The 72,089-nt window shown below is 35.7% G+C and overlaps 2 protein-coding genes, 3 long non-coding RNA genes and 1 pseudogene across 7 annotated transcripts; 2 read left to right on the top strand and 4 right to left on the bottom strand.

The window, feature by feature from the left end:
- The first annotated feature begins 75 nt into the window (after positions 1-75).
- LOC148872608 (uncharacterized) lies at positions 76-907 on the top strand. The gene is made up of 2 exons (XR_016107188.1): positions 76-458; positions 604-907. It is a non-coding gene; the product is annotated as an uncharacterized LOC148872608 (long non-coding RNA).
- Positions 908-5,791: 4,884 nt separating this feature from the next.
- LOC148872607 (polygalacturonase inhibitor-like) lies at positions 5,792-6,929 on the bottom strand (annotated as a pseudogene).
- A 5,847-nt stretch (positions 6,930-12,776) lies between these two features.
- LOC148872606 (benzaldehyde dehydrogenase, mitochondrial-like) lies at positions 12,777-20,836 on the bottom strand. The gene is made up of 11 exons (XM_088969583.1): positions 20,480-20,836; positions 19,214-19,351; positions 18,918-19,060; positions 18,650-18,803; positions 18,285-18,514; positions 16,676-16,765; positions 14,086-14,259; positions 13,865-14,002; positions 13,449-13,586; positions 13,297-13,358; positions 12,777-13,213 (listed from the first exon to the last, which is right to left on the bottom strand). The coding sequence occupies exons 1-11, from the start codon at positions 20,562-20,564 to the stop codon at positions 12,940-12,942; spliced, it is 1,626 nt and encodes a 541-aa protein (XP_088825709.1). The 5' UTR covers positions 20,565-20,836; the 3' UTR covers positions 12,777-12,939.
- Positions 20,837-38,122: 17,286 nt separating this feature from the next.
- Positions 38,123-56,554, top strand: LOC148872604 (uncharacterized). The gene is made up of 2 exons (XR_016107187.1): positions 38,123-38,665; positions 56,327-56,554. It is a non-coding gene; the product is annotated as an uncharacterized LOC148872604 (long non-coding RNA).
- LOC148872605 (uncharacterized) lies at positions 50,944-52,579 on the bottom strand. 3 transcript variants are annotated; one of them, XR_016107186.1, is made up of 4 exons: positions 52,501-52,579; positions 52,127-52,395; positions 51,845-52,022; positions 50,944-51,198 (listed from the first exon to the last, which is right to left on the bottom strand). It is a non-coding gene; the product is annotated as an uncharacterized LOC148872605 (long non-coding RNA). The 3 variants fall into 3 exon arrangements; XR_016107185.1 differs by having other exon boundaries at positions 50,944-51,206; positions 52,501-52,526; XR_016107184.1 differs by lacking the exon at positions 52,501-52,579 and having other exon boundaries at positions 50,944-51,206; positions 52,127-52,496.
- A 480-nt stretch (positions 56,555-57,034) lies between the features above and the next one.
- On the bottom strand, positions 57,035-60,023 carry LOC148872603 (alpha/beta hydrolase family protein). Its single transcript, XM_088969582.1, has 5 exons — positions 59,045-60,023; positions 58,693-58,777; positions 58,422-58,591; positions 58,008-58,282; positions 57,035-57,601 (listed from the first exon to the last, which is right to left on the bottom strand). Exons 1-5 carry the CDS (start codon positions 59,424-59,426, stop codon positions 57,425-57,427), a joined length of 1,089 nt encoding a protein of 362 aa, XP_088825708.1. The 5' UTR covers positions 59,427-60,023; the 3' UTR covers positions 57,035-57,424.
- Between the last annotated feature and the right edge of the window lie 12,066 nt (positions 60,024-72,089).

Raw genomic sequence — 72,089 nt, 5'->3', positions numbered from 1 at the left:
TCTATCTTAAACGTAAACGAGTTAATTGCACGTCAACCTGGCGGTTCAATCGGGCACGAACCGGACACAATATAACCCAGAGTAATCAAAAGTCCCCTCAACCTTCATTCTGAGGATTTTTTGTCGCTGGATGTTTTCCTCCTTTCACCGAACCCTCCCTCGAACCACGAAGCCACCGGCGGTGTAACGGCAAATCGTCCGACCAAACTAATGTGTTTTTCCTACTTTCAACAGGTCGGAACAGATCACAGCGGCAGTCAACGTTCACCTAAACGAACCTGGGTTTCTGGCCAACCTTCATTTTGCGAATTTTTTCCCGCTGGCCAACCCACACACCAAACCCTCCCTCCATCGGCTACAAGAATAGCTCCAGCGGTAGATTTCTTCTTACAAGTGGATTTTGTGTTACGTTTTCAACAGAAACAACCCACCTGGAAAGCCATCGGCGACCACAGCAGGTCAGCAGCCACCCCTACATCTTCAATCTTTAACTATAACTACAACCCTTTTTTCTTTTCCCCTTTATCTATCTATCTTATATTCCTATCTCCATTGACCTGTTGGAGTGGTGTTGTCGTTACTGATGATGTTTTGTCTGAGAAGTGTGTTGCAGCAATTTAATTGGAACTACGTACAGGTCAACGCAGATTCATTTACAATGTTAGTATTGCTGGAGCAGATTTGATTTATGAGATAATAAGGATTGTTGGGTTCGGTTTTACCTGCTCGTCCTTCAGTTCGGAGCTACACTGGAGAAGACGAAGAAGAAGAAGGAGAGAGCCAAAGAAGAAGCAAAGAATGATACGTTGCCGTCGATTCGCCGTCGGCATTCTGTCGCCGCCGATGGACAAGGATTTCTCTATTGTATGGGTAGGGTTCGGTGGAGAAAAAGGGACGAAGGAACTGGAAGCAGAGTCGAAGGAACTGGGAAAAAAGGGGTTTTTGATTGAACATTCGACTAGTTCGTGCGAACCGGTTCGTTTCCCCGCGAACCAGAGATGACCGCGTTAACGTAAACCTAATCGTCGACGTATTGGTGTCGATATGCCATTCGCGGGTGCACTCCTCCAGTACACCCACCGGTGTCCAGCCATTCCTGTGAATCGTGTATGCATATGAGGTTGATCCAGATCACATTGTATCAGTATACAATTGTTCCACTGTTGTTGGTGGAAATTTTGATCCCACCGTAGAGGCCGGCTTCATATATTAGTCGCCAAGTGCACAAGTTTACTTCACTGCATTCTTACTCGGTTAAGTATGTTTTATACATGGTTTTTGAACTTCGGCTCGAGAATCATTTAGGTAACTGGTTACCTAGTCCCTAATCAAGAACTGTTGAATCGGTTAAAAAACAATCAATTCATTTGACTCAGTCGATAGTTTTTAGCTGTTTTTAAATTTTTATTTTTATTTTATTAGAATGGACCATCCCTTCCGACAGAATTGTTGAATCATTGACTTAGAAACTGGTGACTATAACGATTCCAGCTTTCGGTCGTTTTTAAAACATTAATTCTACACAGTGCCAATCAAATCAAACAGCTCACGTTGTAGTACTATATGGATTGACTTCAATTCTGCTTATATGTGGTCTTCTATCCCGGATTTTTTACTTCCTACATTTTTGTAAAAAACAACTTAACTGAGAATTGATGAATGCATTTAGCATTCAGCTTTGTTTTAAAAATAAATAAATAAGTAAATAATATGGATTGATACGGATAAATACACTGCCTTTCTATTAAAAAATAAATATATAGCATTATTCAAACATAGGCTGTCTAACGTCCAACACTTGTATCCTAAATTCAGCCATAAACCACCAAACCATCTGGTCCGTTTGGTTTGCAGTTTCAAATCATTTTCATATTTTCTGTCTATATTCATGTATTTTCAAATCGTATCTATATCCATATCCAAGTTGTTCTATACAATATCTGATACTGATAATTTAATCATTAAAAGTAATACATCGGGAAAGTTTACATATAAAATAAGTGCTTTAATGGTTTAGCATTGATATCAACCCTTCAGTTGCTCAATTAATCAAGATTATCATATTATGAAGATGTATATAAACAATGAGACATGAAAATGTTGAAGCAAAGCATGAATTGAAAATGAATTAACCCACCAAAAATCAGTTTCCTGGACCAATAATTGAGAGTTGACATGCTCTCTAAACTGGTATCAATCACCATTAACCCGATATTTTGGATTATCCACAACAAATTCGGACTCGAGTTAGCCAATTAACATATAAAGTAAAACTCAGTAGTTATTGGATTTGCCTGTAGCTTCCTAGTGAAGTCAGGAAGGGAACAGTGAAGAGCCCTGAAAAATAAGAGAATTTGTCGTTGCCAGTGTCTTTGTTGCTACTGGAGCTAGCAGCTGTGGATTAGCATTGAAAAATCTAAATCTAATTCAAAGTAAAATCAGAAAAAGAGAGAGAATCAGTCGTTGCCAGTGGCTTTGCCGCTACTGGAGCTAGAAATGGATTTGCCTCGAGGAATCTAAACCTAATTCTACACAAGACCAGAAAACACAAAATAATATACAAATCTATCTAAAGCTGATTAAGCTGATTTGAATAGTTCTAAACCAGTTAAACCAAAGCCTTAATTGGTTAAAATTAAGTAAAAAACAAGGAGATTAAAAAAACATAGAATTAAACCAAAAGGTCCAAAACACAATGTTTAGTACTACTTAAACCAAAAGACGATGCATGCACAAACACCTATTACATTTCCTGAAGTTAAAAGAGAGAAAGCACATCAACCTTTGCAATTGCGAAAAAGCACGATGTTGAGTACAATTTGGGCATACATCCTGCTGAAATCATCTGGGATGAGTGGTAATTTCTGTTCGTCTCTTTTTTAACTGCAACCTTTACTGCCACTAACTTGTTTCTTGCTTTGCTCCCTTGTTTTGAATATATATATATATATATAGAGAGAGAGAGAGAGAGCAAAATCCTGTATTTTGTATTATATTGTTTTGTATGTATTTATATTTGTATTCTTTCCAAAACTGAGTTAAAAAGAGAAAGATAATAGAAATAGGGGTAATTTTGGAAATAAAATTCAGGGTATTTGGGCGAATCACGACTATCATTCTCCTTTTTATTAATGAAAAAGATGAGAATGTTTAAAAATTGTTCTCATTAAACTTTAAAAATTATATATATATATATATATAACTTTAATTTGTGACCAAGATCTACCCTGAACTTTCAGATTTCAGCATTTTCACCCTATCTTATTAAAAGGCTTGACAGAAAGATAAATTTATGAAAATGCCCATTTGAAATTTTGTATTCTTTTGTATTTTTCTATATTTCAGTACTTCTCTCTTTCATTTTTGTCTGTATTTTTTCTTTGATATATTGCGATTTTCATTGTCTCCTCTTTCTTTGTATATATACATTACATTTATATAGAAAACATCTATTTTCTAATTATATATACATGTATACTATAAGCTATGTATATGTACATTTATAAATGAAATTTGCACATGCTTTTAATCAATTATGCTTTAAATTGGGCCATAAAGCCCAACAAAATTAGCTATATAAAAAATATATACATGTATACTATAAGCTATGTATATGTACATTTATAGATGAAATTTTCACATGCTTTTAATCAATTATGCTTTAAATTGGGCCATAAAGCCCAATAAAATTGGCTATATAAAAAATATATACATAAATTCTTCCAAACTTAACCAACCCATGCAAACCCATCTAACCTGGCCCGATCCCAATCCGAATTATGTTGGATTAAGCTTGAATTGAGTCTAGACTGATAAACTTAAACTTAACCTAAGGTTAGGCCAGGGCTTGGGCCCGAGATTTATACCTTTAGGGTTGGGCCTGGGTTGATCTTCAACCCGAACCAACCTGACTGAGTTGTACCCCTAATATCACACTATTGCTACCCTAAGGTACTTGGCGTTTACAGCTTTACTCGATTGAAGTGAACTTTTATTGGTTACAATCAGCAAATACTTTTGGCACTTGCAAGTTGCAACAGCATGGAAAATAAGACAAACTAAAACTATGACTTGGTGAGGTCAAGTCTGCTTGAGCCGAAAACACACCAATGTTCATACACAGACATAATGATAATCATCAAATCCTTATGAATTGTCTCTAACGTCTAGCTATAATTAGACCTGTTCATGGTTCGGGCCGAGCTGGGCTCAGGTCGGACTTTCACTTTGCATTAACATAATTTTTGTAGGCTCGAGCCAAATCCGGCTCGACCAACGGGCTTACAACTTGGGCCCGAGCCCGGCCCTCATAAAAAGCCTGAAGTCCGAGAGAGATAAGGAGAGAAGAATCGACTTACAGAATAAATAGAGAGACCGAGAGAGAGAGAGAGGAACAGAGAGAAATCTGTTCCACTTCTATGAGAGAGGAAGATAATGAGAGAGAGAGAGAGGGGTGAAGATAACGAGAGAGAGAGAGAGAGAGAGAGAGAGAGAGAGAGAGAGAGAAGAGAGGACCTGGTCACTCCACTCGGCAACACTCAAATGACAAACAATCTTACTCTCTTTCAAGAAACCCATTTCTGTGAGACTTGCAGAAACTCTCTTGTTCTATTTCTTGCTTAGATTTTCTGGGCAGTTTCATACTTTTTCTTCTAGCTTTTTCTCTTACCCAGTTCCTACATTTGGAATTCTTCCAGCTCTAGCTATTACACAGGTTCAGAAGGATGAATATTACACTAGGACCGATGTAGTTTCTCTTACTTCTGCTTTCTCTGTTCCTTTCATCCTCTGCTTTGCCATCATGGACAAGTTACGCTTTCTCGGAGTCTTTCGTTCTTACAATGATCTTCCCATTTTGAGTTCCTTTATTAGTTGGAACTACAACCCATCTTCACCTTCAGTCATTGGTGGCGCCGGTTAGAGTTGAGAGTGAAAAAGAATAAAATATGAGAAGGGTTTGGTTTAGGAATTTAGGGTTTAAAAGCTATATATATATATAAAAGTTGGGTCGGGCTGGGCTTTTGTGACAAATCCCGAGCCCGATCCGTAAAACAGTCGGGCTCGGGCTTTTAGGCCCGAGGTCAAGCCTATGGGCTAATAACTATGTGCAAAACCGTCTTGGGGTCGGGTCAGGCCAAGCCAGCCCGTTGGGCTACCCGGCCCATGAACAGGTCTAGCTATAACTAAGGTCATGTTTGAAGTTCTTAAAAATAAATGTTTATTTGAACCGGGACCATATCATTAAGCACTTATTGGTGTTTGGGAAATAAGCCTGAAATAAGTTCTTATTTTAAAAATAAGGACTTATTTTTTAGTCCCAATTTTCTAGTTTCTTTTAAGTGCTTATACAATAACCACTTATTCAACCTTTTTCTTCCAAAACTATCCCTAGTTGAATTTTATAAATTAATCTCATAAAAGTGTTTTTGTAAAAGTACTTTCATAAAAGTTCTTTTATAAAAATACTTTCATAAAAGTGCTTTTATTTAAGTACTTTTGTAAAAGTGCTTTTATAAAAATACGTTCATAAAAGTATTTTTTGTAAGTGTTTTATAAAAGTGCTTTCATAATAGTGTTTTCATAAAAGTACCTTTGTATAAAGTACTTTTGTAAAAATGGTTTCATGAAATTGCTTTCATATAAGTACTTTCATAAAAGTACTTTTATAAAAATGTTTTTATAAAATTTAAAAGAAAATAAAGGATAAAATAATCACAAATGCTTATTTAAGTGCTTATTGTAGAAAAAGACTACTGAATACCAAATATGAAATAAATATTTATTTTTTAAACGTTTGAAAAAATTTCGGTGCCAAATGCAAATAAGTGCTTATTCGAATAACCGCTTATTTTTAAGCACTTATTTTTAACATCAATACTCCCAAACATAGCTTAAAGGCATTTTAAAAGTAGTTAGATTAATTTCTCTCCCGGATAAACCCTGCTCAAGCTCGCCGGTTTACGACTTGCACTTGTCTGGGAGCGGCGCACCACACAAACACCGATTATGAATAAACCAGCTGGGAATGAACTTCTGAAGCTTCCCACCCAAAGGAATCCTCCCGCACAACCGGTTGTAGCTCACATCCAAGCATCTAGTAGAGCCAGCTTGGTGATCTGCTCTGGAATCCTTCCTCGAATCCTGTTATGCGCCAAATACAGAGCCGTCAAGTTCTTTGGAAACCTCACCTTTGACATATCGAACTTGAGCCGATTCCCCGACAAAAGGATCCATCTTGCCTTTCCATTGTCCCTTAGAAACATCGACGCGTCGCCGGCAATCTTGTTGTAGGTCAGGTCGATCAGTTGCACGTTTGAATGGCGCGCGCGAAACGAGTTCGGAATCCTGCCAGAGAGTTTGTTCTCACTGAGTCGAAGATGTTTCAAATTTTTGAGATTTGCGAGGGAAGATGGAATGGGTCCGTAGAGGTGGTTATGGGAGAGATCAAGGTACTCGAGGCTTTTAAGGTGGCGCAAGAATTCTGGGATGCGGCAGGAGAGAGGGGTTCAACTGATATCTAACGTTTTGAGGTTCTGAAGTTTGGTGAAAGAGTCGGGGATGGATCCAGGCAGGTCGACGTTATTCAAGATGGACATGACTAGGGTTTCAAGGTAGACGAGGTCGCCGATGCCAACCAGTATTTGGCCGAAGATGGTGGCCATGTAAATTTGCAGCTTGGCGACGCGATTGGTATTGGGATCGCAGGTAACGTAGGCCCAGCCACAGCAATCGGTGTCGGGATTCCAGGGGGTGTAGGGGAATGTTTCTGAAATTTTCAGAGAATTCTTGAAGCTTAGGAGGGCCTTTTTATCATCTGGGTGGCAGGCGACCGAAGCAGAGACGGTAGGAGAATGGAGAGAAGATGAAACGAGGAGAAGAGACAAAAGTAGAGAGAAAAGTGAATAGACATCTCTACTATGAACGTCCATTTCTGCTTCTACCTGAGCTTGAGCAGATCAGAAGATGTGGAGGGATTAATTGCAAACTTATAGATATATAGAGGTGGTCGTACCAGTTTCGTTAGTCAAACATAAGAGATTCTTTCGTGTTGTTTGGTTTTTCTTTCCATGTGCTCGACTAGTTGTATCGTTCCCGTTCACTGCTCTCGAGTTGAAACTTTCCCCACACTCCACTGATCCACGCCTCTGTAGGCTGTAGCTGCTTAGGCTCTGTTTGGAAGGAGTACAAATGCAAATATGTAGAGTGTAAATTCTTATATTTTATATTATTTTGTATGTATTTGTACTGACATATATCAAAAAAATTTTATTCAATATATTTACAACATTGTGCTTACCCGATCCAAACTAAGCATGTTCATCGCCTTTTGGGAACTTTTCTACGTGGAGCCTGTTTGTCTCAAATAATCCAATGGGTGGGTGGCCAATTGGTAGTAGGGATGCAAATGGATCAGATCGTATTCAAAACAGGGTACATCTGAATCCAATCAGACACTATTCATGGCAGATCCGATCGGATCTAATAAGCCTCGATCTGATTTCGAATCATATCGGTAAATCGAATCTTTGGATCGGATCTGATCTGATCCTATTTGTTTTGTTTAAAAATTAATAAATTATCAAAAGAAAAATTAAATATACCAATTTAAATAAAGAAAAAATATAAAATATAAATATTTTTTAATTATTTTCATCATATATATACATGTTTTTTATAAAAAAATAAATAATATAACAAATTTATAAAAATACAATATAAATAATATATTTATAAATAAATAAATAACATATATATGTATTATATATATCTTCAGATAGGGGGTGATCTAAAATCCGATCCGATTATCCAATCTAAAAATCCAAACAGGAGTGATTCAAATTGAACTAAATCAGATCCGATCCGATCTAAATCCGATCAGATCTCGGATCACATCATGATCGAATCCATTTTCACCCCTAATTGGTAGCTCTAATGAATTCAATTGATTCGTAGCCCTAGCAATCATCCCTGAACAAAAGCCATCGATCTCTTATATGTTACGTTTTAAGGGTGGCTTGTAACATGAGCTAGTCAAACTTCGTAATAAAATCTACTAGTCCCATTGGGTGACAGATCGATTTGTGGTATGAATTGTAAAGAATCTTCAACCAAAAAAAATTGTAAAAATCATCAGATGTCAAACATAACTGGTTTATCCAAAAATTCCAGCTTTACTTCTAACTTCTTACGTCCTTCAGACTGACTGAACCAAAGCCGGTTCTCTTCACATTGGATTCCATGTGACAATTCAAAGCATCCATACTTTTTGGGGTTAAAGCATTTGGTAATAGATTTTTATGGTGATGTTGATTACCAAAAAGTGATTTTGATGTGATTTTGACGTGCCTCAAGGCCCTCAATTAGCAAGCCAAACCATAAACTGCCTTTATTTTCTTAGAAACATGCTTTGACAGTGTTGGGCCAAAGGTGACTTATTTGGTGGATATATTTAAGGGCATTTGGGTAGGGGTGCAACTCGGGTTGTCCCAAGTTTGCATTTTACACTGGTTTGGGCTATGGCCTTCATGTTAGTCCATTGGAATTTTGACAAAAGCCCAATCTGAACCCGCCTATATTGCAACTCTAAATTTGGGTTAATAAACTAGTTTGATTACTAACATAAGGCTGTGTTTGGTTTGATAGAAAACAAAATAAACAGAAAGTTAAGCAAAAGTTCTTAATGCTCAGGTCGAAAAGAGTATAAATACAAATATATGGGGTGCAAAACCTTGTATTTTGTATTATTTTATATGTATTTGCACTGTATGAATATATGGGCTGTGTTTGGTTGCAATTAATAATTATGTGTTTGGTTCTGCAGGTATTTCTGGATAGGCTATTTATTTATATTTTTTCACTTTAAACGTTTCTTGTTTTTGTTGTTTGATTGGGCTTTACTGTAAATGTTTTTCACTCTCCACCTCAGATTAATACCCATTAAAGTGTCACATCAGCATTTGCTTTCAAGAAATATTGGGGTGTTGGGGGAAATAAGAATTTCACATTTCCCCAAATGTCTTATGCACAAAAGCAAATAGTTGTTTCAATTTGCTTCATATGCAATAAACGCCAATTCCTATGTGGAGTTGATGTGGCAACGTTTTTTCAATAAACACCCACGGAACCAAACATAACCTAAATTTGCACTGATGTAAAACCATGGCAGTGCAAATTATTTGGGTATAAATTATGACCTATTTTTGTTTCAAATTTTAGCTTATTTTGTTTGATTGAAATACAAATGAAGTAATTAAAACATGAAGCAGAATAAAGTAAAATCCAAAACAAAATTAAACAAGAATTTGCATTTTTTACATTTGTATTTTCATGCATTTATACTAGTGCAAATAAATTTGCACTGCAACCAAATACAACCTTAGGAGTTAGGAGGGCCATCTTATCATACAGTTTGCAACAAAGTGGGCATTAGCAAATAAAGTAAGACTAGCAGAGAGGCCCCTACTTCACAGGGGCTGGACTGGAATTGTAATATTGCTATTTGATACATTAAAAAAGATAAAATAGTTTCTTAATAAGAAACTTGCAATTATAAGTGCTTAAATCATCTTGAAACACATATAAAGACTTAAAAGAGATCATCATGTGCTTCAGCAAAGTATCTCATACAAAAGAAAAAAAAAAGACAATCATACAGTGATAGATTTGAATTCTACTTCATAGATGTCCTTGTTTCACACCGAAAACTCTCGGTTGAGATAATGTATCTTGAAATAAAATAATCAACTCCTACTACACATGTAACTGGGTCAAAAGATCAATATGTAAATAGCAAGTATTGTATTTCATGCAATATACATTATATAATCGAGCCAAACCAGATTTTATCATGCATATACATTATACAATCGAACCAAACCAGATTTTTTCTGTCATGGATGGTGCGCAAAGGGCAACGATAAAGAATTTGAATAAATTAATTATTCAAGGAAACTCAAGAATGATGAATTGGATTGTTGCATGGGGAGAGGCAGCTCTGTGGTCATACTGAAATGAAATTAAGAAATTCAGATGGTTGATTAAAGATATGGAAGTGAGATTCCAATGGGTGCAAAGGGCTGCTGCAAACAGTATGGCTGATACCTTAGCATAACAAGATCAAATTTTTCTAGGTACAATTGTAACAAAAGAATGGGCTAGAGATAATAGACTTTTATCTCTCCAGTCCAAAGGGTAAAAATGGTTGATTACTGATAAAAAAATGTGATTGGCTGAGAATAATGTAAAAGAATGGAAAGAAACTTTTCTATTGTCTGAAAAAGATAAATTTTCTATTTTACCTCCTTTCATTTCCTTCCCAAGAGGGTAAAAAGCAGAGGTGACAGAAAGCAAAACTGGCCCCACTCTCCTAAAAGAAAATCTTTTCATTTCTTTTTCTCTTTCTTTTTTCATTTCTTATCTTTCTCACATTTCCTTTGCAACCAAACACTGTAAAACTTTGCCCAGTTTTTTTACAGCAACAGTTGGAGAAATTAGAGATGGAAGGCTTGATTGTTTCCCCCATGATTCTTTGGAAAGCCCTGTATTAGGTAGATGAATTTGCTAGTAGCAACACAAAATACGATTCTCCTACAACCTCCCATGCATTGTTATGAAAATATCTATTTTCCATGGCCATAGGAGTAGATATTTCTGAATAAACAAATTTAAGACATTGGTGTTTGAGAAATTAGAGATGTAAGGCTTGACTGTGTCCTCCATGATTCTTTAGAAAGTCCTGTATCAGGTAGATGAATTTGCTAGTAGCAACACAAAATAAATTCTCCTACAACCTCTCATGCACAATTATGAAAATATCTATTTTCCATGAGAGTAGATATTTCTGAATTAACAAACTTAAGACCTTGGTGCTTCATTTTCTAATTAAATTTGATCTCAAATCAACTTAACCATCTAAGGAGTGTTGTTGTTATCCTTTTCTACTACCATGATTTAGGTGCTAGCTTTTAACTCTATGTGTGGTGCATAATTCCAACTAGTAAGTTGCATCTATGGTGCATTTGTAGGGAAACCAAATTTTTTGATGGTTCCACATCTCATGGTAAAAAATTGTCTGCTGGGCTTACAAAGATCAAATGAGTTCTTGCACCATTTCCGTCCCTACTTAAATTTTTGTTGTTTACCAATGATTGTTAAAAGAACAAATATAGTCTTTCCTTCACGTCTAAGGCTGCATTTGGCATTCCTTATTTTAAGGATTTATCTCCTTTTTGCAATGATATATGCAATTCTGTGTTCACATTTTATTTTTTTTACATTTTAGTTATTCCTTCATTTTTCAACGGTTACTAATTGTGTCCCGATATGTCACACTTTATATAAACCATTAAATTATGGTTTTTACATTTAAATGACTTATTTACAATTATATAAAATATATAAATGTAGTTAGTAATATATTTTTTTAAGATTTATTTGATTTTTTTATCATATTTATGCATATCTTAATTTTTCATCCGCATCCAAAGCATATCTCAATACATCTCTTAAAATTGTCTTTCCGATACACCTTACTTTTCCGATACTTTGAACCTTGAATTGACCAAAGATGGTCCTTGGACATGCTCAAGTGTACTCATCCTCCCAAGCATCAAAGTTCTCACTCCTCATCCTCCCAATCCTTATGCTTTTCCATTCTGACTTGCTCATTCTCCTTCCTTGCAAGGGGGAGGACTATCATAATGGAATATAATGTCCCGATATGTCATTTTATATAAACCATTAAATTATGGTTTTTACATTTAAATGACTTATTTACAATTATATAAAATATGTAAATATAGTTTGTAATATATATTTTTTAAGATTTATTTGAATTTTTTATCATATTTATGTATATCTTGATTTTTCATCCGTATCTAAAGCGTATCTCGATACGTCTCTTAAAATTATCTTTCCGATACACCTTGTGTTTCTGATACTTTGAACCTTGAATTAGCCAAAAGATGGTCCTTGGACTTGCTCAAGTGTATTCATCCTCTCAAGCATCAAAACTCTCACTCCTCATCCTCCCAATCCTTACGCTTTTCCATTCTGACTTGCTCATTCTCCTTCCTTTCAAGGGGGAGGACTCATAATGAAATCTAATGTCTAACTCCTGTTTTTTAATGTTGGTATATTTTTCGCTTCAGGAATGAAACGTGAAGAAGCTCAAACCAAAGGAGCATTTCCTTTTTTTAGTGCAAACCCTGTTATCAGGCTTGACTAGAAATTCGAGGGTGGTTAGGAGGAAATGAAGATGGAAGGCGGAAGCAACAGACAGATGCTCTGGTTAAGGAAGCATCTACATTCTGAAATTAAAACTTCAAAAAGAGAAGGATAGACCGAGAGAGAGTGGATTCCATATGACGAGTCCTGCATTATGAATCATATTAGCATTCTATGTCGAATTGGATCTTCACATTTTGGATTTCAAAGTTCGGCATTGGATTGGATTTCAGATATTTGAGTTCAGGTCATATTGGGATTCGAATTGGATTGGATCAATATCCACTTTATTCAAAAATTCCTACTCCAATCCCAATCTTATTATAGTTTATACATCTGCAAAATTATAAAAGGAATGGTTTACTTACAAAAGACAGATTACGAAGGCTTCATATAATTAGAGGCAAGAGAGTTCCTATTTCATCGCTGGGATGGATTATGTTGCAGAGGGCCCTTGCTCAAGTCAAGTCATTTGTGCGAAAACTCCCCAAGACACTACACAATGTGGGTTCAACCATGGATTCTGAATATGATTTTTAACTTGATGAAGCTTTGGCAGAAATGATTTTATTTGCACAAGGGCTCTTAGCAACAGAATTCATATAGGTAGATTGCTAATATACTCAACTACAGAAGCATGTAGTTTTCAATACAAAGATGCATGCCTCTTAGCATTATTATAAGCAGAGGCATGGGACAACATCAGGAGGTAGATCATAACCAGGCTGGATTCTTCAACGGGGACACAACGGCTTTCACCTGTAAGTAGTTGTTTAAGCAATAGGCTCCCTTCTCTCTGCCCTTTCCACTCATCTTGTACCCACCAAAAGGAATTGCAGCATCAAAGACAAAATAACAATTAATCCATACTGTCCCAACTCTCAATGAACGCATCAAGGTATTGGCGGTCTCTATGTTGTTAGTGAAGACTCCTGCAGCCAGTCCATACCGAGATTTGTTTGCCCTTTGGATCACATCATCAAGGTCTCTGTTATCAATGAAAACGTGAGTAAAAGGAACTATATCCTCTCACAGACCAATGGTAGAATGTATTTACAGTTTGTAGCTCACTTGAATTTCAAGATGGACTGCACTGGGCCAAAGATCTCCTCAGTGGCAATTGCCATGTCATCCTAATTGGCGCATTAATAAAGATCGTGTTAGTCTTAGTAGCAATTCATCAATTATGGTTGAAGCTGTTAGTGGAATGGTATGGGCAATACCTGGACATCTGAGAAAACGGTGGGCTGAATAAAGTAGCCTTTGGTACCGAACCTTTCACCCCCAGTTTCAAGGGTAGCACCACTTTCAATGCCAGACCTTATGCAACTTAGGATCTTCTCAAACTGCGCTTTGTCAATCTAAGACATTCACAGGGCCATAAAGCTGTGAGGACTTGAAATACTTTGTAGTACTTAGCAGGAGGAACAGATGTGTTACATGAACGCAAAATGACAAATGTATTATGCAGGTCAAGGCATTCCAGGGATGAGCAATTTCATTAAAGGTTCAAATGACCCATAACGATGAAGGTATCATATAATTGCCCAAAGGGATGAATTTCTTACGATCTATAAAAAGTATAAGTGCATGTGTGTATGTGTTGGAGAAACGAGGGGAAGATGGGCGATCAAACTACCTGAGGACCTTGTTCTACACCCCTCTTGAAGGGATCACCAACGATACGTCTCATAGCACGTGCCTTGGATTTCTCTATGAACTCATCATATACACGTTCATGAACAAATGTACGAGACCCAGCACAACAACATTGTCCCTGCAAGAAGACTTTATGATCAATAATTACTCAGGATATCAAACTCAGTTTTGCCAAAAGAAAAAGTGAAATAATTGAAGAACCTGATTAAAGAACACAGCCGAGTGAGCAAGTTCAACAGCCTTATCAATATCAGCATCCTCACATACAATGAAAGGGGATTTCCCTCCGAGCTCTAATGTCACTGCCTTAAGATTGCTTTTTGAAGCTAATTCAAGTATAATCTTACCAGTACCAGTTGATCCTGTGAAGGCAATCTGCAAAGGGATTTTGAGTTAAGAGTTGCAAACAGAATCAGGAGTGAAGAGACAAATGTCTCAGATTTTTAGTATTCCCATTCATCCAAACTTAACGATATAGTAGTCAGTCTATCCTTCATCTCTATATCCTACTAATTTATTATCTACAGAACCCAAAGATTAAAACTTCGTCACATAATATGTATTGTATTGAGGCCCCTCCAATATGCCCCTATACTCATAACTCACTCAAATGATTAACATTTACAGAAATAGACAAAATGTGTCATAAATACAACAATATTTAGATAAATACAGAAACATCTGGAAAAAGCAGAAATGGTTCAAAATTCTATGCTATAACATACCCAAAGAAATGACATATATAACAATGAATGAGGTGTGGGAATAGAATCACTCCAAGGTGTGGGAATAGAATCACTCACCAGTCACCACTTTAGCATAAGCTGTAAAATTTCAAACAAACTCCATAAATTCATTCCTCCATGTTTTTGCACTACACCCCGTCTATAGGGGGTGATCAATCCTACTGGAACTAGGAAAATGGAAATTAAAGATTTTCTACTATCATAAGAAAACTCCTAAACTACTTACCATGTGGACTATGAAACTTTAAACTAAGCTATGACTTGTCAAATCAGATTCTAAGGCTAGACCAATTAAAAAACATGTAAAATGATCTAAAGACATTATATTTTCATAAATTTTCAGTTTTGACTTGTTTGCTCATGCATCAGTATGTGTTGCAATTTGAGTTGTCTTAGGTGATTCACACAATTTCTCATTCAATGCATGTGGACCCAATCCCTGACTCCCATTTGAATGATTATTTTAAAATATGTTGTGGATTGAAATTTATTGTTTTATGAAGTGTATTACATATGGAAGCATCTTAATGTCCAGTATCATAGCATAATCTTCTAAGTTTTACATCACAGCATTATAACTGGAAACATACACTGTGAATGTTGTTCAAGGTTCTGTCAGTTTATTTAGCCATCTAGAAAACTAGAACAAAATGTTCTGATCATAAAAATGGATCACATACACTTGGTAAGCTCCAAGCTGTAGGTTTCCAGATTAATCATCACCAATGTCATCTCTTACAGTTACCCTGCTGCTGAACAGGGCCAATGTAAATATTCTTATATGCATAATAGACCTGGTGTTTCTTTTCATGAGTTTGTAATTCCATATCTTGGCATATAGAAGTACAACATCATCAACATTAATTGATTATCTGATTAAAAGGAAGCATAACCTTGATTCAGCCTTTATCTTACAACACAATGTGTTCATAAAACAAGTCTAATCTTACTTCAACTGTGATGAGATACACTGATACGGTCTGTACTCCAATGCTTTATTGTAGTAACCCCTTACCCCCTCAAACTCACGGGGAGCAAAAATCAACATTAGTTTGCAGAACAATCCAGTTAATAGAAAGCATAAAATCAAATATTAGATCCCTGATTAAAGACGTGGTCAAAACTGATAACCATTGACCAATTAAATAATTTCTTAAGTTTGGCAGAGATGTGATCCATTTGAGAGTGTGTAGTTTGTTTCTTGATTTTGCTGCTAGGCTTGATCTAAATGAAAGAAATGCAATGATACCTATTAACATAGGAAAGAAAGAAAGCCTAGACTTATATATGAAAAGGTAGTGCCACAGTCAAAGTTACTCTCTGTGGGAGAGTTGAGAAAAGAAAGTAAGCCTAGGCTGGATAAGAGACGGAATTCTTGAGCTAAAATAGGTTAATACAACCTGTGAAAAGAACATATATAAGTCTCTATGTAGGACATTGATGGAGCTAAACAATGGCTTATAACAAGCCTAAAAAAAGCCTTAATGAACCAATGAAGTGGGCACTATGGGCCAGAACATTTAAAAAGAGATACCTGTTAACTCTATGTTTCATTCTCTTATGACCCAATGAGCAGAAGAAAATGACAAATCTGAAGCAACTTATGTCCACATAGGGGGAGTTATGGTGGCAGCAGAGGCAAACCACTTAAAAATAAAATAAAATAAAAACAGAACTCGGGCCCGATAAGGAGAGCCTCAGGTCTGGTTTATCGAACTCTAACCTTAATCTCATCCTACCTAAACAAGTCTATTATAATATAATTTCCACATGAGATACACTAATATGTGTCTTATACATGTACACTTTCTAGGATATCATCCACCAAACATACTTCTCAGCAATGCTGAGTCCATATGTCCAGTTGATGGTAGACAAGACCATGATCCAGATCCTTACAGTTTATATACAAGTTAATTCATTATACTAGTGGCTCGTGCTGGATTATGATATAAGATTATAGAAGAATGATGTCTATGAATACAGAAATATTGTTCTGCACCTATGTTTCAGAACATCTCAAGAATAAAATTCCTTATAAATACCTTGTCCACATCCATATGACTGGCGAGAGCTGCACCAGCAGTTGGACCAAATCCAGAAATTATATTTAAAACACCTGGAGGAAGACCAGCCTGTCACAAAATAAAAAGAAAAAAAGGAACAAGAGAACATATCAGAATGTAAAGTAAGCCACACATAAAAACAGAGAAAGATTACCATCAACTAAAAAGCACATTCATCAAAACATAAAAAGGACAATTACGAAACCAACATTATGGATGCCCACCAAATTTTAATGGTTATTGTAAAGCAGCAAGTTTTTTCTCAGTTAAGCATGATGTATCATATATCAGAAAAATACATAGTGTAAAGATGGGAAAAATAAATGCCAGTTCACAAATCTATGAAGATTTGAATATTCAAGGACAGAATACATGAAAAGTATGTAACCCTACAGAAACTGTATAGGCAAGGCATGCTCTGAATAATGCCTGCAACTGCAAGTTGCATAGGCTGCAATCATGAATAATAAGGCTAACTACTTTCTCCATACTTGGAGGAGTGCATGTATGCCTTCTGCATATTCTGCAGTTTGGCATCATTTAAAAGCGTACACAAAACATCTAGGTATTAAAATCATGAATGTCTTTGGCTAATATTCTGTTAACATGGAGGCATAATTGAACAGCAATCAGAATGGTAGAATCCCTTGGGATGTCTTTGATATCTGAATTAATCATACAACAAAGCCATCAACTACTCCAAAATGATGAACTCTGTTTCTCATTTATTTGTATGAGCTCTAAGAGGTATTAAAATGTGAAAGACGTAACTTTTGGAATTTTTTTAAATTGTCTCTAAGGCTCAAGTTTGAAAGGAGTACAATTACAAATATGTAGAGTGCAAAACCTTGTATTTTGTATGTATTTGAACTGAACTGTACATATTTGTATTGTACTCTTTCCAAACTGAGACTAAAGTGCATATGTGGGTGCACAAGTGGATGAGAGAATCACTATAATTTCAAAGGGTGCCTTTGTTCCACTGTGCCTAAATTATAACAGCTGTTTAGTAAAGTTACTCATTGGAGTGAAAAGGTACATGTCGGAGGTATTGTGCCTAGTCTAGTCATAAAATGACACAAACTTTACCTGAGAGATTCCCCAAACTTGAAAAAGAAAACAATTGCAATATCAAAACCCTATCCTCTTGAATGCTCTTCCTCTCTTGTTCTCTCATTGTTTTTTTGTTCCCTTTATTGTTTGGAGATGATACATTCTTTCAAATGATTGCCACTTAAAGTAGAGGGAAAACAATTGAAATATCAAAACTCTATCCTCTTGAATGTTCATCTCTTCTTCCTTAATCATTTTTTTTCTATTTTATTGGGCAGTTGTTTCGCCACAATTGGATGAATTATAGCCTTTGTCATGAAACTAGTTCATAGACAATGTATCCAAGGTGCAGAAATTCCCTCAGATACCTGCAGTTTTTAGAATATCTTGTTAATAGTGGGTAAATTCACTGTTTCAAAGGCAGTATCTTAAGTGGTACACTTTGCATTTAATTGTTACATGCAGCTTGATCAAATTCTCCAACAAAGAGTCATGGGGAAGAGAATATGAGAAACATAACACTTCATACACATACCTCATGGAATAACTTTGATACATAGAGAGCAGATAATGGTGTATGCTCTGCAGTCTTCAACACAACAGTGTTACCACATGCTAGTGCTGGCCCAACTTTCCAAGCATACATCATAAGAGGAAAGTTCCATGGAATAATCTGCCCAGCAACACCAATTGGTTCATGCAGGGTTTGAACATGGTATGGTCCATCAGCTGGGACTGTGAGACCATGAATCTTGTCTGCCCAACCTGGAAATTTTGCAAATAAAAGTATTAGAATCTTCAACAAAAATTTGTAGATCATAAAGGGGCTCACTAAGATATAAAATACATGTAGCAATAGCAAGTATAAAAATATTAACTAACTGTTTCAATTTTTCCTACCAGCAAAGTATCGAAAGAGACGTGTCATCTTTGGAATTTCAACATTTGCAGTGTGCTCATAAGGCTTTCCACTATCCCAGGTCTCAAGTGCTGCTATTTCATCATTGTGCTTTTCAAGTAAGTCAGCAAAGCGGTATATTATCTTTGATTTTTCCTGAGAAAAGCCAACAAGAGAGAGTAGATACATAATTTTAGTACAATGTAAGAATCCTCTAGTAAACTATATTGACTTTAAGAAATAATAGTCATAATGGTTTGGTGAGAATACATATGCGGTCATCCTTGGCCATGGTCCATCATCAAATGCCTCTCGAGCAGCAAAGACAGCACGGTTTATATCTTCCTCATCACCTTCAGCAACATGAGTAATCAGGTCTCCTGATCTTGGATCGAAGGTTGGAAATGTTCTCCCTAAATCCAGAGGAAAACACCATCAATTCTGCATAGATGATTAGTTGACAAAAGGAGCATTGAAATAACAATATAAGATGTTGTGAGGTATCTACAGCAACGAATGAAAAACTATGTATTTTTCTTATTAGATAAAAGCATAGATAAGCCCACCAGATGCTGCATCCACAAATTGCCCATTGATTAACAGCTGGGTATGTTCTACTTGAACAGGAGGAATGATTACTTCCTCTTCAGTCAAAGCAGCAGTGCTAAACCGAGAGATGTCTCTGCCCCAGCTTGGATTTCTGCCTGAAAAAAAAGTATATTTCATTATTGATTTAGTATTCAGTAATTGAATCTTTTGACACAAAATAACAAACGAAAGTAAATAAACTGATTATCACAAAACTGTAAATGAGAAGAATTCAGGCAGTTGAAATAACCAACACACAAAATTCACAAGCACAAGCAGAGTTTCAACCATATAGAAATAAAAAATAAATAGCACTTGAGTGCAGGAGCTCTATTGTTATTTATTTCAACTTAATATTGTATAGAATCAAAAAGAACCCAAAAGGAGGAATCTAAGGTCTGAAAAGAGAGATTTAGCTTTCCTTCAGCATACCTACTTTTTTTATGAATTTGAAACTTGTACAAAACAGAGAGGAAAACTGAAAATATCAAAGATTTAGCTTTTCCTCAGTCATGATGCTAACAAACCAAAAAATTCACTAAATGTAGCCTGTGTTATTGTCAACCTGTATAAATATATCGTGATTTCTGCTCTTCATTATTCTGAGTGAATCAATGCATTGTACCAAGGGTTTAAACCGGGTTGAAACGAGATTTATAAATTAAACTAGAAATAGTATTAAAACAATCTAAAAATTAGAAATCCCCATATCCAAACACATCAAACAAAAAAAGCAAACACAACAACCATCAAAAAATTCCCAGCAATTAACGGCGAAACCAACAAAAAAAAAAAAAAGAACTGAAAATTTTATTACATCCTGACCCTTTTACCTTCCTCAACGAAAAACGAGTTATCGATCGCAGATCATTTAAGACCAAACATTCCTCTAAGGAAAATCTCTCTTCGAAGTCTATACAGAAAACTAAAGAAACGCAAGTTCTGCATTTCTATGGAAGTAAAATGGGTTTTTACGGTACCTTGGCACCGTGAAACATTGTAGAGCTGTACAAAGTTGCAAACCGTGCTGTAATATTGAACTTCAACCCCATGTTAGGCTGCTAGGGGTGCAACATTGCAGCACGATGTGCAACCTGCCAGATCTTATTTTGACGATACCAAGGCACCTTGAAACGTGTCCGTACCGCATAAGGCCTCCTAATTAGAAAACAAACTTGTTCAGATAGAAAGAAAATCAAAACCCACTTCAGAAATCAAAACACCCCAACAGAAATAATCGTTACCCGGAGAGAGTAACGAAGCTGCAGAAGCAGAAGCAGAAGCAGCAGCTAAGGACCGAGAGAGTGATAACACCCTTCGTATCGCCATGGCCCAAATCTCTCTCTCTCTCTCTGTGCTTCTCAGAGTAGAGAGAATGCAAAAAGGTGAGTGAAAACACTCACTGGGGGGAAGAAAAATAAAATAAAAGGGAACAGAAGACAAGATTCACCAATCAATGAATTAGTGTAAGGTGCCACATGGACAAATTATGAAACGAGAAAAGCAAGCATGACAGACTGATAAGCAATGCTCCATTATTGCGTTTTGTATAAGATAGTAGAAGACAAGCACTTTCTGGGTGCAATTACGTCAGATTACCTGTTCATTATCGTACCAGAATTCGATTTTTTCACGGCAACCTTTATCCTTTCTTTGCTCACGTGTTGATCGAGATGATTGTATTTTCTTCAGAAAATATCACGTCCGCCACCTTGATCTGACCACACTCCAAGCGTTCCATTGGTGCATCCTTTTGCTTCTCTGGCTTCTATTGCCTATTGGTGCATCATTTTGCTTCTCCAGTAAGGATGAGTTGAGATTACCGAAAAAATTGGGATAAAAAATTGGAATGTGCCCAAAATCAGTAGACAGATAAACAGAGAGCTCATCTATGTGGACCCCAGTAGCTTGCCACAGTGCCACCATCTTCAAGATGAACAAAATCCCCAATTTGTACATGATACTGTAAAAAACCAAACAGAAAAAAAAAAAAAAGAGAAGAAAGAAGAGAAGGAATCTTCCTCAATTTGGCTGTACATTGATGAGGACTTCGACGGTTAAAAAATGAAAACACAGAGCAACGATCATATTGAATCTCCCGTAGTGGGACAGGTGTCTCTCCAAGAGTGAAAGGATAAAGAAGGGAAATACATAAACAGAGCACCCGAGGGCCGAGTCTGATCAGAAGTGGGGCATAAGCCATGAGCAAACCAGCATTGATATATTTATTGTCAGATAAAAAACCTGCATTTTTTTTCTCAACAAGTCCCAACGAGATAGGAACAAAGGCGTGTACATGGAACCACTCAAGGGCGAAAACGCCACAGCTTCTAACAAAAATGTATGTTATCGTTATGCCCAATCGGAATGAGTTACAAATAAATCTATATCTATATTATTTTATTTTAAAAAGCACCAATAGCCTCAAAAGTATTTCTGAAATTTTTTATGATAAAAGTTATTTTTTTATATTTAAATTTATTGATAAAAGATAAAGACAAATAGGGTAATCAGTTATTAATATTTAAATTTAAGCTATTAAATGCATTCAATTTCCTCTCATTAAATTCAATATTTAAGATATTAACTTGTATTCACCTTCACTAAATCACATATTTAAGGCATTTTTGTTTCTTATCGTCATTAAATTCTATTAATTAAATCCATATATAATAAATTAATAATTCTAATACCATAAAAACTTATACTTTTAAAATCTACATGAAAAAAAGTGTTTTCATCTAAGTGGTGGTAAGAAATTAAATCATTTTGGATCAAATGCACTAATCCATGTTGCCACAATTAAATAATAAAATTCAAAAATAGATAAAATGCAAATATATATATATAGAAATTTAAAAAAGTGAGAACATTTTTAACATTATATATTCGGCATATTAAACAATAACAAGTACAAAAATAAGAGATGTTTTTATTAATGATGGAAATGGAATATAAACTTAAAACCAAATCGAACTAAAATTATTTTCCTATTCTCTCTCTCATTAAATCTCATATTTAAGGTATATTCTCCCATTAACTCGTATATTTAAGATATATTTTTCTCATCATTAAATTCTACTAATTAAATCGACAACATGAATATTAATATTATAAAAATAAATGTTTTGAAAAGTAATTTGAAAACAAACCATTTTCTTCCCTCTTGGCAGTGGGATAAGCAATTCAACAATTTGGGGTTAAATGGGTTAATAAATAAGTATGAAATTTAAATGATGATGAAAACAAAATTTGATGAAGGAAGATTTGGCCCGACCTCTCTATTACGTGACACGTGGCAGAAACAACAGCTCGACAAAAGGGGCCAAGCCTAGGCGGGAACAAGGGGACACGAGCGGACTGAACTCCCTACCGGAGGCCCGAACTCACCCTTTGTAACAGCCCGGGATACACTTCGCTGAACTGACCCACCTTGTAACAGCTCGGGACACACTTCGCCGAACTGACCCACTTTGTAACAGCTCGGGATACACTTCGCCAAATTGACCCACTTTGTAACAGCTCGGGATACACTTCGCTGAACTGACCCACCTTGTAACAGCTCGGGATACACTTCGCCGAACTGACCCTGTAACAGCTCGGGATACACTTCGCCGAACTGACCCTGTAACAGCTCGGGATACACTTTGCCGAACTGACCCACCTTGTAACAGTTCGGGATACACTTCGCCAAACTGACCTACCCTATAGATACCTCCAAGCTCAAGACCTCGCCTCGCTCAGCACTTCGCATCACCTTCTGGGCACCAAAACCAAGCAAGTCGTACCATGCCTGACACTAAGGAAGTCCGTGCCCGAGGGCGTCGCGCCCAACTGACTTGGGATCTGACGTTTGGCGGCAGCACTCTAAATGGCCACCTACCACCGCCACTGACACCGCCATCTCCAGTTAGAAAGACGGTTAGGCAGTGACGGTTCTGTCTCAGCAGAAAGGACGACGACCGAATTGACAAGCACAAGGGTAATCATACCCGACCTGACAAGGGCCTCGGGGCGAGTGCACGAAGTGATTATAAGAGTCCCCTGCCCCTGACAAACGAGGTATGCAAACTTTGTGCTATCTGGTATTACCTTGCTTTTGAAGGATTCTAACTTGAGCTTCGGAGCCTCTACACCGGGTTTCCCCCGGAGCTTCCCCCATCTCCTCCATTTCAGGTTCCTTGCTACCCCGTTCAGAAGCAAGGCTGCGAACAGCTAAGACCGGCCGGATCGCGCTCCATCATTTTTGTTTAAATGATGATGAAAACAAAAATGATGAAATGTAAATAAGTATGAAATATTTACTATAGAAAACAAAAATAAGTACAAAATGTCAAGCTTAAAATCAACCTAGAAATGAAATGCTATCATAGTCAAATAATAAAAATTTAAAAAATACAAAATACAAAAAAATCACACAAAATATAGAAAAAATTTATGTAAATACCTAATGTTATATATTTATAAAAGATAAAATATTGGGTACATCTCTAATATTATACATCCACTATATTAAACAAAATGAGTATTATACATAAGAAATAATTTTATCAATCATGAAAATGTAAGACCAAGAAATCAAACTATTTTTCTTTTTGAATGGTGGGTTAGCAGTTTGGGTCAAATGGATTAATTGATGATATTATTGTTAAATAATAAATCTTTAAATTATAAAAAAAAAGTACAGGTAATAAAAAGAATATAGATAAAAAATTGTATATTAATTATATCAAACAAAAATTAATTGTGATAATTAAAATTTATTTATATAATGTAGATGAAATATATACTTTAAAACTAAATTGAAACAAAGCTATTTTCTTATTTGGATGGTCAATAAATGATCTAACTTTTTAGAGAATGTCATAATTGAATCATAATGTCATAATTGAATAATAAGTATTTAAAAAATATAACACAAAAAAATGAAAAGTACAAAATTTTGCTGAAAAACATTTGGAAACATTTCTAATGTTATATATTTCATCATATTAAATAAAAAATTTTAAAATAAAAATTATATTTACTTATGACTGAAATTGAATAATAATAATAATAATAATATTAATAATAATAATAACAATAATTGTTATTAGAATTTAAAATTTTTATGTGCAATGCACATGCATATTTACTACAAGCATTCAAATTTATTTTTAATCATCTTATTATTTTTGTTAATTTTCAATTTTTGTCTTAACTATGATATATCTAAAATTCAAGTAATTAACATGAAGAAAATTTTCTCACATGCAATGCATGTGCTTAATTAATAGTTACCTATAAAAGTGTGAATAAAGTATTGGCTTCTAGATTTTTTTCTTTACTAAAATACCCCTTCTCCTAAATTTGGTTCACCTCCATTGTAAGGGCAGAAAATGTAATTAAAATAATACTATTAAATACATTCAATTACCTCTCATTAAGTCTCACATTTAAGTCATTAAATAAATTGCATCCTCTCTCATTGAATCCAACATTAATACTTTTGTTTCTCACTAATCACTATTAAATTCTACTAATAAATCTATACACAATAATTATTAATACAATGAAATTTGATATTTTTAAAATAAATGTAGAAATGGAATCATATTTTTCCACCTAGGTGGTGGGTAAGTAGTTCAACCATTTGGGTCAAATGGATAATTCCATGATGTCATAAATGAATAATAAAATTTAGAAATACAAAAATAAAGAAAATAAAGAAATTTTGAAAAAATTTGACACAGTTATACTATTATATATTTTTCATATTAAAAAAAATAAGTATGATAGGATAGACACAATTTTATTAATGATTCACATTGAATATACAACTTAAAACCAACGGGAAATCAAACAATTTTCCTATTTAGGGGGTGGGTTAGTGGTTCAACCTTTCAGGTCAAATGGGTTAACTCATGATGTATAATTAAAAGTAAAGTTTTTAAAATAGAATAATAAAAAAAAGTAAAAAATAATTTTGGGCACATCTATTATAGGGGTGAGCATAATTCGGTTAAAATCGAATTGAAAATTTTGGTTTATTTTTTCAGGGTTTTGGTTAATTCGGTTTTTAGAATTAGAAATTCAATTAACCGAATAAACTAAACTTTTGTATATCATATGTAATATATAATATATAATATTATTTATATTTTAATGTATAATATAATGAAATTTTCTTTCATAATATATATTATATATTATATGTTATAATGCATATATAGTATATACATTATTAAAATTTGGTTTTAATCAAAATAACTAAAAGCCAAATCGAATTTTTTTCTATTATTTGGTTTTGATTTTTTTAATTTGGTTCTAAAATTTTTCAATTTATTCGGTTCTAAAAGCCAAATCGAATGCTCATCCCTACATCTATAATATTATATCTTAATCATATAAACAAAAAATAAGTATGATGAATAATAATTATTTTATTAATGATATAAATTAAATGCAAATTTTAAAACCAACCTAAAAATGAAACCATTTTCATATCTAGATGGTAGGTCAACTATCTAATCTTCCAGGTAAAATGGGTCAATCAATGATGTCATAACTAAGTAATAAATATTAAAAAATATATAGAATCTCAAAGAAAAATATAAGCTTTGTATAAAACATTTTGATACAATTCTAATGTTATATATTCATAATATTAAATGTAAAAATAATAATTACTTTTATTAATGATGAAAATGGAATACAAGATTTAAGTAGAAAATGCAATTAAAACAATACTATTAGGTGCATTCAATTATTACCTCTCATCAAGCCTCACATTTAAGTCATTAAATAAAACATATCCTCTCTCTTTCTCTCTCTCATTCAATCCAACATTTATACTTTTGTTTCTCATCATTAAATTCTACTAATAAATCAATACATAATAGTTATTAATATAATGAAATTTTATATTTTTAAAATAAACCTATAAATGAAATCACATTTTTCCATCTAGGTGGTGAGTAACTAGTTCAACCATTTGGATCAAATGGATAATTCTATGATGTCATAAATAAATAATAAAATATAGAAAATAAAGAAATTTTGAAAAATTTGGACACATTTTTATTATTATATATTTATCATATTAAAAAAATAAGTATGATAAAATAGACATAATTTTATTAATGATAGACATGGAATATAGAACTTAAAACTAATGGGAAATGAAACAATTTTCCTATCCAGGGGGTGGATTAGTGGTTCAACCTTTCAAATCAAATGGGTTAACTCATGATGTATAATTAAATATAAACTTTTTCAAATAGAATAATACAAAAAATATGAAATATTTTTGGTTACATCTATAATATTATATATTAATCATATAAATAAAAAATAAGTATGATGAATAATAATTATTTTATTAGTGATATAAACATAGTTTTCAAGGTGCCAAGGCGAGGTTGGGCATTAGGGGGGCGCCTTGTCACCTAGGCAGTGGACTTTTTTATCTATAAAATATAGATCTTAAGGTAGTTCCCTAGGTACCATAGCCATATTTCCTTAATAATTATTCATAATTTTCATAAGAAAAGTATAGAGTTCATGTTAAAGTATAGAAAATCAACATATTCATGAGAAGAACAAAAAAAAGAAAAGAATTTTCAAAAAACATAGGGTCTGAACCCTTATTTGTGTTGTTGTTATTATTATTATTATTATTATTATTTTATTATTAGAGTAGTAGTAGTAGTAGTAGTAGTAACAATGTGTTGATTAGACAAAATTTTAAGTTCTTCCCTACTTATTGGTTTAACTTACAACATTTAGCAATATTTGAATTGATTAAATCCTAACAAATAAGAAAATAATAAAATCAAATTAATATATAAACACACAAAATGAGTATTTTAGTTTAATAGTGTCTATTTTATAATTATAGTGTCAAAAAATAAAAAATAAAAAAGTATTTTACTATAGATAGTACAAAACTGCTAGGCGATTAGACAAGGCGAGCCTCAAAGGGCACCTTGTCGCCTAGGCGTCACCTTGACAACTATGGATATAAATTAAATGCAAAATTTAAAACCAATCTGAAAATGAAACTAATTTCATATCTAGATGGTAGATTAATGATCTAATCTTCTAGGTCAAATGGGTCAATCTATGATGTCATAAATAAGAAATAAATATATAGAAACTCAAAGAAAAATATAAGATTTGTATAGACCATTTTGATACAATTCTAATATTATGTACTCATAATATTAAACAAAAATAAATATGAGAATAAGAATTACTATTATTAATGATGAAAATGGAATACAAGATTTAAAATCAACCAAAAAAGCAAAATGGGTTTTTCTATCCAAGTGGTGGACTAGTGGTTCAATTGTTCATATCAAATGGATCAATACATGGATGTTATAATTAAATAATAAAATACACAAAATTATAAAAAAAATAGATAAATGTGGTTACATTCTATGATATTATATATTCATCATATAAAAAAAAGTGCGATAAATGATAATTATTTTCATTAATGATGGAAATGGGATAAAAATTAGGAAAAAATAAAACATTAATGTCTAACACATGGCTCCACTAACCATGTCAAATGGTTCTATGACTTAATTAGATAGGCCATTGTAGGCAAATGGTTTGGTGGTAAATGAACCTACAATCTTGAATTGGGTGGCCAACTAATCAATCTAATAAATTGGTTTAACCCTAATATAAAAAACCAATTTCAAACAATATATTGGAATTGCATTTCCTCTTGTTAAATAAGTAATTTTTATTATGTCATAAATTAAATAATAAAAAATAAAAATATAGAATTTTTTTAAAATTTTTTGGAAAATTTTGAACTTGTATTAATATTATATATTCTTCATATTAAACAAAAATATATTTGAAAAAATGAGAATTATTGTTAGTCAAAATAGAAATAGTTAAAATACAAAAAAGACAAATTAATGTATTAACAATAGCCCATTTTCTTGGTTAAATAGGTTAATGGTTCTACCGGTAAGGTTCTCATTTGGTTCTTGGCCAAGTCAATGTTTTCTTCTTCTTTTTTTATTCTTTTTGCAATAAATTGGTTTAGGTTAATGGTTCAATCGCATGTTGAAAACTTTGATAGGAATTATAAGAACATTTGATGTTAGGTCTTTGAGTTGAAGTCAGGTGACCGGAAACATCTAGCTCAGAGAGAGAGATTATTAATCAGGACATTTTTTGGTTAATGGAAAACAATCATTTATTAATTTATTTATAGTTTTATTGAGATTATATTGCTAAAAAACATTTTATACAATTTAATATTTAAATAATTATAGCTATCAGTATAATTTGGTATAATTGGATCAGACCCGACTATCCTCAATTATTAATTGGGATGGTTATAGGTCAATATGGCTTTAAACAAAAAATTAGATTAATTTCTTATAACTATTAAATATTTGATTATTATTAAATTATGTTTTATAAAAAATGAATCTTTTATTTATTAGCACTATTTTCCAGAAAATTATAATTTGTTAGTTGTAAGATTTTTATGAGCAAATTATTTTTAAATAGGCTATCCCGAGCTAGATTCAACCTGTTGGAAACCCTAAATATTGGATTCAAGAAGAGATGGAGGGGGGGGGGGGAGTGAGAAAGGGAGAGAATCAAGAAAGATTGCTTTTAATTGTCATCCATTTCACTTTTACTTTTGTCCTATATAGCTTGGCATGATCGTAAAAAATTTGGATGTTTAATAGCAAATATAAAACAAGGTACTCTTAGATTCCATTTCAGAGAGAGCTTATGATCATACATACATACATACATACATAAATTTGGATGTTTAATTTCATATGCATATTATAAATAAAATATTATATATAATATTCTATATATAAAAGTAGTAAGCCTAGAATCAAGCCCAACCAAGCCAGAAATCTAGAGCCGAGCCCAAGCATAGACTATAGCCCTTATCATAGGTGCAAAAATATAGAGAAAGGGGAACATCTCTAATGTTTTATAACAGTCATATTAAAAAAAACAAGTGTGGTAAATAGTAATTGATTTATTGATGTTGGAATTGAAATACAAAATTTAAAAATGACCCAAAAATGAAATTGTTTTATTATTTGATGTGGGATCAACAGTCCAACCCTTTTTGGGTCAAATATGTTAACCATTGATGTCAGAATTAATTAATAAAAGTTAAAATGATAGAAACAAAAAATAAAACAAAAACAGAAATTCACTAATATTTTGTGTTAATCTATACTACTTTAAAAAAGTATGAATAGTCCCTAAAAATTCCTGGAATTTTTGTTGGATAAATTTTTCCCCTTTGTGTTAATGCTTTCAAATTTGAATATGAGGACAAATTTGATATTTTGTTAAATGTTTTAAATGAGTTGCTTAAATGAATTGTAGCTGAAATTTTATGGAGTGTTTAGCTGGATGTATTTATTCTTTTAATTAATAATGAATTATAACTAAAGTTTCATGAAGTGTTTAGCTAGATTTATCTCTCCCTCTCTCTCTCTCTCTCTCTCTCTCCCCCTCTCTCCCTCTGTTAATTAATATTGAACAAAATCATTGTCATTTGGTCATTTTTAAAAGTAGGTTCAATTGTCACTATTTAATGGTTTTAAAATGTGGATTCTGAGTATGGTTCCACAATTTTGATTATGGTTTTGAAGTCAGCTTTTCCATGGGTTTATAAATAGTTTCTTCTCAATCTCAAAATGTTTGAGAAAGATTCGTCCAAAATATCAATTTCAAAAAGTCAATTTTTTTTTCTAAAAAAATTTGTCAGATAGGGTTTAAAATTTGATTTCTAAGATCATGAGCATCTCAATATCAACAAACAAATAAAAATACTTGGGTGCCCTAATTATTCAAGGCATAATTCATAAGAATGCTTTGAAGAACATCACAATTAAAATTAAGAAGAAAATTTATGAGTTGGAAATTTGAAATTGTGTTTAAAGATGAAAGAGTGATCCTTATCAAATAAGTTTTGAATGTGGTTCTTCTATTTACAAGGCATCAATTAGCCAATCAGTAAGGTCTCTTGGATCAAATCCCACCTGCACCTAGGTTGGAGGTTTTGAGTTTGGGGAATGGGCCACCCTGTTATGTAGCCCCATGGAGCAAAAAAAAAGATAAAATAAAATAAAATATAATTTATCTATTTCAAATCATGTTCAAATGAACATATCCCCAAAAAGATTGATAAAATTCAAAGTTAATTCTTTTAAGGCCCAAGAGAAGGCATGGGAGCAATTGTAGAACAAGTTAGAAAAGGCTTTACAAATTAATGACTTTTATTTTTGGGAAAATTACTAAAAAGATGTAGAGTTTATGGAAAATCTATAAGAAGTATTTGCCCCCTTTGTGTTAATGCTTTCGTATTTCAATTTGAGGGCAAATCAAGTATTTTGTTGATTATTTAAAATGAGATGAAAATATAAGGATAAAAATGGAATTCTTTTATGCTTCTTAAATAACTACATAATATTTTTAATTTTTTTATAACTCACAATGTGTCTAAATAGACATCTATAAATTACAAAACTTAATGAGTTGTAATTGAAATTGCATGGAGTATTTAGCCAAACAAATTTAATTACTCTAGACTTGGAACTACATGTTGATTTATAGATGAATTACAAATTACTTAGAATCTATAAGTGGAAATAGATCTGTAAGGCTTTTAAACTTTTTCTTGAATTAAAATACCCCTCTCTCTCTATTATGAAGATATAAATTGTAAATTGATGAATACTATTTTTCGTTTCATTCTATTCTCTTTCATCAAGTCTCGTATTTAAGGTTAATTTCCATTCTCTCTCTCATAGAATCATATGTTTAATATATTTATGTTTCTTGTCATAAAATTTCACTAATTAAATTTGTGAATAATAATTTTAATAATATAAAAAGTTACGTATTCAAAATCAACTTGGAAACAAAACCAGTTTTTAGATACGATAAAGAAGAAGAATTTTTATGAATAATAAAAATAGGATACAAAATTTAAAACTTCCTTAGCAATGAAACCACTATCATGTTTGTTAAATGATGGAAATGGAATACACAAATTATGAAAAAAATAAAATTAATGTCTATTCCATCACCCTACTAAACAAATTGAATGATTCAATGGTTTGATTAGCTAGGTCACCATGTTGTTGGTCAAGTCAATGCTTTTTTACAAATAAACAGTTTGGTGGAAAATGAACCTAAAATCATGGTCAAGTAACTATTCAATTAGTTTGATCAACCTCTAAGCAAATACTAGTTCAATTAACATAATAAATTGAAAATATAGATATACGCTATAGAGTAAGAAGATTTGATACAAGTCTTTAAGCTGAAAGGCAACATATCATCAATATATATACAATTATTGTTGTTATCATTTGAAATTGCCATGTGCACATTTACTAGTAAAACTATAAAAGCATCTACTATGGACTCAGAGCCCACTCGAACTTGACAGAAACATGCCATCTCATTATCTCAATCCGCCCTCACCCTATGGGGTTACATCCCATAAATTTGACATAATCCGTAGTCTTTAAATTGTATTTTTTTTATATATTTTAAAATTCATTAGGCCCAGTTTGGAAAGAGTACATATACAAATATGTAGAGTGCAAAATCTTGTATTTTGTCTTATTTTTATTTGTATTTATATTCTTCCCAAATTGAGCTTTTTGGGAAGAGTATAAATAAGAATATGTATAATACAAAATCTTGTATATTGCATTTCTAAACCTTGTATTTGAACTTTGGAAAGAGTACAAATATAAATAAGCACAATGTAAATACATACAAAATATTAGGTTTTGTAGTCTACATATTTGCATTTATACTCCTTCCAAATTGAGCCTTAAGGGAAAGAAGGGAGGTGTGGGAAAATTGGGATTTACTCTTCATAGAGTACACCTCACACCAACCTTGGTAACATTCCGCATTAATAATTACATATAAGCATGAGAGATGTTCCCAATACATGGTGGGATGTGCCGGTGAGAGGAGTGATGTGTGAGGAGTAGATCCAAACTCAGTGAGGGGCACTCCCACCATAAAGTTCACACATACCTCTTCCTCTCTTTTAATACAAATGTGCATATTTATTTTTAAATTAAATCATTAAAAATATAACAAATCAAACTTAAAACTCTCATGGGTATTCATTGTCTCACATAAAATCCATATTTACTTTCTACTAAGATCATTTTAAATCTCTCTCTCTCTCTCTCTCTCTCTCTCACACACACACACACACACACCTCTTAATAGTCAATGTTTGTAACATCTCCCATCCCCATTAAATCTCTCTTAGTCCTTTTGAGTCTCTCTACTAAGTATGGGGGTAAATTAGATGCATTAAGTTAAAGACCGACACTACATACGAATCCTAGCTTGAACACAAACTAATTTCAAAACCTAAATTTGCCCACCTAGTACATGGGGTGAACCAATTTTCTTTTTATACAAGTCTAAAAAAACCACTGCTCATTTGCATGGGTTATTAGGTTTTATTTTATCCTTATTTATTAATTCAATGTATATTTGTTTCATGAATTCTTCTACTTCAATAATAAAATGCAATAAGTACTTAATGTGAATTTTTGGTTATTTTCTTCAATTCATTGTTGAAATTGTTTTTTTTTCTTTTTTTTTTCTTAATTGTTAATCTCATACTAAGCACATTTTTTGGCTTCATAAGCTACAGAATAGAGGGTACCCATCACCCAAACCTATAGCCCCTTAACCATAGAGTCAATTGCTTCTCATGCTAAGCAATTAATTTATATAGTTCTCATTATATATAAACTATTCAAAAAGGAAAGAGTTTGAGAACTACAAATATAAAAAAAAGAACCTTTGGTGAATCACTAATACTTCATTTTTCCCTTGAAAAAAAAAACATTTTTACACTGCAACCCATACTAGTGCAGGTCATAAAGGTTAAATTTAATATACAATATCAAGTTATATCTTTATTATTTAGTTGCACATGTGTATAGCACATGCCCTTACACTACTTACAATAATACCTAAAGTTCGTGGGGAGATATTCCCAATGCATGACTGCAAGTTTTGTAAGGTGGGTAGGTGAGTACAAGACCATTCTGTCAAAAGGAAATCCAATCCGATATATATATATATATATATATATATATATATATATATATATACTTGGGTTAAAGAATCAAAATCCTAGTGTCGGGTCAATGTAGGTGTACCATTTAAACCCATCCATTGGCATCCCTAGCATGTACAATGGACTACGGGACCAATCAAGGGTTGTATATAGCCTTTTGTTTGCAATTGATCCTGGTCCCTACAACCATCCAAACATGCTAACCATTTACTAAATGGAGTTTTTAGATTTCCTTTGGCTTACAACTCATGCAAGACACTACTACTCTAAAACCGCTATCTATTTATATTGTTCCAATTTTTCAATAAAAAGCAAAAATAAAGTCAAAAATAAAAGAAAATAAAACAAATGAAATGCTTACACAATTCTTATAGGAGAGCAATTAAGTAAAAGAAGAATTTTCCTTATTTTAAGATGGGTAAAATCACTTACACATCCCTTGTGTTTCAGTCAAATACTAACTTATACCTCCCTTTGATTAAGAAGCTTAAAGGGAGATATCGAATCAAGAAAAAAAATATTACTAAATACCTTTTATAACAAAATACTAGTTATATATATATGTGCCCAAGTGTGACCGTTTAGTAAGAGAACTCACCATGGAAGAAGATTTTCACACGGACAAGGAAATGTACCCCCGTTGAGGAAAAGGGAGCCCTCCGAACACCTTAGTGGGTAAGGCTCACCCCAACAACCCAAAAGCCTAATCCAACTACGACATAGATGCTCAACTATGAGTAGGCATCTCCCCCGGCCTGCTAGGTAAAGGACTTTTGACTCTCGACTCACCTCAGCACCCCTTTTTCTACCACATCGGTTTGGACCAATGCTATTCTGCCATGCTCATCCTGACTGATCCCTTTCTCTTACTGATTTAAGCACCGAAGTACCTACCTGGGGAATAACTCATCGGGCCTCTAACCCTTTCTATGGTTGCAGATCTCTTTGGCGCACGATTATCTGATTGTGTCCTCGGTTTAAGACACCTTGGGTCGAACGACATCAATTTTAAAAGTCAAATAAACACTTTCTATCACTATGATAAGCAATAAATTAGTTGAGGGATGGAAAACTGAAGGTTTTAACCTAGAAAAACATTTCACTATAAGCTAATTTTTAACAATGGGAAAGTGTATGAACTAACAAATCTTGTTGACAACAAAGGAGATGCTGAATTTGGTGATTGTATGTTATTCAGTTTTGGTTTGGTATTTTTGAAAAATTAAGGGACTAGTTCAGTTTTTGGTTAACCTAGAAAAAACTGGTGGTTAGCCGAACTGGCCGCTATATATGTTTATATATTACATATTTTTAATATATGTTATATATTATCTATAAATATATATGTATAATATATTTATAATTGTATAACTATTATAAATATAGTATATAACACTTATTATTTATAATATAATAAATATAAAAGGCTAAAAAAATTGAAGAATCGAACTGATCAAACATTGAAACCAATTATTAGTTCACTTTTGGCTTAAGGAATTACAAAAACTTGTAGTACTGGTTTGGTTTCAAAAAATAGCTCATGATTTGGTTAACCAAGCCTTGAACACCCCTACAGGTTCAAGTTCATCAGGATTCAGGCCAGGCCAATTCAAAATTTGGCAAAAACTAAGCCCAACCTCAGCCTATGAGCAAGCTTGTTGTAAGGTATTTCAAAACACAGCAACAACCTTTTAAAACATCATTATAATAGAATTCTTTGATAAATATAGTCTTGAAATATGTTTTTCTCTCTAATTATCCACTCTTTTTTTTTTCTAGAAAGTAAATAAAAAACTACCACTTTGATTAACTCCTTAGAAATCATACTTTAGGCTAGGCCAGTTCAAAATTCAGTAAAAGCTAAACCTCAGCCTGATCCATGAACAAGCGTATCATAATGTATTGGGAAACACATCATCCATTTGAACTGGATAGTTGAACAGCTACTTGGTGGCCAAAACAGATTTTGGTTCCAGGTCGGTTTTTAAAACAATATTGCTAACAAAATTATTGGACGTGGAAGTAGTGAAGATCATTAGAATGCAACACCAAGTAATATAGCAAGAAGTGCAGAAAGGATAACGAAATCATTTTTATATTTCCGTTTAACAAAACCCTAAGAGGGTCCTCCTAAATCTATAATAGAAAACCAAGAAAGCTCTCAAATAAATTAAATGGGCTTTCTTTCAATCATAAAGCTCTTTACTGTAACCCCAAAAAAATTATTATAAGAAATAAAACCCTAACTTAAGACCCAAAAAGAGATGTTCTCTTGAAAATAAACTTTCTAAAATCTTTATTATTAACTAATTAATACTCTAATTTGAGACCTAAAAAGTCCTTATTAATTACTTTGTCTCAACTCTCATGATTTTAAATTAAAAACTTAAATCTCCCCTTGCATTCCATCCATGGGGTGCTCATGAGATTTTGATCCATAGCATACCAAAGAAGACTTGGTCATTGCAAGAACTACTGCCCGTGTCATTTTGCCATTTTAGTGCACGTCTGCCATTCTCTCAAATGGACCTTTGATTGCTTCAACTTTGAATCCACAACAAAGCTATCGTTCTCTACTATGATTAACAATGGGAAAATTACTGCTACGTTGCTCCTTTTCTCTAAACTTTATGTTTCTTTCCGTCTATATTTGCCTTCTTTCATCGGCACCAAGGAGAAAGAAAAACAATTGAATATATATACATGGCTCGGTTTAGGTTTTTTTCGAAAAGAAATTAACAATTTGTAACGTTACATGCAAACTGATCTGAACAAATTGATAATGGAGGAGAGGTCTTTGTCTGATGACATCACTCAATAGGGGAAGTCTTAGTCTAATTTAAAAAATAAGGGGAGGTTTCCATATTTAATTAATAGAAATATGAAGGAATGTTTAAGTTTATATACAAAAATCAAAATATGGAGATTTCATGATCGTCTTCATCATTCGTAAAACAAAGTAGCATTATTTAGTATGAATTATTAAAATGAACATTATTCAACTCCAGTCTTCATTCCCTTTTTCACCTTTAATTTAATATTGAAAAAGAAGAGCAAAATAATAGTTAAAAAAAAAAAGCGCCCATAGATTTTACACACTATTTTTTGATAGCTAGGCCCATAGGTTTTGGGAGATTGCCTATTCAAATCCAAATTGCTCTCATTGGGTGTAACGTATGCACACTAACCCAAGCCTAAGCCATCCAATTCGTCTCTGAATCTATTCATAATATGTGCCACGTTAGTGCACAAGGCTAATATGTGGCATAATGATTGGCTGACTACCCCTTTAATCCCCTAGATGTTTCAAACTGCCCTTTGTCTCACTGGTTGCGATTCACAAGGAACGCTCTACTTGGATCCTAACGTGGTCGGACCTCTTGATTTTTAAATAAAACCCTAAAATCTAAATCTTAAACACTAAATCTAAATTTTAAACCTTTAAATCTTAAACCCTAGACCTATAAACCCTAAAATCTAGCATCTGCTTAGTTTGTTGGAATAGGAATCCGAATTAAAATCAAAATTCATTGGAATTAGAATCAGAATGATTCTTCTTATTTGATTCAAATGGAAATTGAAATCGAAATCAAAATCAATTGAAGTGGATTCTCATTCTCAAGAGAGGGGGAGGGAATTCCCATTTCCTCAAATGGGAGAATACTATTCTACTTTGAATAAAAATAGAATTCTAACTCCACATAACCAAATGGTTGGATTTAAAATAGACCCTAAGCTCAGTTTGGAAAGAGTACAAAATGTAGAGTGTAAAACCTTCTGGGCAAATTTCAGTAAAGGCTCAGATTGAAAGGAGTACAAATGCAAATTTTATACTAGGGCTGTTCATAAGAAGGGCCCAACCCGACCAAACCGACCAACCCGGACCAACCCAACCCGAGTCGGCCGGGTTTTCATCAGCACTAGTCGGTTTCAGGTTGGGCAAATTTATAAATCGAAATACCGGGTCGGTTTTGGTTTTTTTCTATAAAAACCGAAACCGACTTAAAACTGAACTGAACTAGTCTTCCTACTTAACTAGTCTTCTACTAGTTCGGTAGTTCCTAACTTCATTGACATGGACAAAAGTAGCTTCTTTTTCAGCCAAAGAAATGAATCACAGAAGGGGATTAGAAGTTTTAGAAATAAGGAAACTCTGGAGCTCGGTGTGGGAAAGGAAGTCTTATAGCTTCCTTCCTCTAATAGCATATCAGGATCACTGGGTCTTAATCCAACATCTCAATTCAAAACTTATGCCCAGATGGCTACTCTAGGCTCTGAGAAAGGATAGTTGAGAACCTAGACATGAAAAATTCTCTGCTCAATGACAGGCGGTGGTCAACAAGGGTATGAATAGATTAAGGTTGCTTTCTTACCAGGGAAATACAAAAGCTTTTTGAGTGGAACAGGGGTTAGTAAGGCTGACACTGGACCAAAGGTGAGACAAGTTTCAGAACTAAGGTCTGACTACAGGAGAAAAATCGAAACCGACCCAACTCGACTCAAACCGACCAGGTCGGTTTTGTCTATCAATGGATCGGTTTCGGTTTCCACCTCAAGTAACCCGACCAGGAAAACCCCAGTAAACCGACTCAACCCGACCCGTGTACAGCCCTATTTTATACAGTATAAACACATATAAGAATACAAAATATAAGATTTTGCACTCTACATATTTGTTTTTGTACTTCTGAGCTTGTGCAACTCTACAACAAGTACAAAAGGTGCACACTCTGAAGCTCGAACTCCTTCCCAATAAGCCAAGCCCAAGCGGCCCAAACGTCACGGGCCACCATCGTCACCTGCAGGCCCAGCACCACAGTCCCGAAAATGACAACTGCTTCCGCTTATGGTTGCTAGTTTGCTACCCACGCTGATATCCTCCAGATGCCGGTATTAGACGCAGAGAGATCGAATCCACTTCAGAGAATCTGCGACGAGGGCGGCTGTGCAAACATTATCGTTGCTATGCTGGCTGCTGCCTGCCACTTCCGAGCGGCGGAAGCAGCGCCGGATATGGACTTGGAGCAGCTCCTCTCGTGTCAGTGGCACTCTGTCGTAACTGTCTTGAGAAACGCTTCCACGTCGTGGTTTTCCATCTGGAGTTGGAGATTCCTTGGAGGCGCTTAGGGTTCTTGATATGGAGTTGTTGATGAGAGGTCAATTCTGCTCCAGGATTTGGATGTGGCGGTTGAGAAAATTTCGATGAAATCGAGTGCTGCTCTGAAGAATCAGGACAGACGAGGGAAGGGCTGTGGCCTGAGAGGAGAGAGAACTTGTTCCGCGTTGTGACGGTCCGAGCGAGGCGGAGGTTTAGTCTATTATCCTTTTTCTGTCCTTCAATTTCCTCTTCTTAATATCAATGTTAATTCATTTTACTTAGTGAACCATTATTCGTGAAAACAACATCTGTTTTCCTTTTCCTGAATGAAGATTTTTTAACTTATTAGAGATCATAAAAGGTTTCGAAGTTCATTGTTTGAATATAGTATGGCTGTTTTTGTTTTGACGTAAAATGGATAGAAAAATTTTCAGGTTGAAATATACTAGTTATATTTTTTACCCCATTACGATGAAAACATTTTTCCCCTGCTATTTACATTAGAACAAATTAGAAAGGGCAGAAAGGCAAAGCTTGCAATGTTAAATAGATGGAAAGTGATTGCTGAAATATTTCAATCCAAAACTTTTTCACGGCCATTTTAGGGAGAAAAAACTTGGCCTAACTGAACGAAACCATCTTCCTTTCTCAATGAAGGGGCGCTGAATTCAGTGATTCTTTGGTGAAAATGTGAAATCATGTAGGTTACTTAGATGCATCCATTTTATTTAGGGCAAATTTCTTAAATTATTGCTGCTTCGCTAATTGACAAATTGTACCTTAATGTTTAACTATTATCTTAAACCACCCCTACTGTTTAAGATAATTGACTATCTTTACCCCTGTAGTTAGGGTCCATTAATATTTTGTCAAAATTCGCACACATATGACATATGTGATGTTTGAAAATTTTAAAACCCAATATTACCCTCATCCCCTTCCTCTCGATGCATCTGCTCGGTCTAGAGCCAAAAAGCAGGGAAAGGGTTCTAGACTCTTATGAAAATTCCAATGACATAAGTGCATGCTCAAGAATCGAGAATCTGCTGCTCAATTTAGAACCAAAAAGTAGGAATTGATATTTTTTTCAATATTCTCTTTCATCTAGAATTTTTTTTTGGGAAATTCCCTATCAGTACCCTATACTTTGGCTCAAGTGACAATTTGGTCCTTGAACTTTAAAATGCGACAATCCAGTACCCAAACTTTCACAATGTGACTATCCAGTACCTGAACTTTCAAAATGTGACAATCTAGTACCTGCCGTTAACCAGTCCGTTAAGTGACATTTGAAAGTAAAAAATGTCCTTCGAATGCCATCTAATTCTCTTTATCAACCATCCAAACATTGACAATAAAATGAAGTCCTCACCATGAGATCTACAAAGGGTACACTAGTTAGGAGAGATATAAAGAAAGGATCTTCTCTTTTCTAGGTTATTCATGGTGTTGACTTTCCCATGGCACACTTCCCAAGAAAAGCCGTTACCTTAGGGGGGCCAGCCTACACCAGACTTATTTGGAAGGGAAGGCTTGTTGGGAGGAGGTATTACAAAGTGACTTAAAAAATCAACCACAAGAAAACCCTTTGGGGTGAGAGGCCCAAATCCTCTTGTTTAGTAGCAAAGAAGGATCCAACCACACTTTTTCAAGGAGGCAAAGCAAATTAGCTAGACAATCAACTTCCTCATCCCTTAACCCTCAACAAAAACCCAAATCCCAAGACAAGGTCAACGGATTTAATGATGAAGGGGGAATTTTGAAATCACCTCATTTTTAAACCAATAAACAAAAAACAATGAAGGAAAAAGATCTTTAAGAGGGAGATTCCCAGCGCAAGTGTCTTCCCAAAAATGAATAGAAGTTCCAGAACAAGTATCATACCTGACACAATTGAGAAACTTTGGGAGAATTTTGTGGATTGCCTTATAAGGTATTGCCATGTTAGCCATTCTTGATGCACTAACATCCCATCCATTTTCTAAGCATCCATGAATACTCTTTACCACTTCATGCCAAAGCCTCTCTCACTCCAAAGGCCATCTCCATAACCACTTCCTTAGTAGAGCCATACTCCTTTTGATCAAATTTCCTAAACCTAATCCCCCTTCCTCTTTGCTTTTACCCACAACCTCCCATCTAATCAAATGATCTTTCTCCCCTCTCCTGGTTCCCAAAGGAAGCCTCTCATCAATTTTTCTAATTTCTTCGCTTCCTTAGGCGATATCCTAAAGGCAAAGAGGTACTATGTAGGTAAGTTTGTAAGGGTAGCTCTTATCAATGTGATCCTTCCACCCAATGAGATGTAATTTTTCTTCCTCACCGCTAACCTCTTCTCAAACTTCTCTATGACTAGAGTCTAGAACGTACTCTCCCTAGGATTTGCCCCTAATGGAAGCCCTAAGAAGGAAATAAGCCAAGAGAAAGTAGAGCATTCAAGCCAATGTGCAATAGCCTCAATCTCCTCATTCTCCAAATTAATCCCTGCTATGCAGGTCTTTTCTAAGTTGATTTTCAAGTTGGAGAATTCTTCAAAGGCCTTAATCAACTCCTTTAAGTTTCCCACCTTCTCACTAAAGCCTCCATCACGAAAATATCATTAAATCATTTGCAAACTGAAGATGGGTAATTGGAGCTTGGTTTCTACCTATTCTCTAACCCCTTATGACCTCTTCCCTATCAGCCCTAGTGATAATTTGACTAAAAGTGTCAGCTACCAAGGTAAAGAGAAAAGGTGAAATGGGATCCCCTTGCCTAATGTCCCTACAGGCTAGAAAGAAATCCCTAACCACTCCATTTACTATGATGGAAAAGTGACAATTACTAACACAACCCATCATCCAACTGTACCACCTTTCCCTAAACCCACAATTCCTCATCACCTCTAACAGAAACTGCCAATCCACCAGATCATAGGCTTTCTCTAGGTCTAGCTTACAAATAAAACCTCTTTTCCTAGATCTCTTCATCTCCTCCACACACTCATTTGCAATCAAGATCTGATCGATTGTCTAACGTCCTTGAATGAAGGCCCCTTGGGCTTGGATTGACTAATGATGGAAGGGAGGGCTTCTATAATCCTCAGAGAAAGAACCTTGGCCACTATCTTATAAATACTTGTCACCAAACTAAATGGCCTAAAGTCCTTAGGATGGATAGCATCAGATTTCTTCGGGATTAGAGCAAAAAAAGTAGCACTAATACCTTGACTAACTACATGCTTTTTTGCAAACTCCTCAAGCACATCACAAAGATCATCTTTTATCACCTCCCAATAGTCTTGGTAGAATGCCATTGAAAAACCATCCGAGCCTAGAGCTTTCGATCTATCCATTAAAAACACTGCCTTTTTAATCTCTTCTTCCTCAAAGTTCCTTTCCAACCACCTAATCCTCTCCTCATCCAATCTTGGCCAATCTACCCCTTCCATTTCAAGCCTCTCATTCAAGGGTTGTCTATAAATCGATTTAAAGTGGTCCACAAATAGCCTGGCAATTTCCTCTTAGTTAGAGACCACCTCCCCTCCTATCTCTAGTTTTGACACAAAATTCTCCTCCTCCCATTTGCCACATCATGAAAAAATTTTGTGTTTCCATCACCTTCCTTAATCCACATATGCCTTGATTTTTGCCTAACTTATTTCTTCTCTTAGCAGTACCTTTTCCAATTATTTCTTCAATTGTCTCCTCAAATCTCTATCATTCTCATCTAGCCCCATTTGGGAGTCTTTCTCGTCCAGCTCCTCTATCCTAGAGGTTAAAGTTACTTTTTGTTCCTCAACTCTCCCAAATTGATCCCTATTCCACTATCTTATTTTGGACCTTAATCTTTGCAGTTTCTTGTGAAATCTTACCCATTTCCACTTTACTCCCCTTAATTCCTGATTCCACCAAGTTTTTATTTTGTTCACAAAATCTAGGTGGATAAACCACATATTTTACTTTGTTCACCAATTTAGTAAGCGCATATTTTACTCACTAAGATCTATGAACAACTACCCTTCTAGTCTATCTAAACTATTCTTCCACTCTATTTCTATGGTTATAAGAATGTCCTTTTTATTTATTGGTAAAAATATACTTCTATTGACCATAGAAAAGCAACACAACATAGAACATACAAGAAACAACCAGAAAGACCAACTCAAGATAGACAAAAAAAACAACTTGTCTCCTTTTTGTTCCAGTAAGGATCATAAGATGGGTAAAGCCTACAAAAAATCAAGTGTCGTACTCTAAGCTGAGTTAGCATAACAGATCCACTCTCCCCAAAATTTGGACCCTTTCAAAAGATGCACAATTGGTGTGCCTTAACCCAGACATGCATCTTTTGTAAAATATGCATTTTTTTTTGTTTTTTTTTGGTAGATTCTTATCTGTTTTACTCCTTTGTAATGGTTTATCAACTTTTAAATTACCCTTTATTGCTGTTTGTACACTAGTAATAGCCTATTAACTTTTGAATTAAATAAAAACAATTACCTTCCAAATAACAAAGGCCTTAGCTTATTAATTTTTGAATTAAATAAAAACAATTACCTTTCAAATAACAAAAGCCTTAGTTTTTGCAAATAGAATCCCAAATAGCAAAGTTTCCAGTAAAGAATTGAAAAAACTAAAAGGCTATTACTCAATATTGATCCTAGCCACCTGGGGTTTTGGGACTTGGGAGGGGTGGATTGGCCACTCTCATATTGGAATCCGTATTCTTATGCTTGTTAATCTAAGATTTACCATTACACCAAGCAATGGTCCCTACTAAAGAAGCAACTAATCTCTGATGCCTTATCCTAAAATAGAATGAACCATGACTAAAATAAAAAACACAACCCTCATATGGCCAAAAATTTGCATCAAGGGCATTGCCCCAAACCCCTATATGGACTTGTTTTGGCTTGACTTATAGGCTTTTGTGGTGGTGGAGGGATATATCCTAGGATTAGGAATGTAAGATATTTAACATCACACTAGCAACTTGAAATAATGCAACTAAGAGAGGAGATATACAAATAAATTAAAAGCTTCACATGCTTGAATTATTGAGTGCTCCGGGCACTTTGATATAATCCATATATGTTTGTTTTCACCTCCATGTTTTCATTTTAAATATGTTTTATATATTATGCTTATGTATTTTAATTCGAGCCAATAGACTTTTAAAAACATCTAATTTCTTTTGAAATTTATGTTTACATTTTTTTTTTGTGTATTACTATTTTTTAAATTTGATTTCTTTTCTTCTTCGGAAAGGCCTGCACCTCACCTTGTGCTTTGATCCTTGAGTGCCAAAAGGCCCTTGTGCTTTTCTTGTGCCTTGTAAATTTAAAACACTGGTTAAAAATCTTATTTCCATCCACAAAATCTCTTCTTTTTTTTTCAACTCAGAGGCTACTTACGTCCCCTATGTGAATGCCGATTGTGCTTTTATATTCCTTTCATCACCTTGGTTTTGAACTGCAGGTTTTCAGGAAAACATTTTGTGCTATTTAGATGTTGTGCTACAGCATGCACAATGCGCAAAAACTTATCAAAAGATCTATTAGATTTGTAGTTTTATCTGGGGAAAGGAAATGCAGCTCAATCTTATACTTTCATGAAGTGTGACCCTCTTAATAAGTCATATCATTTCACTAGTCGGGGCTAATGACTTATTCATCTTGAGCATCATTTGGTTTGTCTCATTTTCTGCTCTTGTTTCTCCCTAGTTTCAACAACTTTTGAAATGTAAGTATGCTCTTAGGAGTTTGTTTTAATCAATAGAGAAGTGGGCGAAGAGAAGAGAAGTGGAAGAGAGAAGAAGAGAAGAGAGAAAGAGAACGAGAGAAACTCCAGATGATGTTGGCGGCACCAGCCTCTTTTATTATATATACTAGGACGGCCGTACAACTTAAAAGAAAGGGGAAAAGAGTAAAGTGCCCCTTGTGGCATACACCTAATATTACATCACTCCCCTTCAAGTTGGGGCATAGATGTCAATCCTTAACTTGTCACATAGATCATAATGCTGCAAGGAATTCAATCCCTTAGTAAAGACATCTACAAGTTATTCCTCTGAGCTGATGTAAGGGGTGCAAACTTCTCATTTCTCAAGCTTCTCTCTGATAAAATGCTTGTCAACTTCAATATGTTTGGTTCTATCATAGAAAACTAGATTTGCAGCAATGTTGATAGCTACCTTGTTATCACAATAGAGTGACATAGGATCTTTAGCTTAGAAACCCAATTCACTTAAAAGGTTCTTGATCCACAGTAGCTCTACAACTCCATGTGACATAACCATATATTCCGCCTCTGCACTGGACTGAGCAACCACACCCTGTTTCTTACTCCTCCAAGTAACAAGATTTCCCCCTACAAAGGTGCAGTAATCATTGGTGGATTTCCTATCATCTACAAAGCTAGCCTAATCAACATCAGTGTAAACCTCAACTCTCATATGACCATGCTTCTTGAACAATAAGCTTGTACCTGGGAATTTCTTCAGATATCTCAATACCCTATCTTCCGCTTCCAGGTGTGCAACCTTAGGAGAATGCATAAACTAGTTAAAAACCCCCATAGCCTATGCTATGTTAGGCTTAGTCATGGATAAATAGAGCAGTTTTCCCACAAGTCTTTGGTTTTGCTTTGGATCCTCCAAAAGCTCACCACCATAGTCCCTAAGTTTATGATTCACATCTATAGAAGTGTTAAAAGGTTTGGCCCCAAGTTTTTCTTTATCTTTCAAGAGATTTAGGGTGTACTTCCTTTGAGAGATGAAGATGCCCTGTTGGGAGCGGACCACTTCAATTCCAAGGAAGTAACACAATGGACCTAGATCCTTCACCTCAAATTTGTGTAACTAGGAACCTTTTTAACCTTTGTATCTCTGAGACCTAGTCATCGGTAATGACAATATCATCCACATAAACAATCAAAGTTGTTATTTTCCCTTATTCCTTCTTTACAAAGAGTGTATGATTGGATTGGAATTACCTAAACCCCACCTGTTGAATTGCCTAGTGAAATCTGCTAAACCAAGCCCTTGGTGATTGTTTTAGGCCGTATAAGGACTTCTTTAATCTGTACACTTTCTACTCTTGACCCTAGCACAAAGACCAGGAGGTCGAGTCATGTATACTTCCTCCTCCAAATCCCCATTCAAGAAAGCATTTTTAATGTTTAGTTGATGAAGCTCCCAGTTAAGGTTTGCTACCAAAGAGATAAGAACCCGGATAGAATTCATTTTTGTCATAGAAGCAAAAGTCTTAGCATAATCAACCCCATACACCTATGTAAAGCCCTTTGCAACCAATCTAGCCTTGTATCTCTCAATTGTGTCATTTGTCATGTGTTTCACAGAGAATACCCATTTGCACCCTATAGGTTCTTTTCCTTCAGGAAGGTCCATCAACTCCCATGTGCCATTTTTGCGTAGGGCATTGATTTCTTCCTTCATAGCCTTTGTCCACTTAGGAGCAAAAAGAGCATCTGTGACACTTTCAGGAATTGGGATATCATCAATTTCAGATTGGAAAGCACGAAATGAGGATGAAACATTTTCATAGGATAAGTATTGAGCCATAGGGTGGTGTGTGGTGCATGATATAACCCCCTTGCTTTTTGCAGTAGGAAGGTCTAGATCACAATTTGAAGTGTCAATGTCAATGGGTTCAAGAGTTTCAACAGAGATAATAGTACCTGGGAGAGGACATTGATTCAACTCTTGGCAGTTCGATGGCATTGGTTGTGTAGTTTCAGCCTATCCCTTGGCTATTTAACTCTACTGGCCTTGACTTCTATAACGTTGTCTCCGAAAGACATGAAATGGAGGAGGGTCAAGCAAGGAAGGCAACCAGATTTGAGTTTGTTTTTGTTTCTTCTCACCAAGATTCTCCCCCGAGGGGAAACAAAAAAATAGGGAACATTTTCAAAGAATGAGACATCCATAGAGACAAAATATTTCCTTGAGACGGATCAAAAAAACAATAACCCTTTTGAGAAAGGGGATATCCAAGAAAAACACACATAATAGCCTTAGGATCAAGTTTACCCTGAGTAGGAGAGGGATCATGAACGAAGCACTAGCATCCAAAAACACGCATAGGTATGGGAAACATTAGAGCCTTGGGGAAGAGGAGCTGGTGATGGAACCTATATTCCAACAACTGAGAGGGCATCATGTTAATAATATACGTGACAGTCATAACAACATCCAACAAAAATCTTTTTAAAACTTACATCTACAGATATGGTGGTTTTTTCTCTCTACAACCCCATTTTGTTGGGAAGTTCTTACATAGGAGCTCTTGTGAATAGATTCATAGGAAGTAAAGAAGTTGGAGATGTCACCATTAAAGTACTCCTTAGCATTGTCTAATTGGAAGACTTGAATCTTTGTCTGAAATTGGGTGTAGACCATTTGTTGAAAATCTTTCACAACCTTAGGAACTTCTTCTCATGAGTGCATAGGGTACACCCAAGTGAATTGAGAAAATTCATCAATAAAAGAGATAAAATATTTGTAGCCATTCTCAGTTGGAATATTCACAGGCCCCCAAACATCAGAGTACACAATGTGGAAAGAAAAATCCTATATTTTATTACGTAAAGGAAATGAAGTTCTACAATGCTTGCTTAGTTGATACACTTGACACTGGAAATCATTGACACAAACAAACTCAAATAAATATAGAAATAAGTATTTCAAAGACTTAAAAGACATGACCCAAACGATGGCACCACAAAAAAACTTGACTATTACTAGACTGACTCGAAGACTCTGAGACTGCGAGACCAACTTTATTCTCTATCACATAGAAGCCATCAACCATGTTCCCTCTACCAATCGTCCTCCCGGAAGCCAAAATCTTGAAAAACACAAGAATCGGGAAGGAAAGTTACTAAGCAGTTCAATGCATGTGTAATACTACTAATGGATAACAAATTAATGGGCATTTTTGAGACATGAAAAACATTTGATAATGAGAGACCAAAAGGTAAAGATATAGATCCTCGACTAGCAATGGAGGAGAATGACCCATCAGCTAACATCACTTTATCTTTTCTAGAGAGAAGAGTATATGATTGAAACAAAGTTAACTTACCAATCATATGGTTGGTTTTACCAGAGTCAATAATCCACGGGGACTCTGGGGTATTAGTAGACACATGAAAAGCAAAGGCTAAGTTACCCGTGGAAGAAGCAAAGGAGGTAGGTGTAGATATGGAATCTGCTTGTTTGATAACCCTACCATACTGCTCTAAATGGTCATAAAAGGAGCTGATAATATCCTCCTTGGGATCAGAACTAGAGGGAAAATCCTGAGACTCATGTGAGGCAAGGTTGGCTGAGGTGAACTTCTGGGTTGGCTTCTTATTCTGTTCTTGAGCTGATTTCTTGTTGAGTTCCTGCACCCATTTTGGTTTTCCATGCAGTTCCCAACATGTCTCACAGGTGTGTCTAGACTTCTGGCAGTGAGTACTCCACAATTTATCCTTATCGTCCACTCCTTTTTTTATTTTCCCCCTTTCTTGCTGAATTGGTGTTACTTTGTACGGTTAAAGCTATGGTTTCCCCCTTAGGAAGATTCATAGAAGACCTCCTACTTTCCTCAAACTGAACTAAAGTATACACCTCTTGGACAGACGAGGGATCCTTGCTGCCCAAAATCTGTACCCAGATAGGCTCATACATGGGGTTAAGGCCAAGAAGGAAAGCAAACACCTGTTGCTGGGAGACCAACTGTTTGTAGGCCTTGGCATCTTTATCACTCTCTCATTCAATGGTTGTAGTAGTCCAATTCCTTCCAGATAGATGTGAGAGCAGAGTAGTAGGGTGATAAACTCCTCTCACCCTGCTTGCATGTTGAAGATTCCACCTGTAGCTGATAAATCATTGCATAGTGTCTGTTGCCTTGGCTTGATCCCAAATTTCCTTTGCTGTCTTACCCCACATGAAAATTTGCTTGACAGATGGCAGCACCGAGTCAAAAGCCAAGACATTATCATGCAATTTTCCTAGTCCCACTTATCATAATCAACAGTACCAGCCTTAGGTTCCTTTGTCTTCCCAGTTATATATCCAGCCTTACCCTTGGCAGTAATGTACAGTCGCATCTCCTTGGACCAAGCTAAATAATTTCTACCATCGAAGGGGGTAGTGGACATAGGAAAGTTTAGGGTCTCATAACCACCAGACGTCCCTCCTTGATGTGAGGTGGTTTCCAAAGTTGCAGAACGTTCAGAATTCATGGGAGCTAAATGTAGGCAGTAGACACAAGCTTATTACAGTCCTTACCCAACTAGGCTAACAAAAAAACTGCTAAATCAGAGCACAGGCCTTGCTGTCGCAGATATTCATAGATCTCATAGGGCCCTTCTTAAGGCAATACAAACTACAAAACACATTTAAAAAAGGCTGCTGCACTCTGTCAGTTGAACCAGGTCACTTATGACCTACCGAGGTTCCTCAAACATGAAGATTATTGGGTCTTCACACCCACAAAGAGGGACAAACTCCCTTTATAGCATTCGGTCAAGCAGAATAACCAGTTCTTGGTCTCAACACCAAGAACTAAAAAAAGGTGATTTTAACTTCTGTCCGTATTCAGTCAAGGGCTCTCTATAGTTTCCAACTCAGGAACAAACAAAAAAACCACAGAAAAAGAACACCGACCTCTTAAGAAAACTCAATCAGTCATCCATTGGTCTCTGGGTGCCGTTATGAATCAGTTGCAGTCCAGGAAACAAGGGCAGGAACTGGAACGAACAGTCTTTAGATGGAGCTCGCACTTGTCTCTTCCATTTTCAGTCCAGAGGAGCAAGGAAGAGTTTCGAATAGCAGGAGAGGATTTACAGAGCACTGTCCTGCTCTGATACCATGTTTTAATCAATAGAACAGTGGGCGAAGAGAAGAGAAGTGGAAGGGAGAAGAAGAGAAGAGAGAAAGAGAATGAGAGACTCCAGATGATGCTAGCAGCGCCAGCCTTTTTTATCATATATACTAGGGTAACCATTCAACTTAAAAGAAAGGGAAAAAGACTAAAGTTCCCCTTGCGGCATACACCTAATATTACATCAGAGTTTATTGGGCAATATATCAATTCTTGATGTTACATTTGATTCACAGATAAAAAAAGCTATGGAGAGACATTTTTATCCCTGATATTGTTTTTCTGGTGCCTGGTGGATAGGAAAGTATCAGATCTCTTAATGCTTGGTTTGGACCACCTGGAACAGTGGCACAGGTTTTACATATTAGATAATTATGATAGTCTTCCCTTGTGTTTATGAGCTTTTCCTCCTTGACTAAATAAGATTGTATCAGTCTCATAACTGCTACCATCTTATTTATTCTTATAGGCACAGGAAGAGTGAAGAAACTTCTAAAACTATGCTATTACCTCCCAAGAATTTCTAAAATTATGGTCCCTGCAGCGGCAAGAGTGAGGATAGATTATCTGGTGCACCATAACTAGGCACAGTTATCATTATATTAAGTGAATTACAGATAAAATAATTATATATTGGATAATGAGGTTCTCTTTAATGGTTTAAATAACATGAACAATGATCAAGAATAAATTTGACAAGAGCCTGGAATTTGGTTCTACAATTCCATGTGCTACCTCTCATTGCCATTTGCAAGAGGAAGGAGTGAGTTATCTTTTGCAAGTAGGAACAGAAAAAATCTAATCCATATAAATCATCACAGATCATATCTTCTGTTAAAGCCGTCCTTGTAACCTGAAGCCAAGATTTTTTTTTTTTGTGCCTTTTCCTTGTACTTTTAGAGTCTTTAACTTGCAGTTATCACATATAAACCATCTGAATAACAGGAGGGGACGAGACAGTTATACACATAACTATGTTAATCTGAATCTTTTATGTTTTGACAGGATGTGACCAGGACTGAAAATTCGAACAAACTTGGCAATACAAAAATGAGAATCGACATTTTATTTTGATCAGTAATAATAAAACTTTATTAATTAATCAAAATATAATCATATTACAATGGTGAGGAGGGAAGCTAGCCTCAGCTTACCACCTTTGAAACCCTTTAATTACAAATTCTCTTCAGACAGCCCCAAATTGTTCTCTTGTTGGAAGAATAAACTAATACTCTTGTTGGAAGATTGAATGATGGCACTATTATTACATTGATTTTACCACATGGGTATTGCATTAGCTTTAAATGCTTTACTTTGTTGATGATTTCTATATACTGTATTAGAGCTGCTTACATACTATTTAAGAGGTACACATAACAGATCGGTTTAGATAAGACTTTGATAATGTCAGATGATCCATGGGAAAAAATACGGGATCTTAGTATACATGAATCTGGTTAGACACAGCTGGTTTGACATCTTAGTTCCACTAATATTTTTCTTTGGTTACAATGTTGACTTGGCAAGCTAGAAACAGTAGCTAACATCTGGGGATTCAACAGGTATACTTATACTTTTCTTAAGTTTCTTTTTATAGAAATTGTCAAACAAATGCTGGAAAAGAAAACAAATTAAACTATGCAGAATAAATCAATACAAACATCAGTAAACAATTAAACTGTAACTTGTCACAAATTCACAATTCATGCCCAACTTCTAGCATAAGAGTTAGAGGTTTTTTAGTCATGTATTACAGATTGATTCAACAAATAGAAGAGTCCCCTGAAGTGCCATTTAATGTCAGTGTCCACATGTCTGCTCAGTATCCACATGTCTGATAGGTGCCAGGAAGTGGGCAATGTTCACAAATCTGTTTGGCTGGAAATCTCAATTAGTTAAAATAGAAAATTGTTGAAAACTTAATGCCCGAGTTTTGTGGAAATTTTGTAACTTAGGAAACAAAACAGTATCTCTACACGTGTTAATTGATGGTTTCAGAAATAATGAAAGAAGCATGGGCATGGTGTTCATGGATTGTGATACAAGGTGAGATACAAGCAAAGTAAATAAAATGCTGTAGTTGTGAATTAGTTAAAGCAAAGTAAATACAAGGTGAGATACAAGCAAACTACCCTTATGGTTCTTATGGTTTAGTTAATTGATTAAATGTATATTTACTGTTTGAATATTGACTAATGCCACCCTGTTTTTGACAATTGATTAATACTTTCTTTATCATTAACGCTCATTAACAGAGATACTAAGAAGACTATTTTACTCTTTATTTTTTTTTCAAAATTTTAAAATAAAACAAAAAAAAGGGAAAGAAACGTTGGTTTATCAAAACCTTAACCTTTCAAACCCAGCGATGGTTAACGGTAGAAAAGCTTTAATTATTTGTTGCCAGAAGAAAAGAAAGGTTTGCAAATTGTAATAAAACATGGTAGTTAGCTTTTAATGTCTATGAAATTCTCAGCACGCAAAGCAAGAAATTATAGGGAAACCAAAAGGGGTACCTGAGCTATTCGGTTGAGGGGCAACTGTACTCGGTTTAGGTTAGGATTCTTGGCAGAGATCGGAACGATATTTGAACAGGAAGAGGCAAAGCCTCCGGAAGTAGAGGCCAAGCTGCTGGAATCGAAGTAGCTTGCCTTACTTGCAAAAGGCATGACCTACTTTGCTTTATCTGTCGGTCTGTTTCACCCAAAACAGATCGTGATTAACTAATTAAACAAAGAGAACTTAATTAAGCTTTGAAGCTGCATGTTCTCTGTACGCAATTGTGAATCAAATGATACCTGAAATCGGGTGTCATAGGTTGGTCTTCAGAAGAAGAATAGCCGGCAAATTGAGGACTGTGAAGCTCTTGAACGGTCGTCTTCCGCATGAAGTTCTTGAATGGTAGGTTGGTCTTCAGCAAGGCCACCTTTCTCCTTGATGTACTGGCTCACAAGACTACACGTCTGCGAGAAGTTAGACCTCTCGGTCGTCTTCCGTGCCTGGTACCTCCCCACCGTCATGTCCGACAAATCCAACGAACTTGCCATGTTGTTCGACTCCGATTAAACTCAAAAAAAAAAAAAAAAAAAAAAAAAAGCAACGCTAGTTAATCAAAACCCTAACCAATTAGAAATCAATGTTTGGAAATCTAGATGAATTCTTTGTGAAGTACCAGAATTGAATTAAATCCGGCCGCCAATCCCTCATTATATTTTATACTTAAAAGAATTATAAATGGCCTTAGTAGGATGGCTACAAGGTAGCTGAACATTCATAACTTAAAAACATAAGCTAATGGAGTTAAAGCCCAATAAAACTTAACAACTTAAAAAATAAGAGCTAAATAACTAGGCCCAATAATTAGAAATCGGCCCAACTCAACACTCTCCCTCAACTTGGAAGTAAATGTCACACATTCCTAATTTGCGTAAATCATGCTCTAGTTTGTTTATTGCAGTACCTTTTGTGAGAACATCAGCAAGTTATAGATCGGAAGCAATGTATGGAAGACAAATTTCCCTAGAAATCACCATTTCTCTGATAAAATGTCTATCCATTTCAATGTGTTTTGTCCGGTCACATCAAGGTAAAATAGGGGCCAAGAGTATGTGGCAGCAAGAGAAAAAAGTATCCGAACAAAGGTCAATTTTGCAATTGGTGCAAAGGTCTTTAAGTAATCAATGCAATAGGTCTGTGTGTACTCTTTTACAACAAGTCTGGGCCTTATACATTTCTATACTTCCATCTACCTTATATTTGACTGTGTAAACCCATCTATATCCAATAGTCTTCTTATCCTCTAGTAGGTCCACAATCTCCTATGTTTGATTCTTAATTAAAGCTTTCATCCCTTCCTGCATAGTTGTCTTCCATTTAGGTTTGGAGAGAGCCTCACTGACACACTTGGGTATAGACATGGAGTCAAGAGAGTAAAGAAAAGATCGGTAGGAAGGAGAAAGTCCACTATATGATAGGTACTGTGAAATACAATGAACAGTACACTTTCTCTTCCCTTTTCTAAGAGCAATAGGAAGGTCCAGGTTATCTGTAATGGGGTTAGTTGAATCAATGGGAATTGAAACAGTAGATGGATCAAGAGGAATACCTGAATCCATATCAGCTAAATCTGGAGTCTTTAAAGAACCGACAAGAAGTGATGTGAGTTATGCTGTGGTGGAATCAACCTCTCTATGAAATTACTGTCATGAGTAATGCTGAGAAACAGGATGCAAGAGAGGTGATAAGGTAGGTGACATAGGAGGATCAGACATAGGGATGGACAAAGGAACTGGAATTGGAAGAGGGATAGACTGTTCACTCACTTCCCCAAAACACTCCCCCTGAGAATGATTCTTCGAGAAGAAGGAAGTGGGCCCAGAAAAGGTGACATTCATAGTAACATACCGACTCCCGGAGACTGGATCATAGCAACAGTACCCTTTCTGATTTTCTGCATATCCAAGAAAGACACACTTCTTTGCCTTCGGATCAAGATTTAAGCGGTGAGGACCAAGAATATGTGCAAAGTAAAAACACCCAAATACCCTCAGAGGAATATGGAACATCTCCCCCTCAAGAAAAATGAGACTGAATGGGGTGCTGAAACCAAGTATACGGGAGGGCATCCTGTTAATCAAAAAGACTGCTATGGGAGCTACATCACCTCAAAACCGAACTAGAACTGTAGATGTGATCATCGTGCTACTTGCAATCTCAACAATGTGTCTGTTCTTCATCTCTACAACATTTTGCTATGGGTTGTAGGAACAACTACTCTAATAGACAACACCATATTCTAATAGATATGAAGCAAGGTGTTTTTCAAAATATTCCCTGGCATTGTCTGATCTTAACACATTTGTTCGTGTTCCAAACTGTATTAGTATCATCTGATGAAATTGTCTTACCAAGGATTGTATCTTATTTTGGGATCTCATCAAATAAATCAAAGAATATTGAGAGAAACCATCCACAAATAAGAAAAAATATCGATAACCACCCATAGAAGAAACATGATAAGGTCCCCACACATCAAAATGAATAACATAAAAAAGAAATGAACATCTTTAAAAGAATGTCTACAATGCTTTCCAAGTTGGCGACCTTCACGCTCCAAACTTGACAAACTAACAGACTCAAAGAAGAGAAAAAGCAAATGACCTAAACGATTATGCCATAGCATAATCTAACTCACTATTCCTACTGACATGATGACTCTGATGCAGTATTTTCGAACTGCCATTGACATGAATGGTCAAATTGTTTAGCCTAGGATCTGTCTAGGTGATCGGTTCCATTTTTGCATAAACCCGGAATCTAGTCAACAATCGTTGAAAAAGTCAACAAAGCAGTTGAACCATTGAACCGTCGACTTGTTCAACGGTTTTGACCTTTTTTATTTTTTAATTATTTTTTTTTTATTTTCTGTCAGAATGAGTTGTCTATTCGAATTGGACGGTTAGACCATTGACCCAAAAGCCAGTGACAAAAACGGTTCCATTTCCAGGTCATTTTTTAAAACATTGCTTTGATGAGAAAGAAGTACATCCATGAGGTAAATTCCATTCACTTCATGACCACTCCCAATCGTCCTCTTTGAATCTAGATCCTACAAGATACAATGATCAAGAGAAAAAAATACTAAACAATTCAGGTTCTTAATCAAAATACTAACAGATAACAAATTAGTACTCAATCTGAGAACATGAAGGACAGAGGGAAGGGAAAATGAATCACTAATCTTGACAGACCCCTTCCTAGCAATGGGAACATGAGATCCATCAGTTGTGGAGACCCTGTCTTTGCTAGAACAGAGTTGGTAAGAAGAAAAAATAGTGGAACTATGGGTCATGTTTTTTGAGGCTCCAGAATCTATAATCCAAGAAGGTCCCTCCTTACCTAAAGTAGAAACATAATTTGTAGTGGCATGTGAACTACCTGTGTGAGCAAAGGAAGTAGAGTGTGCTCCACCAGAATCATCTGTGGCTGTCCACCTGTTGCTAAACTAGATGTAGCTATATCCTATTAGTTCAAAAACTACCTATTGATTAATGAAACACTCTAGTAACTATTGATGAAAACGGAATGATTCCTCTCTCAGATTTAGGGTGTCCTAGATGAGGTCAAGGTAATTTGTACAATCACCCGAACAAACATTTTGGCAACTCAAAATCCCTATTAGAAACACATTGATCTCGTAGCAGAAAATACACGCATATACATTGATCTGTCTTGAGATGCATGCCTTTTCTTTTATGTGGCTCTCAAGGAGCTGCCTTATGACGTTTTTTTATGACTCTTTTTGCCGGGTGTTATTGATATTTGTTTAATCTCCTCACTAATAGTCTATTCTTCCAGCATGTCACGATATCTTCTATTTTCTATCTGCAGTTGCATATTTCTCCTCTTTAACCTTTGACCTTTTTGGTAAGTGGTTGTTTATCAATTTGTTTACAGCGTTGTCACCCAAATTTCTTTACATTTAGGGGGTGCTATTTTTAAGGATTTTGAGAGGGAGGAAAGTTGGTCAATGAGATTTTTGTTATTAATGATCAAGAATCGTATGTTCATTTTTTAGATTTATGTGAAGATTATGAAATGTTTATTTTCTTGAGTATCACTTACCCGTGTAAGTGATGCCCATCTCCTAGATGGATAAATAAGTTTTTCACTTAGGGGAAAATTTGTCAACACTTGAATGGGATAAAAATATCCCTTTTAATAATAAATTTTTATAACTAAAATGGTCATTGTCTTACGTGATAAATAGAAAAACATGGGCCCAGGAAAAACTTACCCATATAACTACATTTACCCAAATAAGTAAGTTACCAAAAAGCGAACGGGGCTAGTGGATCTTGACAATTTGGTGAAAGAAGTTAGAAAGGTGCAGAACTTGAGTTTTATGGATTGCATCTAAAAGGTGAATGCTTTACATTCCTCCAAAACGGTGGCACTATGTGATATCTCTGACATCAAGTTTCTCTGTTGCCTTTCAGGAGCGATGGCAACAAATCACCCCTAAGGCTTACATTGTTTCATTTTTGTTTGTACTTTGTTCTAGCGACATAGAAATTCTGTCAGATGTTACCTCACATGAACCCATAGCCCTCTTTTTGTTGGAGATCCAGTGCTATTGATGCTTGTTTGTCTACTATGTATCTGTTAATTAAACTTAATTTGCTTGGATCACAAGGAACTACTGTTGTTTCTTCTCTCTCGATTCATTCATGGCTTTCCTATATGATTAAACATTGTGAGTTCCAGCGAGTATGGTTTAAAATATGGTCCGAAACGTCTGTTTCCAAGTGCTTTAGAACTTCAACTTTTTTCAATAAAAAATTCTGTTTTTAATTTCCAAAAAAACCAAAATTTGAAAAAAAAATTAAAAATAAAATGAGTTTCAGGCGTTTCTATGTAGCGATGCGATACTACCGATATGCATATCGTTCAATACTTTGAACCTTGCCAGTGAGTACATGGATGCAAAAGGATCGTAATCAGATAAACCTAGAGGCGGCTAGATCCAAATTTTGATTTTGTTAAAATCGAATTTAAATCAGATCTTATCTATCAGAATTAGATTAGACTCGGATGAGATTCAGATAATGGTTGTGAACTAAAAATTATCATAATACATTATTGATAGAAGTAAATTAAAAATGAATTTCATATTGTACATCAAGGCCTATTGCTCTAGAAAGGGATGACGGTAGAAATCATACCATGATACTCACATATATATTATCGATCAGTAAACATTTTACATGTGAACTAAAGCCATAATTCAATAGGTTGTTTGTCATAACCACGAGGTTGACACAATCCAAAGTTACCCATCAAAACATTGATTGAGAATTGAGATCAGAGTTACATATCAAACAAGCCTGCAAGCTTACTCTTTACCTTAAATGAGCTTTTCCCCTTGTATTTTCACTGTAATACATAACAAATACAAGCTTACAGAGCACCCAATATTTCCTTCCCTGTCAGGGTGCACGAGGAATTGAGGATTAGCTTCATTTACATGTTTGATGAAATGAATTAGTCAATTTCCCAAGAAGATAAATGCAAGCCCATCAACTTTGGTGCTTTTGTTACAAGGGAGACTCTTTCCATGCCAACCTGTTTAGCCCATCCATAATAGCTCTGCGAAATTCATCATTGTGGAGGATGAAGGATGACACATGACCTCCTGTCACCCATCTCACTTCTGAACCCGGCCAAGCTCTTTGAAGCTCCAGAACTGAGTGCTTTGGTATGTATCCATCATCCTGGAAAAAAAATGGTTATGAAAGATGCCAGAATCAGAATTTATGGTAAGAAAATAAATGCAAATAGAGGACTATTTAACCTATGGTTGCAAACATATAAGCTTGAATCAAAACGTAAAAGCTTGCATATTATTAGATTGGATTGGATTGGACTAGACCATATTTGATTCAATTGTAAATAGGACCACGATTGGAATTTGAAGTCAGACAAGTGGATACCATTCAAAGCTAGTCCTAATCAATTAAAAAAGCTCAAAGAAAAGACAAAATTGTGTAGAAACAGATCACAGTGTAAGGTGAAAGGTAGAGAAAGGAAGGAATTGCGCAAGATGATCCCTTACTAAAAAGGAGAACACTTCAATTGCATGCATTGTATTTCCATCTATAATTAAGATGTGGGACTTACAGTAGCTGCAACAAAGATAACAGCTTGAGGATTCTTGGGGATTGGAAAACGTGTAACATCTGTGAGTGACAGCACAGATCTCATCCTTTCTCTCACTTCCTCGAGTGTCAGTGCAGCCTTCTGTGCTGCTCCATCTTCTCTCAGTGCCTCCCATGCAGTAGCATGCTTTAGTATTCCTTCACAGAATGCCACAACAGCAGAGTGGGGAGAGAGAAATGGGAGTGTAGCAACAGGAGTTGGATGCAGTGATCCAACCATTGCAGCATGTACACCACCTAAAACAATTCAAGAAAAAAGCATAGTTGACCAAATCTTTCAATAACTGATAACAGTTTAAATTAAATTTCCTAGAAACCTTGAGAAATCCTACTTATGATGCAAGTTGAGGAACTTGAATTTGCACAGAAGACTCACCCATGCTAAGTCCACATACACCAGTCTTGCCAAAGCCAGCCTCATACTCCAACCAGTATAACAGACTCCGAGCTTCCTCAATGGTGACTCTCCCCAGCAAAAGCAAGTCACTCACGCAAAGAAGCTTCGCACCACGCTGCAACATAGGACGCCTCTGTCCATAGAAAGGGCTGCAGCATAAGATTCACCTTGATTCAGAACCTATGAACTTGAATCAGCATAACCCTTTCTACTTTTCAGAGCATCTAGCTTATGCACGAACAGCTCTCACCTCTCAAGCACCATGGTTGCTATATTTTCCTTCAACAATGGAGTACCTAGACGCAGCCTCCGCTCAAATGTATGGTCTCCAGTTCCTATAACCAGGAATTCAAACTCATATGGTCTAACTTTCCCAACTTAAGGCGCCAGATGATTTACACACAAAATCTATGAAATGAATTATAAAAGGAAAATAAAACAGATAGAGATCTTGAAGACCCGCATTGCAAGGCATTCGGAGAAGTCTATTTCTCAGATGCAAAAGGAAGAGCAATTGGCAATTCCAACTGAATCCAATGTCAGCTTACAATTCAATTCTTCTCAGAAGAAAGGATCAAACTGAAAAAGATGGAAGCTGTTACCTGCAAGATGAACCACACAGGCCATCCTCTGCGGTGGGACAGACTTTGGTGTAAGAAAAGCGACCCTTGCATTGTGACTCTCCGGGGGCAATGCATCAATCAGCTGCTCGTCGCACGGCGTCCTGAAAACACCTTCCCTCAGGCAAGCGGTCTTGGTCTCCCAGACGGTTCTCCATATGGGCTGAACCAAATTTGGAGTCGAGTTCTGGCCAGCGACTTCTGGATCTGGGAAGAGCTGCTTGATCATGCTCTCAAGCAAATCGAGCTTGTTACCTCCCCATCCTCTGGAGAAGAATGGTGGGCTGATTTTTGTTCGGTGGACGAATGCACCATAGATGTGATCCAATACATAATGAAGAATCCCAAGGTTTACTGTAACCATATCCGCAGTGAATGCCCACAAATCAATCACCGAAAATACTCGAAGAATAGAACCCAGAAGCTAGAACAAAAGAAAAAAATATATATATCTTTGTAAGAGAAATAAATAAACGAGATCTCCCTCAAACAGCCGAACTACCACAAAAGGAGAAAAAAATGAATCTTTTAGTTCAATGCACAGCGGAAAGTGGAAACCTCCCAAATTGACAGAACGAACAGATAGGAACAGAAGAAATAACTGATTGATTTACTGAAAAAAAGCTGAATTTCTATACTAACCTTGGATTTGAAATATGGGAAATAAGAAAAGAAAAAAAACCCACAAATCAGAAGCAACTCGAATCACATGAACGAAAATACATCAATTCGAAAATCTAGGCCAAAAAAAATCTCAAATCCAGATGGATTAGTAAATAAATCAACCGCTAGAGACGATCAAGAGATGAAAAGAAAACTACAGAAAAGAACGGACCCAAATCAAAGAGGAAAAGACGGGCAGCAAGAAGGCTTGAGAGAGAGAGAGAGAGAGAGAGAGAGAGGAGGATGGACTGAGGAAAATGGAGAAAGGATTTAAAAATCAGGAGAGACCCACCAATCTAATCCGTGGGTGACTACGCCGCGTCGATTTGGATCCCACAGAATATTGTCAGAATTAGGTAATCCATCCATCACCCATTGGGTCCGGGGGTCCGGATCCAGATGGCAACTTTCCATAATTATTTAAAATTTTAGGGTAAAATACAAAAACCTTCCCTCAAATTTCTTACAATCACACAAACCTCTTCCCAACTTTTAAAAATTCAACATAAACCTCTTCTGTCACTATCCCATAAGAAAAACATTTGATTGATGCATTATTTTTTTAAAGTACCCATTTTACCCTTTTTGCCGATGGCAAAATCATGGCCTTCTATGCTTCTTTTGGTGTAAAATAAGTAATCTGGTGCTTCTTTTATAAATGGTCTGTAATCACTGGTGAATGGCAGGCCGAATTGACAATCAAGTGAAGGAACCATTGGAACACACATTTGAGCAAGAAAAGTAAAGGATCATCACTTACAAGCTCTAAAAAATGCAATCAAGTAGAGGAAGTTCTCAAGCTCCCCACTAATTTGAATTCTGATCTTCAGCTACGTGTGACAGCAACTGTACTAAGCTCGTTCTTTCATAGATGATTTAAATTTAAAATGCCCTTTGCTTGACAAAGCTTCTTAATGGATATCCCATTGATGACATACTTTATGCTCTCTCTCTCTCTCTCTCGTACACAACACACAACGAGAAGAAGAAGGAAAGATAAATACTCCTTTGCTGTCGGTTTTAGCAGCCCCCAAAAGGTAATGCATGGGTGTTATATTAACTTTATATGCATCTATAAATAAGAAATACTTCCAAGCACTTATTTTACTAGATAAATAATGTTTTGAATTCAAGTGAATGGAAATGAAATTGGAGTGGCTATTACATATAAAGCTATCAAACAGCCAAGGAGAAGGGTGCACATTGCACTCCTCTTTCTGCACGAAACGGAGAACACATCGATTCTAAAGGAGTCGTGGTTCAAACTGGTTGATTTAGACAAAATAGGAAGTATCATTGACCCTCAGCTCAAGAGAGAGCTCTAGTAGTAGGAAGCCTAAAATTTCCTCTCTCCCTTGTCCAGCAAGCAAATGATTAGAATGTATGATTTTGATCAAAATGGAAAAATGAGATTTAAAGAATTTGTTGCTCTTAACAAATTTCTTGAATTAATTTTTAGACCTAGAAAGGGATCGTGGATTTTTTTTTTGTTCCTAATGATGTTTAGGTGGCTTTGATGAAGGTTGGGTTTCCCTTGACTCTCCTGCTTTTTATACATTCTGTGAGAGTTTCAATCATAAGATGAGTGGAAGATTCTGACTAGATGATTTTGTAGCACTTTGTATATTTAATTCATTTGATAGGATTGAAAGTGAACACGAGATCTGAGATCATCTATTGTCCATATCTCTTTGTATAAATGTGTATTTATTGTTGGATTTCTCAGGAAAATGGATGATTGTTCAAGTTAAAGTTCATTTCATTTTATGTGGCATCATATACAAAAGGATAAAATAGATATTTTAAAAAATAATGCATCTGGGACAGTGAGGGAAGGAAGGTCCATGTTGAGTTTTTTTTTTTAAATTTAGAGGAGATTTTTTTTTACAATTAAATTTGAAAAGGGGTTTTTATGATTGTGAGAAACTTTAAAAGAGGATTTTGTATTTATCCAAAATTTTTAATTATTTGTTAGGGAAAAGATTAAGTATTCCTGATCTACCGAACCAAAAATGGACCATAAACGTAGATATCGTATCTCTTTGGTATAAGATGATGATCCAACTGTCACAGTAGAGGATCAGACCACTATACAGATATATCTTCTGACGATAAGATGAGCTGTCCCTTTCAGATTGATACCATCAGATAAGGACCTGCTGCCCTCGCAAAAGATTTAGCTGCCACGTTGACAGCTTGTGTTGCCAATTGGGCTCTCCCTTGTACCTTTGTTGACTAACGTGTCCCGTGGATTACACACGCTGTCTAACGAAGGGCCCGCATTTGAGCGGGTTGGATTATTTCTTTCTTTTGATAGGTAGGTGGACAGGGATGGATTTAGGCCGCTTGGATGCGCCCACCAAAATATGGTAACCACGGGAATACCCTTTCAGCTCTCTGTTAGAGTGTTAGTCGGCCGGTCTGACTAGATCGATCGAGTCAGTCCTGAAAGGCTCAACCGTCTGATCTCATTTGAGATTTTCCTTCTTGTTTAAGGAATAGGTCTGGACATCAGACTATAGGTGTAGAGGTCTACAAAAATGAGAATTTCAATGGTCGGACCGGATCTGACTTTGACCATATCACACCCGGTCCTAGGACCACAAATAATTATCTTTTCCTCCATGGTTTTCAAAACCAGATCGGACCGGACGGTTGAACCAGAAAAACCAAAACTGGTCCCCAAAACCGCTTTTTTCCTCAAAACCATTAATTTTGGTCAGTAAACTGCTGAACCGGCTGGTTAATCATTCGAACGGTTTTGACCTTTTTCAAAATTTTTAATTTATTTTGTCAAAACAGGCCGATCATTCGACCTCTGACCATTCGACCCAATAATTGGACCCCTGACCGGTTCAGTCACCGAGTCGGTTTTAAAAACCATGCTTTCCTCAAATTTTTTAAAACTCATCATGATTTTTCAGCATTTCCTTTGAATTCGACCTAAGTTGTCAAAGCGTGCAAAAACCTTCACGTTTCCATTTTACCTTTGTTATATTTGACCCATTTTTTAATATTTTAGAAATATCCATGTTTTTATTCAACACAATACCAAATTTTCAGCTTTCTTGAAACAAGCAGAGTGGGCCCTAATTTGTAAGGGCACGTTCATAAACTATCAGGCTCGAGCTCGATTCGAATTAAGAGACTTGAGCTCGAGTCAAAAGCTCAAAAGTTCGAGCTCGGCTATCTTTGATAGCAGGTTTCTTAAGCAGCCGAGGTTTCGAGCTGAGGTCTCCCTTAGCTACTAAAGTGTCAAGCTGAGGTTTCCTTAGTAGGTGAGGAGTCGAGCTAAGGTCTCCCTTAGTTGACAAGGTGCTGAGCTGAGGTCTCCCTCAATTGTCGAGGTGTTGAGCCAAGATCTCCCTCAGTGATCGAGATGCCAAGCCGAGGTCTCCCTTAGTGGTCGAGGTATCGTCTAGCTCGAGCTCGATATGAATTAGAGACTGCTCGGCTCAAACTCGACTACCTTTGATTACAGGTCCCCTAGCAGCCGAGGTGTTGAGCTGAGGTCTCCCTCAATTGGAGAGAGTGGCATTCTTGTAAATTATAAGGAGAGAAAGATGGTAGGAGAGAGAGAGAGTTGGTAGGAGAGAAAGTGGAATTCATGTAATTTGAAAGAAAAAAAAGCAAGAGAGAGAGAGAGAGGGAGTTGGTAGGAAAGAGTGATATTCTTGAAATTTGAAAGAAAAAAAAAACAAAAGAGAGGGAGAGAGAGAGAGAGATTCTTGTAATTTCAATGAAAAAAAGCAAAAAATACTGTTAGATTTCATTTCCCTCATCCTCGGGCCTTCTTACGTACACATTTCAGCTTAATATATTTACTAGCGGAGGGGGCCTACGTTGCAAGGGCTCACTTATAAACTATCAAGCTTGAGCTCAATTCAAATTAGAGACTTGAAGTCGAGTTTGAGCTTTGATCGAATCAAAAGCTTAGAAGTTTGAGCTCGACTACCTTTGATTGTAGGTTTCTCAAGCAACTGAGGTGCCAAGTCGAGGTCTCCCTCAATTGCCAATGTGCCAAATCGAGGTATCCCTCAGCTGCTGAAGTGTCGAGTTGAGAGAGAGAGAGATGGTATTCTTGTAATTTGTAAGAGAGAGAGAGAGAGTGTGTGGCATTTTTGTAATTTAAAAGAAAAAAACAAAACAAAGAGTTGGTAGAGAGTGAGATTCTTGTAATTTCCATGAAAAGAAGACAAAAAATAATGTTAGATTTCATTTCCCTCTGGCATTTTTAAGTACACATTTCAGCTTAATATATTTATATAAATATAGATACTTTCAAGCATCAAGAGCAAAACGTCTCTCAACGAGTAGAAATCTTATATAGCTAGTTAGCCACTTAAGGGCATTTTAATCATAAAAATATGTTTAAAAAGGCTGACTCCCATTTAAGGGCAGTTTGATCATAAAAATTGTATATATACTGATTTGGACAACTTCTATCAATTGAAAACTAATAATTCTCTATCAGTCTAACCAGTGGTGAGTTTTGGAAACAAAAACTCATTGAGGTGGGATTTCAACATTTTGAAAATTATGTTTAATTTAAGAGAAACGGTGAAAAATCATGAATTAGACAATTTCTCAAATTTAAAAGGTGATTGAAAAATTGGAATTGATCCGTTTATAATTAGGGTTGTAACATTGGACTGATCTAGAGCTATGTCCTTGGCTCCTAGCTTAATCTAGTTAGAGTTTTCAATGGTCGGCTCTTATATTGGGAAGGGTGTACCAGCCCTAAACTGATTATTAACTATCTAGACTGGAATCGGAACCAATTCATAAGGCAAATCGGGTCTGACACTACCAAAAAGCGGGTGTTTGGATTGATGGCGATTCTTCCGACGAGATTTTTCATAAATCATTGATTTTTTAAAAATCATAAAAATTGTTTGTTTGGCACATTGCTGTGATATTAGCCGATTTCAAATCAGGTTGTATTTGATAGTGATTATTAATACTGATTTTTTTTTTATGGGAATTATTTCCCCTATCCGCTCCATCTCATGTCACAACATAAAAAAAAAAAAAAGGCCTAAAAGGAGGAATCCCTCAAAATGGTGATTCCTCCTAAAAGAATTGGCCTAAATGGGTAAATGTCTTAAACTATCCTTATGGTTTAGTTAATTGATTAAGTATATCTCTACTGTTTGACTATTGTTTAATGCTATTTCTACTGATAATTGACTAATTGTATCCTTACCGTTCCGTTAATATTCCATCACAGGTGATATATTATTTTATGAAAAACCCAATTTAACCCTTTATCCCTCTCCACCTCCTACCGATCTGCGATGAAAACCCAGAAGCTCCGGGGAATTCTTTAACTGCTCTTCTTAGACATTCTCCAAGAAGCAATGGTTCCAGGTAATTCTTTCACTTTACAATGGAACTCCTCCAAGAGCCACAATTATCGAGAGTATCAGATCTTGAAGTTATTTCTCTGTTACCTTGGCAGGACTGAGAATAAAAGTCACGCAAGCGGGCACTAGGCAATGGCTCCTCCATATCTTGATAGTATTCTCTCTCTCTCTGACTCTGTTCTGCTGGGTTCTAGTTCTGGTTGGTTCTTTGAGCAGAGCACCTCCTCTCCAAAAAGCATGCCATCTTCTCTTCTTTCCCCTTGAAAAGATATCCCCCTCAGCTTTATTTTCTGAGATATTCTCATGGAGATCTCAGTTGGGCCATTGAATTCCTCCAACGGGAATGGGGGAAGAGATGAAGATCCTAATAACAAGAGAGGGAGATGAAGCAGCCCGGGACCATGAATAAAAGATGAAGGAAGTGCAAAAATGGTCTGACGCAAAAGAAACTGCCACAGAGAGGATAGGGTGTGGCTCAACTTGGCTATGTGGAGTTTCCTGCTCCATGGTATTTCTCCTCTAAATCAGTGAGAGAAAATGAAGGGGATGCAGAGAGATATATCGTGTGGAGGGGTCCACAGCTGCTACAGGTTGCAACAACAGTGGCGGTGATGAAACAGGGGCGAGAGAGAGAGAGAGAGGTTGTGTGGAGGGTTCCACTGCTGCTATAACCTGTAGCAGCGGTGTTGATGAAACAGGCACGAGAGGGAGAGGGGACGGAGAAGAGAGAGAAAGACAGAGGGACGTGTGGAGGGGTCCGCCGCTGCTAAGGTTGCAGCAGTGGTGGTGATGAAACAGGGATGAGAGGGAGAGGGGACGGATGGAGAGAAAGAGAGAGAGGAGGGCTATGTGGAGGGGTCCGCCACTGCTACAGCTGTAGTGGCAGTGACGAAACAAGGGTGAGAGGGAGAGGAGATGGATGGAGAGAGAGAGAGAGGCCATGTAGAGGGGTCCGCCGTTGCTACGGGTTACAGCAGTGGCGATAATGAAATAGGGGTGAGAGGGAGAGGGGATGGACGAAGAGAGAGAGGGGGCTCCGTGTGAAGGGGTCCGCCGCTGCTACAGGTTGCAGCAGTGGTGACAAAACAGAGGTGAGAGGGAGAGGGGATGGACAGAGAGAGAGAGGGTCATGTGGAGGGTCCGCCGCTAATATAGGTTGCAGCAACGGCGGTGATGAAACAGGGGCGAGAAGGAGAGGGGACGGATGGAGAGAAAGAGAGGGGGGCGTGTGGAGGGGTCCAACGCTACTATAGGTTGCAGTGATGATGATGAAATAGGGGTGAGAGGGAGAGGGGATAAATGGAGAGAGGGGGGCCATGTGGATGGGTCTGCCGCTACTACATGTTGCAGCAGCGGCAGTGATGAAATAAGGGCGAGAGGGAGAGGGGATGGACGGAGAGAGAGAGAGGGGGGGTGGAGGGGTCCGCTGCTGCTATAGGTTACAGAGGCGGTGATGAAACAGGGGTGAGAGGGAGAGGGGACGGATGAGGAGAGAGAGAGGGGTCTGTTGATGAAACAGGGGCGAGAGGGACTTGCACCCTAGGGAAGACGAAAAAGCATAAACAAGTATCGACGTAAGGGTTAAATGGGCATTTCAATCATGCGGTTAATATTTTAATGACAATGGTAGTTTTTCGAAACAGTAAGGGTAGCATTAGATAATAATCAAACAGTAGGGGTATATTTAGACAATTAACTAAATCATAAAGATAGTTTAAGAAATTTACCCTTTTAATAATGAATTTCGAATTCAAATCTGCACCCCACAATGTGCCACAAAGACATCCCACAACACAGACCAATCATGTATATGGGAGATGTTTTCAGTGCATGCTGAGATGTGCATGTGGGACATTTTTGGGGCACATTCTGTGGAGGAAGATGTTTGTCAATTTATCAAAAATCCACCAACCAAATAGCAAAATAATCGGCAATTTTTGAATCGTTCATGCAACTCTGATGTGGTACCGGTTTCTGAGAAATTGGCATCAGTCCCGAATACCATCAAAAGTGTCTGACCCGATTATAATTGACATATAGAATTATCTATGATGATAACAACTTAAAATTTTATTTTTGACAATATAACTTCAGTAAAAATGATAGTAAAATAGTCAATTGATTAAAATATTTGAGTTCAAATCATCAATAGATGTTCCCAATACATAGTCGGGATGTGTTATAGAACATGTGGGGGTTGATATGATCTCAAAATATTTTAACCAAAATTATCTTATATATTATCTAATTAAGTTTACTTTTTTAAACATAAAATATATACAAGTTGCAAAAAAAAAAAAAAAAAGAAAAGAAAACCTTCGTACACTATTTTGCAATCAACTTGGAACAAGAAGCGGTCCCAAGCCAAAACCAACATACTCTTTCAGTTTGCTCAATTCTATTAGGTAGACCTGACCCATTAGCAGCATTAAACCTAATTATTAGAATCCCAGATCTAAATCTGATCCAAAATATTCTTTTTAGTTTTTAAATTTTATATGAATCCATTTCATCAGCTTCAAAAAAAAAAATTATACATAAAATTAATCACTCTTACACTTATTGTAAACATAAATAAGGATGCAATCTGATTATTAAAAGGGTTAAATTCAAAATTGATCAACCCAGATCTTAATTGGATCAAAGGGATGCAATTTTTATGATCTCAACCCAATCCATTTTGTCTGTCATCATTATTGCCCCCACCAAAAGTCATAAAAGAGAGGACACCGATTATTGATAGAATTTTTAATTGTAGACTTACCACAACTTATTAATGTTGTATTTAGAACTATTTTCTTGATACATTTAGAGTTTGATCAACTCAAAGTAGTCAGACATGTCTTGTCACATCACATAAGAGATTTCAATGCAAAAAAAATGCATGTATCATTACCATTTACTCCACATGCATTTGGTAGTGGAAATGACTCTTATTTAATGTGATAGTATATTTTTCTCACCGGTTTCTATTGATCAATTCCAAATATTTAATAAAAAAAAATAACGGTACCAAATACAACCTAAGTCAATAGGTTTATCTGCATAGGATATTTGCATTTCAAACAAAATCATCGAGAGGAGACCTTTTCTATTGGGTTCCCTAAGGTAGGGTGTCCACAGTTCGGTTAATCAAACCATGGAACCTTTTTGTAAACTGAACTAGTGGTACCAATTTTTCCAATTCTCTAAATCGAAACCGAACCGGTACCACCGGTTAACCGGTCCGTTAGTTTTGATTTTTCACCAGTTCAGTTCTTTGGTTTTTTGATTTTGTATATTTATAATATATATTACAAATATATGTATAATATTATATAATAAATAATAAATGATATATAATATATTATAAATATTTGAAAAATATATAATATAATATATTTATAAATAGATCATTATAAATATAATATAAGTATATATATATATATATTAATGAATACATATTTATATATAATACATAGAAAATATGTGACATATATTAAAAATATAATATATATATATATATACTAGTCGGTTCGGTTAATCATCGATTTTTTTGTAGGTTAACTGAAAATCGAACCGGTCCTTCGGTTTTTTAAAAATCCTGAACCAATCGGTTTGGTTAAGCACATTTTGTGGTTCGGTTTGATTTTTCGGTTTTTTATGGACACCCCTACCCTAAGGACCCTAACATCCTCATCTGCCCATAAGTTCATTACAAGCATGGAGCCTTCGGTATCAAATTCCGTTCTTACCACACCATCTCTCACTTGGAATTATTCTATGCCATTAAGGGGGTGATCTATAATGTGAATTGTTTTTTCTTGTTGCTGGTTCTAGAAAAAAAATCAAAACGATCTTGTTTTAAAACAGATTATTTCTTAAAACAAAAACACAAGAAACATGTTCTTGGTTGTGTACATGTTTTTGTTTTCAAAATTGAAACCAAAAGCATGTTCTTAAATCGAGTTTCAAAAACATGTTTTCATTAGATTATTCAACATCATGTTTTACAAACCATATAATTTCTATACTAGAAATTTTGTTTTGTTTTAAAAACCAATATTTTGTTGGTTCCAAAAATATGTATTGTTTTTCAAAACAAAATCAACTTGTTTTTCACTTTGGAAACAAAAATAGAGTTCAAACAAACATGTTTTTTGTTTTTTGTTTTGTTTTCTGATGTGGTGATTCTAAAAACAATTGAAAAAACAAAAACATTCTACACCGCCTGGGCTTGTTCTTTTTTTGGATTTTGAGAGGGGGAAGGTTGGTTGGTGCGATTTTGGTATCGATCATGATACTCATGTTCTTTTTCCATGAGTATCACTCCCATCTCTAAGGTGGGTAAATAATTTTCCCACCTAGGTGAAAGTTGCCAGCACTTGGATGAGACAAAATTGTCCCTTTTAATAATGATTTTTTATGGCTAAAATTGTCAATCTTATTTACCTAGGAAATAAAAGAACATGGGTAATGCACTTACCTAGGTAAGTATTTCCCAGGAAAAACTTACCCAGGTAAATAGCTTTCCGAAAAGTAAATAGGGCCTAAATCTCTCTCTCTCTCTCTCTCCCCAAGGATCCTAATCTTCGTTTGTAAGTGAATCCATAGGCTGATTCCCCTTCGAGCTTTTTGCTATTTATCATTGAAGCAGTTTTCCCTGGTAGACCAGGAAACCCTTATGCACCTAATGTCATTAAGAGCTATCTAGTTTGGAAGTCCATTAGATCTTAGACCTCAGGCCCATCCCTCTTAGTCTTTCTTGGTCTAATTGGAACTATATATGATGAAAGATCTGGGAACTTGGTAATGGAAACCTTCTCCATTAGCCTAATCATACAATGGCACATTTGGAGTGCTTGAAATGATCTCAATTTTCATGGAAAATAGTTTTGTCCTTCATCCATTATCAATGATTCTTTTGTCAACGAACCTGTTCATGTGCAACCCATCAAGCCCGACTTTACACTATTTCAAACCCAACCCCAACCCATGAATAGGTCGGCTTGTCACTCATGTAAAAATTATCTAATCAGGGCACCAATGAGGGTCATCCTAGGATTCCTACCATTTCTATCTTGGAAGTATTAAGTTGGTAGAAACATCCCATGGGATTTGTTAAAATCAACACCAATGGGACTGCTACTAATTCCCATTGGGGTGTTAGAATTATCATAAAGATGAAATGGACTAGTTTCTCTTTGCACGAGTAGTGCCTTTAGTGTTGTGGCAATTGAATCCTTGGTTTTTCCTTGTGTGTTTCCTCTTCTTCTGGTGGAGAGGGGTTTAAGGCTGCATTTGACATTCCTTATTTTAAGGACTTATCTCCTTTTTGTAGTTAAAAATTCAATGTTCATAAGGACATTTTAACAGCAAAAAGGAGATAGGTCCTTAAAATAAGGAATGCCAAATGCAGCCTAAGCCGCTTTCCTACTTCTGTGTTCCCTCTTCTATTTTCTACCAATGTGTGTATTTTGTAAAGATGTTACATCTAATGGATATATCGGGTTGGGGTATATTATCTCCATCAGTTTTACTCTTTTGTTTTATTCTTGATGGGCATCTTCCTTAGTCCTAAGAAACCTCTTTATTCTATTTTAAGTGTTAACTATGGGAGAACAAATAAGAATTGAGTAACTGGGATCTAGGTTGAATCATCCTCAATCTCAAATCTTGGACTAGTGATTGGGTGGAGCATTAATTAGTTTGTTTGTCATCATGTTCTCTTTCCTATAGTTTGCTAAAACAAATTCTAAAACGCAAGGGAGAAAAGTTTTGCAAAGAAATTGAAGAATTTATTAACATAGGTTCTAGTTAAACATTTACAATATAAGTATAATGTGAAATGCCAAAATAAAACACTAAAAAGATAGAAACAAAGATGAGTAGTCCGAAAGCATTAAGCACCATTAGCATCTAAAATCTGAACACAAGCATATAAGCACAAATAGATGAACAACACACCTTGAAAAGGAAAAGGAACCAACTAAGTGGTATAACTTCCTCTGTAACATGCTTATAACATCTAGGCTTGCATAGGAAAAGGAACTAAGTGCTAGTTGGATTTGTAGCTGGGTGATGTAACGGTAAGAGTAAGGTAAAAACTTGCTATCATGATTTAGATAAAGCATGAGCAAGAGCCAAATGGGAGAAAACAATGTTTATAACTTGACCTATGCCATTGTCTTTCTGCATTGAGAATCCTAAAATGCACATTAAAAGCATTGACTTGTGTTTGGGTGGTGTCTAAGCTAGCTAAGGTCAACACGTGTCAGTCTCTGTGGCCAACTTCCTTGGACCACATTAGCACCACTCAATGCGGCCACATTGTGAGAATGTGCACCAAGGAGATGAAGTCCTATTCGGACAAGGAAACACGCCCCACCGAGGAAAGGGGAATCTCTCGGGTGCCTCAGCAGGCGACCTTATCTCAATAACCTCGCGAAGCTAGTCCTACTACAACATGGATACTTGGCTATATAAAGGCATTTCCTACTCAAGATAGACGACTTTTGACTCAGAACTCACTATAGCACCCCTTGCATTCACCTCGGTCTGGACTAACCTATTCTCCTCAGCTCATCCTGATTGATCTCCCATCTCTTACTGACTTGAGCACTAGAGTGCCTACCCAGGGAACAACTCCTCGGGCCTCTAACTCTTTTTGTGCTTGCAGAATACCTCAATGCATGTTTTCATCATTTCACCTCGACCTCATCTAGTTGGTAGGACTATCTGACTACATCCTTGGTTTGGGACACCTCGGATCGGACATCATCAACTTGTATTGAGAACTATGAGGTAGGGATGTCAATTGGGGTACACAATTGCCAGGGATTAACTGTATGTTTGTAATTGATACTAGTAGACAATAAGTTTGGAAAAAAATGTAGGAGACATTCTTATTATAATTGTTGTTGTTTCAAGCAAAAGAAGTCAAGAATGACAAACTAACAAGCTGAGAATGACTACTACAGTGCTTGTGGTAGAGTCTTAACTATTATGATACGATAGGA

The sequence above is a fragment of the Nelumbo lutea genome, chromosome 2, assembly GCF_056320005.1.
Source record: "Nelumbo lutea isolate HS-2025 chromosome 2, American lotus-T2T, whole genome shotgun sequence".
NCBI classification, from domain to species: Eukaryota; Viridiplantae; Streptophyta; class Magnoliopsida; order Proteales; family Nelumbonaceae; genus Nelumbo; species Nelumbo lutea.
The sequence above is the reverse complement of the archived record's forward strand: the minus strand, read 5'-3'. Positions and strand labels throughout refer to the sequence as shown.

Bases quoted from the DNA above. Each gene is read 5' to 3' on its own strand.
- LOC148872603 (XM_088969582.1), bottom strand. From the start codon at position 59,426: ATGGTTACAGTAAACCTTGGGATTCTTCATTATGTATTGGATCACATC. The intron at 58,778-59,044 runs GTAACAGCTTCC...TCCTGGTTATAG, and splicing joins CTGTGTGGTTCATCTTGCAG to GAACTGGAGACCATACATTT. The intron at 57,602-58,007 runs GTAAGTCCCACA...TTTTTTTTCCAG, and splicing joins TTATCTTTGTTGCAGCTACT to GATGATGGATACATACCAAA.
- LOC148872606 (XM_088969583.1), bottom strand. From the start codon at position 20,564: ATGGCGATACGAAGGGTGTTATCACTCTCTCGGTCCTTAGCTGCTGCT. The intron at 14,260-16,675 runs GTATTTATAAGG...ATCCCTTTGCAG, and splicing joins GTCATATGGATGTGGACAAG to ATTGCCTTCACAGGATCAAC. The intron at 13,587-13,864 runs GTAGTTTGATCG...TGAATGTCTTAG, and splicing joins GTGTAGAACAAGGTCCTCAG to ATTGACAAAGCGCAGTTTGA.